Source organism: Pleurodeles waltl, chromosome 3_1 (assembly GCF_031143425.1).
Source record: "Pleurodeles waltl isolate 20211129_DDA chromosome 3_1, aPleWal1.hap1.20221129, whole genome shotgun sequence".
Taxonomy (NCBI): Eukaryota; Metazoa; Chordata; class Amphibia; order Caudata; family Salamandridae; genus Pleurodeles; species Pleurodeles waltl.
This window is the reverse complement of record NC_090440.1, coordinates 328,198,673-328,270,761: the sequence shown is the minus strand read 5'-3', so window position 1 is coordinate 328,270,761 and position 72,089 is coordinate 328,198,673.

Sequence of the window (72,089 nt, the reverse complement as noted above, 5' to 3'; positions counted from 1 at the left end):
CCCGCCCATCAAATAATGAACCACCAGTCCACCGCCAGTTCCGGGGAGGGAACCACCGCCACGCAAAGCCAGGCAGAAATGAACCAAATATAAGGAAACACTCATGGGAGGCCCACACAACGCACCAAAGCAGGCATGGATAGAGAGCTGCAGATCATGCCAGCCCTGCTCCTTGTCATATACCTCCACGACCAAGACCACCAACGAAGACGACGACAGTAAGTACCGCAACCTACGAAACAAGGGAGGAAAGGGCACATTTACATACCCACCCACTCCACACACCCTGCAACACCCCCCAACCCTTCACAGCAGCACAAGTCATACACCCCACAGCAAGAGGTTCTTACCCGACACAAGGCAAATCCAACTTGACCATAGTACATACAAATGCCCCACACCCATAAACAATGAAACGAAAGACCAGGGTTCAACAGTGTGCCAATGGCCAGTCTGTATGGCTACAATTGCCATGGGCCACAACGGACCCAACCTGACTCCCAAAAGTGCACGGCACTCCACCTAATGGGGCAACAAAGGGGCATCCAGGCACCTCAGGGAACGGGGGCAAGGGTTGGTGGGGGTGGGGATTTGCGACAGAGGTGGGCCTTGGACTTTCGTTTGGAAGGTGGAGGGGGTGGGCTTACCCTTTGAAGGGGGGGTATTTTGAGTGGGTGGAGCCAGATGGACTAGGCTCAGCCCGGGCTTTTTTTTTCTGGGGAAGGGGCACGGGAATGTGAAGGGCGGACAGGGGTGGGAAGTGAAGTGGAAGGAGTGGATAGGGCAAGGAGGTAAGCACACTTGTGGACAAGACGGGGTGGGCCAACGGGTTGGAAAAGGTCAGCACGGGAGACAAAAAGTTTTTTCGGAGCAATTGGGGTGGTTTCGGATGAGGGCGTGGGAGTGAGGCAGAGGCAGTGGATGTATGTGGTGTAGGGGTGCGTGTAGTGGGTGCAGGTGACTAGACAGTATGCTGTGGTGTGGTGTGTGATGGGTGGGTGTCTTGGTGCGTTTGTGTGTTTTTGGAGGAGGGGGTGGACATACTGTGAGAAGACAGGCAGCTAGTGTGGATGTATGTTGTGTGGGTGTCTGCAAGTCTGGTGAGTGTGCTGCATATGTCAACTACAGAAGTTGTGGTGAGTGCAGGTGTGGTGCATGAGGTGCGGGTATGGATGTCTGCTATTGTGGTGAGTGCAGTAAGAGGAGCAGCAACAGTGACTGAAGGTGCAGTGCATGAGGGTTTGGATGGAGAGGGGACAGACAGGAAGGCGGAAGAGGTGGGCACACTGGGGGAAGTGGATGTTGTTGTGTGTGTATGTGTCTGTTGGCTATGTGAATGCTTTTGGTGGGATGTGTGGTGCTTGTGTTTAGAAGTGTGCTTCTTGTGTGTTGATGTGCTTGACTGCGTTTCTGAATGTGTGCCTTGGACGGGTGAAGGGAGTGTGATCCTGGAAGGGGTAGAGGAGGTTGGAGGGGGGACAAAATGGCCAGGGAAACTGTCTGCCGTCCAAGAGGAGGCCAGAGCCTGAAAAGATCTCTGTAGGGCAGACACAGCACTGTGAATGCCATCCAGATAGGCATTTGTCTGCTGCACCTATGGTGCTAGCCCCTGGATGGCATTGACAATGGTTGTTTTCCCTACAGAGATGGTTCTCAGGAGGTCAATAGCCTCCTCTGTGAGGGCAGCAGGGCTGACTGGGGCAGGGGAGGAGGTGCCTGGGGCGAAGGAGACACCCACCTTTCTGGGTGAGAGGGCAAGGGCAACTCGGTGGGGAGCAGAAGGGAGGGCGGTGATGGAATGGGGGTGGCAGAAGATGTCACTGTAGTGGTGTGGCCACGAGGGTCCGCCACCGCTGAGGAGCCCCATCGGAGGAAGTCTTGGAGTCACTACCTCCTGTGGTAGTTGCCTCCCCCGTGGAACTCCCCTCGCCCACCCACACACTGGTCCCTTGGGCATCAGATGTCTCTGCCTCCAAGGATCCGTGGGCCGCTGCTTCCCCACTTGCCGGTGCCTCAGCTCCCTCGCCATATGTTGTTGCTGTACCAAACCAACACAAGAGAACAGGGATGGGGAGACAAAACAGGAGAGACAATTGTAAATAGCTGAATGAAGGGACATAATGGCCAGAAATGCACCCACTCAGAAGACACACCCAACAGGCAGCACCGTTCACTATGCCCATGGCCATGCCCCTGACTACTGGCCAAAATACCGCTCTACACCCATCCCCTGGACTACCTAAGGAGGCGACGTGTGGGAGACCTGACAAGGACACCTCTACACCCTTTGGGGACCATAAAGTAGATGGACACCAGTCGGAGTCCCTGCCTCTAAGCAGCATGAACCCTAATGCACACACTGACATCCTTCCAGAATGAAGTTTGCGACATGAGTACTCACCCCTTTGTGACTGCTGTGCAGCCTTCAAGCGCCCATCCAGGTCTGGGTACGCCACCGCCAGGTAACGTCGCATGAGGGGGGTCAGTGCCCGACGGGCACCCCATCCACATTGGGAGGACTTCCCCAGCTGGGCTTCACAGATCTTACATACCCAGCGCCGCAGGTCCTCCACCTCTTTCTGCAGTGGGTGCTCTGCCGGTTGTAGACACCCAGGGTGCTTGGTGATGGCATGCCAAAATGCTCTGTTCTGGTGGGCGCTGACCTCAAAGGGTGACACAGATATGGAACACAGAGGTCAGGCACTTGCAAGATAGGTACAGCTGGCTAATTGTCCACTATGGGACGGACAGTACTCCTAGACTTACAGGCCATACGCACACAGCATACCATGCACCACAGCCCATGCAGGCTCAGAGGTGCACACATATGTCCATTCAACAGCATCCATCACACCCAAACAGTGCCCCCCAAACTCAGACTCACCTGTACCTCTGGCCGTCCGTACAGTTTTGCGTACAGGGGCAGGACCCTGTCCACTAGCCTCTCCAGTTCCTCCTGGGTGAAGGCCGGGGCCCTATCCCCTGCAGCACGAGTCACATCCATTGCCAGAGGCAGGCCACAGCAGTACACACAGTGGAGTACCTGTCCGCACGAGATCAGGGAGTCGAGTGAATAATTGATGACGAAATTGCATACGTTCCACGGCGGTGTACAACGTCACCGCCGGCGGCGATCATGATACGTCAGGATTCCCAATTGGCATCCATGTTAACCAATGACGGTGCGAACAGTGGTAAACACCGCCTTACGCTGTGACGTCAACCGCTAGCGGTATGAGGTCACTTCCACAACGAAAGGCCTGGATTACAGTGGGCAGACATTTTGGCAGTAACTGCACATCTATAAATAAAACTTTGCACAATGCAGGCCCTACAAGCCACATGAAGCATCTAAGCATGTGTCCATTCCGTAAAATACCACAAATGAAATACTCTGTTCCCTCATTGTGATGTAGATGTAGATCTGTCAGGAAGCAGTTAATGTTGAGTCACTACAATAAACTATGCAGTGCACAAATGATTAAATGTATGCCTATGTATGTGTCTTCATCACACCTTTTTGAAACCCCTCATAGGTACTGACCCTTGTGGCAAGGAAGGGCACCATCGGTGTACAGACCAATTGTGGATATGAGGACCATGGTGGAGCATCAGATCATAATCAATTACAGACTCACACGTGCAACAATTCAGGAACTTTGCGCTTTACTAGATCCTGCAATAACTCCGTGAAATCGTAATCAGCATGCCATCCCTACTGAAGTGCAAGTGCTCTCCACAGTCCATTTCCTGGCCACGGGCTCATTTCAAGTGACAGTGGGCATGGGTGCTGGATTCTCACAGCCAATGTTCAGCATGGTGCTGACAAGATTTCTGAATGCATTTGTACGACACCTGCAGTCCTATGTGAGGTTTCCCCAAAGTACTGACCTCCCTGCCATCAAGTGGGAATTCTATACCTTTGCCAACATACCCCATGTTATAGGTGCCATCGATGGCACCCACATACCGATCATCCCCCCAAGAGTGAGTGAACAGGTGTACAGAAACAGAAAGTACTTTCACTCCATGAACATCCAATTGGTATGTGCTGCAGACCAATACATCTCACATGTGAATGCCATGTTCCCAGGTTCAGTCCATGATTCTTTTCTGTTGAGGAACAGTAGTGTGTCACACACGATGGAACAACTCTAAGAGGACAGAGGGTGGATCATAGTAAGTGTGCCTGTCACTAACTGACACATAGCAGACAGCCAGGCTGTCTGACTAAGGGGCATAACAATGACGACACTGTATTGCACCTTTTTCTAGGTGATTCTGGCTATCCAAACTCGCGTTGGCTCCTGACACCAGTGAGGAATCCCAGGACGGATGCAGAAAGGAATTACAATGAGGCCCATGGATGTACTAGGAGGGTGATAGTGCGAACTATAGGTCTCCTGAAGGCTAGATTTCATGTCTACATATTTCTGGGGGTTCCCTGGCCTATCGGCCTGATATGGTGTGTAGAATAGTGGTGGCCTGCTGCATGCTGCACAACATGGCAGTGAGACATTCTATCCCCATCTTGGAGGTGGAGGGTGCTGTATGTCCTGACCAGCTACCTCCGAGAGGTGAGGAGAGATGGTGATGATGAGGAAGGGGAAGATGTCAATTCCAGGACCCAAATGATACAACTCTACTTCCAGTAACTGTGTGGGAGTCAGGCCTGACATTGGGGTTTGTGACACATACTGGCAGTGTGCTCTGTCCTATGGGGGGTTGATAATGATAGGTGAAACATGGTCCACTTCTGCAGGGTACAGATTGGAAATTTCTGCATTTACTTATTGCCAACATTTAGGCACACAGGACTCCCTTCATGCACAGATTCCACAATAAAGTAGTTATCAGCCAGTTGCATCCATATTTCACTTTGTTCACAATTTAACACAGGGGACAGTGTTACAGGTGTAATATGTGTTTTATTGGTTGAAGTGAGTGAATAGTGCTATTTACAGTGATGGGAAGTCGTGAGGGTTGAGTGTCCTCAAGACCAACATGGTGGCAGCCTTTTTGGTACTAATGATGGGTCCATCTTTTTTTACATTAGTTCATATTGCCTCTTAGCAATGTGTGGTGGCTGATTGAGTGGGATGGTTGCTGTGCAGATTGCTGCTGAGTTACTTCTTGAAGGGGGCCTTGTTCTTTGCTGGGGTTCCAGTGCCATATCTTGGCCTGAGGGTCCGTTTGGGTGCCTGCTGTTGATGTTCAGGGGATGACATGATAGACCCTTGGGTTTCCTGTGAGGGTAGTTTCTGGGATGTTTCTGCTGATGGTGTATTCTCATAGTGGGTCTCCGTTGCTTTAGTGGGGGCCTCTTGTTCTCTGTGGGTGTCAGACTGGCTTTGGGCCAGCTGCAGCAGTGCTCCTGCTATGGTGGCCATTGTGGCATTGTGCTGTTTCCACTGCTCCATGGCCTGTTGGTGGTGTTCCTGCTGCATCCTCTGACTGTGCTCCAGGGTGGACACAATCTGTGCCAACCTGTCATGGATATGCTGGTAGGCCCCCAATACCTCTGATATCACATCCTGGGCTGTTGCATCCATCCTGTGGCCTCCCCCCTGGCCCACTGCCACCCTTGCCCTAGCCCCCTGTGCCTGTGTCCCCTGCACAGGTCTGGCAGTACAACTTGTACTGGGGACCTCGCCTTCCTGCATGTTTGGGAGTGGGAGACTGGGGCCTCTGTACCTGTGTTCCACAAGTCTGTGGCCTGGATACACTGGTGGGGGGACGCTTGCCCTGGGCTGCTGGTCTTGACTGCGTGGAAGGGGTTACAGCGGTTTTCCTGGGTGGGGCATCTGCATGGTGACAGTCCAGGACTATCTGAGGGGCCTGCCTGCTCATCAGTGTCCAGGGATCCTTCACCAGTGTCCTGTGAGGTGCCTCTGTCTCCCTGGGGGGCACTGGCACACCTTGTCCCATCTGTTAAGATTGCATGGGTGGTGGTGCCTGTTGGGTGACACAGACATGTCTGTTACATCTGCATGAACGTTTGAGGTGAACAGGACTGGGATTACTTTCAGTGGCCTTACAGGGTGCCTTTGTGAGGTTGACACTGCATTTAGCGTTGACTGTGGGGTTGCATTGTGGTGGGGGGTGTCGTTCCATTGTGGGTACTTGCAGGGGTAGGCGACTGTGCACAGGGGGAAGGATGTGGGCCTTTTAGTGGGTTTGTGGTCATGCAGGGGGGGTGGATTTAGTGGCTGATGCCCGGGTGGGGTGTTGGTCCTGGTGGGTGTGGGTGGGGTAGGGTGGTGCATGCATTACAGGTATGGTGTATATGGGGTATATGTTGATGACTTACCCGAGTCCATTCCTCCAGTGAGTCCATTGAGTCACTCAGGGTGCAGGATGGCCAGTACCTTTTCCTCCCAGTCTGTGTATTCTGGTGGTGTTGGTGGCGGTCCTCCCCCAGTCTTCTGGACTGCGATGTGGTGCCTTGATGCCATGCCCCTGACCTTCCCACGCAGGTCGTTCCATCTCTTCCAGGTGTCGTCCCTGGTGTGTGGATGGTGTCCCACTTCACTGACCCTGTTCATAATGGTCTGCTATAGCTCCATCTTCCTTGCGATGGGTGTGTGCTGCACCTCGGCCCGAATATTTGTGGCTCCACCTTCAGGATCTCATCCATCATGGTCCTTAACTCCCTTTCGGTGAAGTGTGGATGTTTGGTGGGTGACATGGTGAGTGTGGTGAATGGTGTTGGGGCTGGGAATGCGGTGAGGGTGCTCTTCTGCGTGTCGGTGTGCGTCTCCTGTATGCTGGCGTCTGATGTCTGCCTCTGGTGCTCTCCGTCTTCTTGGCCTGGTTTCGTTGCAAAGGATTGTGGGGTATGCCTTGGGGTGTTTTATGGGGTTATGGATGTGTGTCAGGTGTGTGGGTTACACGCTTATCCAATGGGTGCACTTCTTGCTGTTAAGTACACTTGCCGCCCGTGGCGGTCGGAGCCGCCAATCGTCGTTCTGCCTCCACTGTCCGCCAAGGTGATTTGTGCATCATTGTTTGGAGGGCGGGATGTGGGTGTGCTTGGCGGTGGCGGGTGGGGAGGTCCAGGATTCCCACCAACAGGGTCATTGCGGGGAGTAGTGGTCTGGTGATTTTTGGCAGGGTTGGGATTTTAGTTCATTATGTGGCGGGTTTCCATAATGACCGCCAAAGCATTTTTCTCCATGAGACACGCCCTGTGTTTTCTTGGGGCCATTTATGGACTTTTCCATCCTTGCTAGTTTAAGGTCACTCACAGAAGTAAAACTTTCACCTTCAAACAGCCTTTGCGTCTGAAAGAATTTCTAAAAAAGCTCTTAGAATGAAGCCATAGACATATCCAGATCAATTAAGCTTTGCTGCGTTTGCTTCACTTATCTTTTTTGGTTTCTATTTGCAGAATTTGGGCCTGATTTAGTGTTTGGCGGATGGGCTACTCCGTTACAAACATGACAGATATCCCATCCGCCGTATTACAATTCCCATGGGATATAATGGGATCATAATACGGGGGACGGGTTATCTATCATGTTTGTGCCATAGTAACCCCATCCACCAAACTCTAAATCAGGCCTTTGTCTCTTTAACCTAATACTGTATGGCATGCTTTGTTCTTCACATTATTATTTATTGTTTATATTTTCACTCTTTCAATTTCAATATGATCACTTCAAATAACATTTTTCTCTCCCTTCATAGGTTTTATGTCTGTTTATGTTTACGCTGTTACTTGTTCAAGCATCCCCTGTGCCCTTCTTCCAGAGCCCACATGTGATATCCTTCCATGGGGTTTCAACATCCCCCAGACTCTTTGAAAATACTTTTAGATATGTCCCTTTGCTTTTGCATTCTTTGTTTTGCCTTACTATTTTCCTGTTTGAAAAATATTTTCTGTCTAGCTATTTGTTTCCAATATCATTTCTGTCTCTTCACTAATTTTTACATCTTTTTTTAACTCCCTTTCTTTCCTCCTCCTTTTAACCTATTTTTCTTATACTCTCTGATACATCAATCAATATTTCCTCCTTCTGTGGTTAAAAATTATATCTTGGTTCGCCCATTAAAAGGAGAGGGTTTTAACAGATTTATCTAAGCTCAAAGCTCAAAGCTAACATTGCTCTTATTCAAGTGTCTCACCTTACAGAATTAATGTCCTTGAAACTAAAGAGAGGATGGGTTGGATATCTTTATTTATCAGCAGGTAATGATAAAAAGAATGGTGCTGTAACCTTATGTCAAAAATCTCTCCATATTCTTGTGATATCTTAGTATACTGACACTGAGGGAAGATGGTTACTTACTAATCTTATTATTGCTAATGTTCCTGTCTCTATTTCTTAATATGGTCCCACCATATGGTCTTACCACCACAGATTGACAATGTTTGTCAAGTGTTACCTACACATGAAGAGAGTTCTATTACAGCACCATACACTTAGGTCCATATTTATACTTTTTTAGCGCTGCATTTGCGTAATTTTTTTACGCAAAAGCAGTGCAAATTTGCAAAATACTATTGTATTTTGTAAGTTTGTGCCACTTTTGCGTCAAAAAATTACGCAATGCGGCGCTAAAAAAGTATAAATACGGGCCTTAGTCCTACAACTCTTTCTACACTACGTTAGAAGTATTTTTTCACTTTACCTAGCAACCTTAAGCAGTTGAAGCATATCAAATAAAGACACATACAAAACGTGAAAAATAAATATAAGTTCAGTCAGAAATACATATCCAAAACATATTTTGACAAAAATTATGATATTCCTCTAGAAAACGTAGGGATATAGAGGCGTCCACCACTTTGTGTTCAGTGTCACACAGAACACCTTAGAGACAAGACGTGTATAGGAAAACTGAAACAGAGAGATTTATATTGTGGAGAACTTCACCATCTACTGTTTTAAAAAGTTAAAATAAATGCAATACATTTTAAAACACAACACCAAATATTAACCTCTTCAGTGGTGCGGGTGATGACCAGTGGCTGACACCAGGGAGGAGGATTTTGTTTAATGTAATTACCCATCAGGAGACACGGAAGAGCTTCCATGTCTCCCCAAATGCCCCTACCCGACCCTTTGTGACATCACAATCTGTTTTCCCTACCAGAGCAGGAAGAGGAGGTAAGGCAGCTTCCTGCTCAGGTGGGAAAATGGGCTCAAACAGGCCTCCCCACCATTCAGGAAGGCCTTGTTTGAAAGGAGAGATTCTCCTGTTTCAAACGAGGCCCTCCTGAAACGGTTTCCTGGCCCTCGATCCCAGCTGTGCTAGGAAACCCCACTAGACACCAGGGATTTCACTTGGGAGGTCGCCCCCTCTGGAAACAGGCCACCCCCAGGGGCATATTTTTTTAACAAAAAGTAAGTTTACCCCTGTGCGGCCATTACCTGCGCTATATTACAAATTAAATGTCTGTGCGAGAGGGGATATGGAGAGATGAAGGGCACTTTTGCTGGGTGGTAGTGAGGGACCCCGAGGAGGTGGTCATGGGAGTAGGAGCACCAATAATGATTGTTGAACCAGAGGCGCTAAAGACTGTGACAATCGGTATGTGACAAGGTAAAGTAATAGTGTGTCTTTTTTGTTTTTTTGAGTGTCTTGATAGAACGTGCTGATTGAGGGAAGATAAGGTGACTCACCTTTACTGTTGCACATATTACACACTCCCACCAGCAATTTTTGACTGTCTATGTAGGCTAGTGTTTTAGAGTGAGAGTTAGCGAGTAGCAGAGATGGCGTCTCGTTGGATGACTGCTGCTCAAGCCTTAACTGAGACAGCAGATACTGAGAAAACATCTGGAGGATAGTACAATGGCGCAGACTCTGGGAGTGATTTTTTTGACAACTCCTCTTACAGTGATTCTGAGGGAGGTGATGAGGACAGTCCTGCTGTCCCTTTGCAAGCACAGTCTGTGCAGCAGGACAATAGTGGGTTAGCCCAACCCAGAGAGCAGGTGCATGTGGCGGCAAGCACCAGGAGAGTGCTCCCCAATTTAGTTCAGCCCAAAATTCCACCACCCGAATCGTATTGTGGAGAAATCAAAATTATTTATCACAAAACAATCTGGTTTTGTAAGGCAAGCACCTGCGTTTTTGGTCCTAGGCATGGCAGCCATATAGGGAAACCTACCAAACCCAGCCAATTCTGGAAACTAGACACCGGGGGGAGTCCACTGATATGTGACTTGTGTGGATTCCCCAGAATATACTGTAAGGGTGAAATGTTGAATAAAAACTCTATTTTTTCTTGCATTTCTGTCACACAAACTACAGGAATATGATGAGATCCACAAAATTCCTACTACCCAGTGTTTCCCCACCTGTCCTGATAAAAATGCTAACACACTAGAGTGCCTGTACCTAGTGCCTGCATCAGGAATGGATAACCCCAGGGTCAACAGTTGCCCTCATGTAGGGACTAACCTTGACTGTTGTGTGATCCGTTCCTGACACAGACACTAGGATTACCCACACAAGTGAGGTACCATTTTTATCAGGAGACTTGGGAGAATGCTGGGTGGAAGGAAATTGAGGAAAAAGTAGTTTTTTTCAAATGTTATGTTATGTTATTTTATTGCGACTTATATAGCGCCAGCTACCCGGAGGCCTCGTAGCGCTGATCAGTTTGAAAAGTTTAGAACATACTGGAGGAATCTCAAACTTCACAGGACAGGGGGAACTTTGAAGAATTTAGAATAGCCAGGTTTTAATGGCTTTCCTAAATTCAGTCTCCTGATTCATCATGCGAATATTCGTGGGTAGAGAGTTCCAAAGTCTGGCTCCCTGGTACGTCAGGGATCTTCCTCCCCATGATGTTCTCTTTACTTTGGGTACCACTACCAGGGCTTTAGAGGACGATCTCAAAACTCCTGTGGGTGGGTATAGTGAAATTAATGATTTTAGATAATGAGGATCCTTTTTATATAAAGCTCTGTGGAAGAAGCAAAGAGCCTTAAACGTTATCCTTTTTGCCACTGGAAGCCAGTGCAGTTCAATCAGAGCTTTTTTCGCTGATGTGGTCCTAGGCAGATTAAAGAGCAAACGTGCTGCAGCATTTTGTACCACCTGTAGTTTGTTAACCACATAACCTGGAGATCCCAAAAAGAGGCTGTTTCCATAATCTAATCTGGATAAAATTAGGGTTTGTACGGCCAATCTTTTGGCCAATGGCGGAAGCAGACCAATAATCTTCCTTAGTAGCTTAAGAATCCCAAAACAGGTGGCCGACGTTCTCTTTGCTTGATGTTCCATGGTGAGTTTGGGATCCAACCAAACTCCCAAGGCTTTAATCTGAGCTTTTGGGGGGGGGGGGGGGTTAAGTAATCTAAATGTATTACTGGTCCTATATTTTTAGCAGGGTTGGCCAGTTTTCCTAAAAGCATAATTTCTGTCTTTTCTTCGTTGAGTTGCAGCCTGCTTTCTGTCATCCAGGCAGCAATCGCTTGGAGACAGGCAGGCAAGGCCAAGTTGTCCGCCTCCTTATTGGGGGAGAAGGAAACCACCAGCTGTGTGTCGTTCGCATAGGTTGAGGTTTGCAAAGGATTCTGGGTAACAGAACCTGGTCAGAGTGCTACAAGTTACCCCATTCTGGGTTCCCCTAGGTGTCTTATTTTCAAAAATACAAAGGTTTGGTAGGTTTTCCTAGGCACCGGCTGAGCTAGAGACCAAAATCCACAGCTAGGCACTTTGCAAAAAACACGTCAGTGTTCCTGGGGAAAATGTGATGTGTCCGCGTTGTGTTCTGGAGCATTTCCTGTCGCGGGCACTGGGCCTACCCACACAGGTGAGGTACCATTTTTATCGGGAGACTTGGGTGAATGCAAGGTGGAAGGAAGTTTGTTGCTCCTCCCAGATTCAAGAACTTTGCAGCACCGAAATCTGAGAGAAAAGTGTTTTTTTTTTTGCCAAATGTTGAGGTTTGCAAAGGATTCTGGGTAACAGAACCTGGTGATAGTCTAGTTTCCAAAAATATATAGGTTTGCTAGGTTTCCCTAGGTGCTGGCTGAGCTAGAGGCCAAAATCCACAGTTAGGCACTTTGCGAAAAACAGGTCAGAAGAGTCCAGCAGACGTAATGATATATTGCTTTCAAAAATCTGCCATAGCTGGAAAAAGTTATAGAAGAAAACATGGACAGAAATGGCTCTTTTTTCACCTCAATATTTGTTTTTAATTTTAGCTGTTACTTTCTGTAGGAAAACCTTGAAGGATCTACACAAATAACCCCTTGTTAAATTCAGAATCTTGTCTACGTTTCAAAAATGTTTAGCTGTCCAGGATCCAGCTTTGGTTTCACACCCATTTCTGTCACTAACTGGAAGGAGGCTGAAAGCACCAAAAATCGTAAAAATGGGATAGGTCCCAGTAAAATGTCAAAATTGTGTTGAACAATGTGGTTTTCTGATTCAAGTTTGCCTGATCCTAAAAGCTGGGAAGATTGTGATTTTAGCACATCAAACCCTTTGTTGATGCCGTTTTCATGGAAAAAAACACATGCTTTCTTCTGCAGCCTCTGTTTCCCATTTTTCAGAAAAAAACTAAATTTTAGCTGTATTTTGGCTACTTTATTGGACTCCTACAGGGGAAACACACAAACTCTGGGTACCTTTAGAGTCCCTAGGATGCTGGAAAAAAAGATGCAAATTTGGCATGGATCGCTTATGTGGACAAAAGGTTATGAAGGTCTAAGCACGAACTACCCCAAATAGCCAAAAAAGGGCTCAGCACAGGGGGGCGGGAAAGGCTCAACAGCTAAGAGGCTACTAGAACAAGTAATTTTAATTTAATAATTTTTTACATTTACAGGGTTCTTTTCAGAGTATTGAGGACTGTTGATATTGAGAAATCAGCACCTTAACATTAAAAGGTAAATGATTTTAAAAAAACAACTTTGAGTAGAACGTGCTAAAAAATGACTGTGTCAAGATTAGCATTAGAACGCAGATGGGATTTCATTCATGAGTAGGCGACTAAAACTGAAATGTACCTCACCTAGTGATTAGTATTTAAACTCCACTGGGTACTTACCTCAGGGCAGGTGCTGGACAGGGAGCAGGGGAAAAATTACTACTCTAACGCCATTGGATACTTACCTCTGGGCAATTGCAGGACAGTAACCTGGGGGCAAAATTCCTATTCTAACTCCACTGGGTACTTACCTCAGGGCAGGTGCTGGACAGTGACCATGGGGGAAAAAATACTATTCTAACTCCTCTAGGTTCTTACTTCAGGGCAGGTGCTGGACAGTGGCCAGGGACAAAAGTTACTATTCTAACTCCGCCTGGTACTTACCTCTGGGCAGGTGCTGGACAGTGATCAGGGGGCAAAATTACTATTCTAACTCCCTGGTACTTACCTCAGGGCAGGTGCTGGAGAGTGACCGGGGGGCAAAATTACTAATCCAACTCTGCTCAGTACTCACCTCAGGGCAGGTTCTGGACAGTGACCGGGGGCAAAATTACTATTCTAACTCCGCTGGGTACTTATCTCAGGGCAAGTGCAGGACAGTAACCAGGGAACACAATTACTATTCTAACTCCGCTGGGTACTTAGCTTAGGGCAGGTGCAGGGCAGTAACCAAAGTATTTAATAAAAAATGAAACACTAATTAGTACACTGTTTACTGTTTTTTTTTATAGATTCCTAATATAACATTTACTACAGGAAGACATCAACAGTTAAAAAAGGAACATCCTTCAAAAATAAAAGGCCTCCAAAAAAATAAAAGTAAGTATAATCTCAAAAACAACATTACTATTTTAACTCTAATATGTACTTAACTGAGGGAAAGTTCTGGGCAATGATCAGGTGCCAAAACTATTATTCTAATTCTACTATATACTTACCACAGGACAAGTGCTGGACGGTGACCAGAGAGCAAGATAACTATTCTAACTCAGCAAGGTCCTTACATCAGGGGAGGTGCAGGACAGTAACCAGAGGGCAAAATTACTATTCTAACTCCATTGGATACTTACCTCAGGGCAGGTGCTGGACAGGGACCAGAGAGAAAATTTAGTATTGTAACTCTGCACGGAACTTATCTCAGGGCAGGTGCTGGACAGTGACCAGGGGGCAAAATTACTATTCTAACTACACTGGGTACTTACCTCACGGCAAGTGCAGGATAGCAACCAAGGGGCAAAGTTACTATTCTAACTCCGCTGGGTACTTACCTCAGGGCAGGTGCTGGACAGTGACCATGGGACAAAATTACTTCTCTAACTCCTTGGGTACTTACTTCAGGGCAGGTGCTGGACCATGACCAGAGGGCAAAATTACTACTCTAAGTCCGCTGGGTACTTACGTCAGGGCAGGTGCTGGACAGTGATCAAGGGCAAAATTACTATTTTGATTAATCATAAATTACTATTTACAATTTTTATAAATCAGATTTCAATGAAATAAAAAAATGTAAATTCTGAATTGTAACTACATAAAGGAATTATAAAATATATATATATATATATATTTTTTTTTCCTGTTTAAATTCTTTTAAAATAAAATTTCAAGAATATTATAAATGTTTACTTTCGAATAATACACTGTTAATGTGTTAACCCCATTTATATTAATATTCAAATTTCATATTAAATACATTATTAAATATTACACTAATACATAATTATTTTGCTTTCAGGAAAATTCTACAAATTTTTTTTTAAGCAAAATAAAATAAATACATATTCAAATAAATTCATACACAAGTCTTAAAATTAATGCTTGAGTATTAATACACTCCCCACTCATTACCCTTGAATTGATACTATCCCGTCCCTAAATAAAAGGGCAGCACATCTTTTATGCTTTACATTACATAACACGCTCCAAAACAAAAATAGAAAACTCATATAGTGCAATTGTTTTTCTATAATAAAAAAAAATAACAATTCAAAGCAAAAAATGTAATAAGTATTTCATTATTGCAGAATTATTGTAAAATATGAAACACTAGCGAAAAAAACTATAAAACTAAAATAACATTAATTGAAAAAATATTTTAAAAAAATACCCAGCTATTAAATTAATACCCGAGTATTAATACACTTCCCCATGCATAACCCCAGCATCCCGTCCCTAGATAAATCTGCTGTATTTTACTCTAAACGTCTCAGTTTTACACCACAAAAAAATCCCAAGCCCCCTATAAAAATACCTTAGTACTTATACTATTACCAGGAACAAATAATACTCAAAAAATGCAATTAATCTTTTAAAATAAATACATTTCACAAACCTTAACCAACATATTGCAGATTATCACATTACTGAATACTTGTTTTGCTTTTAGAAATATTTTATAAATAAGTATATAACCATAAAAAAGTACACTCCCCCACCCATTACTCCTGTATCCCTTACATCTCGTCCATAAACGAAAGTGCTACAATTTTCCACTCACATTTATTGTATTAAAAAGGACCCAAAAAAATATAGCTAATAAAGCCTCTCCAAAAAATCCATAAAATTATTTAACATTATAAAATTAAACCAAAATAATAAATTCAATAATTTCAAAAATATAAAAAAACAAAAATAAAAATTACTACTTCAGTATTAATACACTAGCCAAAAAAATATCCCTTGTGTATATAAAGGTCATATGGTTATATATATATATATATATATATATATACATATATATATATATATATATATGTATATGTATTTCACAGTTTAAAAAAAATCTAAACAGCTTTTAAATAAAACACAAATTAATTAACAAAAACTTACCTAAAAATGTGTGCTTCAGGCATTCGTTATTCAGGTAAAATCATTGTTTAAGCAGTAGTTGTTCAGTTCCTCGTTGTAGAATCTTTTTTGTTGTTTAGAAATCATTGTTCAGGCAAGTAGTGGTTCAAACATTGTTGTTCAGGATGTTTCCCCTCAATGTTAACTTGAACTTCCCTTGATATAGCCACCCCAAAATGCAAATTGCCTTAGAGGAAACATAAACATTCCCCTTAATTCCTCCATTCAAAAGACAGTTCTCAGCAATAGACTATCCCAGCATATGTATTGTTTACTTCCACAAGCACAGGTATAGATATCACTGGGAAACAACAACTCCATATACAGAACAATGTCATGTCTGTAGGTCATGTACAAAAAATGTGGTCTGAAAGAATGGTAATCTTCAAACCACAGTTAAAATGTGAGTTCACCATTTCTCCATCAAAGGTGGCATCAATATAATGGTATTAGTAAAGATAATTATCATAATCAAGTTCAGCGCATCCAGTCCTCTAGCCTCCTCCTCACAGTCAGGATGATCATCAACTTTGATGACAGCCTCATAAGATCCTCTGATGACAACACTAACTGTACTCTTCTTTGAGCTTCTGTGCATATGAGCAATGTGTCCTTTATGCCCGCAAATCCTGCACTCCACTTAACCAGCTAGACATTCACCAAGTGTGAAATGATACAGCATCAATAACATGATTGCCTTACCGTATTATTTATCAGAGTTTGCCTGACAGAGCTAGGATTGGTCACATTTACATTACTCGTAGGACATGATTCTGCATGCAATCTGAAATAATTTTAATATCCAGCACTCTTGGACACATCTATGGCCTCCCCTAAAAAGGGTTCTATGTACCCAAGAACTTTCTCTGCACTATTTTGTCATGACATCTTGTAGTGACTTGATCAGCAATTAACAAGGCTTTGAAGTTGTCTAAAGCATATGGCACAGTCAGGATATGCAAGCCCACAATGTAGGAGTCAATATTTTCATTTGGTACCTCCCCCCAACAACAATGTGTGTATATGTACAACCAGACTTGGTTGATATCTTACTAAATTTCCAATTTCCAAATATTTTATGGCATCCTGATATTCATCTAGGTCATTATCACTTCCATCTTCTTCAACAGGTGGCAAGGGAGGTAAACATTCCAAAATGGCTTGACCTTCAAACTCCTGATGATGCGCCATTTGAAATGCTTTTGATGTCAGGTCTAAACTTCACACCAGCAATAGCCCGCATGTAAACACATTTTTTACTTATTGGAAGTTCAATTGGCTTGAATGAAAATGGTGGAGGAGAACTGGCCTTTCTTTGCATTTTAAAGTAGAAGAACGGAAACAGTAATAAATAAGTAGAGTCATTCCTGAGTGATGGTACATGTCACTGATCTTGCTTGGATAAAAACTTGCAAAGAGCTCCAGTAAGATTACTATATATGTCAAAACACACAAACCAATAAGATGAAAGTGTAGATTATTTGATAACTTCCCAGTGCCAATTTTTGTGGCCAAGTCCCCACAGCAGCTGCTATACAATCCAAGTCCTCACACTCTAAGGGGCATATTTAAGAAAAGTGGCACCCAAACAGTGCAGCGCCACTTTTCATGTGCCCCTTAATACCCCCCTAACTCCACGATGTGTGTGCCATATTTAAAATATGGTGCACAATGGTGGTAGTTAGGGGACTAGCATCAGAATTTTTTTTCGCTAGTCCGGAGCTTTGCACGATTAACGTAAAAAATGTAGACACTAGTCCTGCAAAGCCCATTGAGGCCCATTGTAATCAATGGTGTGCCTCCTTTCAATGTCTGCTCTGTGCAAGAGTTAAAAGTGCCAAAAAGAATGATGCAAAGATTTCTCTATGCCATTTCTTTGGCCCACCTAACGGGGCAATGTCACCTTTGCATGCAATATGCCTGTCGCAGGCAGAATGTAACACAATGGGTTACAAAGTTGCACAAGGTATGCATTGTGCCACTTTGTAAATATGGCGCTGGGATTTTGGCCTCTGGAGGCTCTTAAATATGCCCCTTAGTGTTTTATCTCACATTCTGAATAGTGAAAAACATTTCATATCTTCCTTTCATCACCAAATAAACAAAATCTGAATGTTCTAAATAAAGTTTGAGTTATATACAAAATGACTTTAGTTGCAAAATATGTACAATGAAACAAAACAATATACACTACCAACAATAGTAATAAACATTGATAGTATCAATTTAGAATTCATGAAATGGCGTATGCCCCAATGCTTCCAATGATAACAGAAGTGCTATTTATCTTAAAAAATATTCCTTAATTCACACACAATATCCTTGACTCTAAATGGCATTCTAATTTGACTTTGGATCGTAGAAGGTTCCAGTCCTACACATTTTGTTTTTTCCCTATTAACGTTCCAAGGTTCCTTTCCTACTTATAGCTTAACTAACCAACTTTCACTTCATATTGACCTGTCATCCAACTCTACATACTTACTTCCTACCTTCTTCACAAACCTGGCCTCAGAAAATTCAAATTTCCTCTTGCCGACACGCAATACTTTTTCCCCCAATGTTACTCTGAATTCTTTCGGTCCAAATATCTTACTGACATTTCTTTTACGCTGAACTTGTTTAGCCATAACTCTTTCCTTTAATTTAGTTTCATCATTTTCAACAACCTCATCACTCCTTGGGAATAACCAATGTGGGGTTTCTCCTTTTCAACAACAACTGGAAAGGTGGGAGGCCCATGGTAGAATGTGTACTAGTACTTTAAGACCACCTCGTCGGCTTAAGGTGATTAAGACCTGGTTTGCCACTACACACTGCCATCTGAATACTCTCTGTAATTACTCTGTTGAGTCTTTCTACCAAACCATTGGCCTTGGCATTATATACTGCAGTCATGATAAGTCATAATCTCTTTGAGACAATTACTTACTGAGTTCTGCAGACCAGAACTGTGATTAATTTCCTGTTACATTTTCCTATGGATACCCCTCAATGAGATATACTTCTTCAATAAATTGTTTAACTATCTACTCTTAACCTCGCCTACAAATTCCATCTCAAGCCACAATCACCATAGCATATCTGTTATAGGAACCCATTATCTGTAAAAATCCATTAGTATCCATAGAATGGGTGGACAAAAATGTCAGTTTGCAGAGTTTTGTCCACTCAGCATTCAGCTTGGAGTGCAGAGTTCAGGGAAAATTCTGCCTCCTGACACGTGCAGAGTTTTTTCTTTTGTGTGGCTCGCCAACATTAGGTTGGCAGTCACGAGCAAGAATTTGCATTCCCTACTGTAATTTTCAGGTGCTAGAATGCCTGCCAGAACAATTTCTTAACACGGAAAGTTGTGGCAGGTCGCTAACGATTGCGCTTGAGAAAGCTGTCGCTAGTGTTGAGAAAGCTGCAGCTTGAGTAGAAAATCTACTCCAGTGGGAGGCAGAAGCAGCGCCCTCTGGCATGCTACATGGTTCAGTTTGCACTGATTTTACAGCATGGGACAAACTCCCAGTGTTAAAAATCAGCATCAGCAGCGTGACATACTGAAATTCTGCTGCTCCCGGAACTCTGAGGAATCCCTCAGAGTTTTTAGGTAACTCTGCGGAATTCCACAGAGTGAAACTGTGCAAGTTCCGCCCAGGCCTAATCCATAGCCAATTTTACCCATGGCCTCATGGGATAATTAGCAGGTTGAAGCTGATGAAACCAAGTTATGTGAACCTTGACACTGTTATTGCAAATGAACGTTCCTTGACAACCTTTTCTATGTCTTTGTCTATACCAGGCCACCAAAATAAATCCCTGATTCTACTTTGGCTCTTTCTCCTGCCTTAGTGATCATGATGACCAAAGTCCATCACATTATTCCATACCTATACACACTCCACGGCTGCTACCAATCCATATTTCTCTAGATCTTCATCAGAAGACCTGCAAAAATGACTTGATACTTGGTACCCTGAAACATACTGCATTGTAAAACACATATTTTCCAGGTTTGTTAACCATCTAGCAATCCATGCTGAACAAATACAAGACCCTCTGGGGGATAACAAATGGATAAATGGCTTATGTTCAGTTTCTTCAATGAATGGTATGCTCCATATATTCATTGTGAAGTGTCTTGCAGCCCAAAAAACTACTGGTGCTTCGACTTCAATGACAGAATAATGCTGTTCTAGTTCTGACAATGCACATGAAGCAGAAGCTAATCACCTTTTTTTCTCAATCTTGTACTTGTGATAAAACATCACCTAAAACATAAGCACTAGCATCCATAGTAAGTAATGTCATACACGATAATCAGAAACAGTTCAAGTGAGAAGCATTCGAAATTGCTTGTGTTATATTGTTGAATTCTGTTTGACAGCTTTCATACCAATCAATGTTTTTTTTTTTTTCCAGTAAATGTCTCATGGTTTTGGTCTTGTTTGCAAAATTCTTGACAAATTTGGAATACTACTCTGCAACCCCAAAAACATCTCAAATCATACATGTTAGAAGGTACCATGGCATTAATAAGGATGTTGATTATTTTTTCCTTGGTTTAATATAATAAGCATCAATTGTGTGACTAAGTGTATATCACTTTTCACTTTTAATTTACATTTTTCAGCTTAGACTGTTAAACCATTGTCATGGTAGCATTCTAAAAACTAACATGAACTTATGAACATGATCTTTTTCATCAGAGGATGCAATCAAAATATCATTCTGAAAATAACTGACCACCTTTGCTCCCCTCAAACAGTTTTTGCATAAGTCTCAGGATCACTGATGATGCAAATGCCATTTGTGCCAGTATACACTATATGGTGTGATGAATGAGGTCACTTTTTGCGACAAAGGTAGGTGCAATTCCATATGATGATACACTGAAGAGAAGCCACTGTGGAAAGCCACTTACAATTTCTAATGGTGGCCAGTATTTCACTGATGTTGGATAAAGGATGTCTGTCTGCCCAAATAGAACTGTTTAAGTTATGCAGATCGACACACATTTTAATAGATTGGTCAGGTTTCCATAAAAATTACAATGAGCGCCAACCACTCAGAAGATTGAAATCCTTCTATTATTTCAGGATCAAGATTTCTTAAAAAAAAAAAAAAATTCAACCTTAACAGAATCTCTGACATCAAAAGAGAGATCTGGCACCTTGTGAATCTTAGGTTGACAAACCTACATCAAAACCATCTCTTGTTTAAAACCACACAATGTGCCAATTTTATCAGAAAAACATCTGAAGAATATTTTCTGATTAAACTGCTAAATTCACTAAGATGATGTGCATGCACCTGGACAAAGTTGCATACTCACAGCAGGGTGGTAAATTATTTGCAACAGATGCATACCACTTTTAGCAACATATATTTCACTTCTAATACTTCTATCTTTGCAGGTGATATGGGCAATAAAGAAACCCTAAAGCTCAACATACTCAGCCCGTACGTTTTCAACTTCAGGAGTGTACAAATGTTTCGATCTGGGTGCCCAACAGCTTTCAAAATCTTCCAACGATATTTTAGTGTAACAGGCTCCCGAATCGACTAACATTGCCATTGATTCCAATCCTACATTTAGGATCTTTTATCTTTGAAGGTCTTCCCTTATCATAATCAGTGATGGTTAACAAACATTCATTAATAGTACCCTGATTAAAGTCTTTATCATCCTAAGAGACTGTGCATCATTGTCATCATTTGAGATATTTTCATCTACTTTCTTCACCTTTTACACCAACGGATTTACTAGAAAGCCCAGAACATTTACAAACATGTGCATAATGACCTATTTTCCTACACTTCATACATGTAACATTCGCTGCTGGATGCGATTTATAGTTAGCCCAATGATTCATGCTACCATTTTTAGCTACAAATTTGAGTTTGTTCTTGCTCTTGCCCTTTCTGTTCATACCTTTATGCCCACTACTGTCCAGTGTTACATCATTAACCTGATTAAGTCTGATCTCATTACCCCAGATAGCTTCTCCATGTTTATCACTCCAAGGTGTACCTCAAGTCATAATTCTGACACACTTTGACGTTAATTCTTCTTCCCTAGCTATGTTACACGCTTCCAACAATGTACATTAAGGACATTCCACAATTTTTTGACTTACTTTGTTAGAAGCATGCATCATCATTTGATCTTGAATGCATTAATCTTGTTGCCAGTAAATGCAGTTTACTTATAATTACCTGAATGCAGTTACACATTAATCTTCTGTCTGAACCGCTGAAATGAATGTGTAATTTTCTAAAATCACATTAGTTTTCTTTCCAAAGTCCAATCAGTTTAATATCATAGTATACAAAGGCAGATTATCACATTCCTCTTGCACTTGAATATCATGAAGTGTAAATTAAATTCTTAAACCTTCTCTAACTGATAAATGTAATAATATTGTTTTTTTCCTTCCATCAGCCAATATTTCATTACCTCCAAGAAGCACATGAATCTTAAAAGCATATTTATATATTTTTTTCCAATGGGATTCCAAGTTTGTAGAAAAGCACCACCTTGCTTGGCATGTTACCCCCAGTTTTAATTGGGTATCAGTTTGTTTTTGCCTGTATCACTGGGATCCTGCTAGCCAGGACCCCAGTGCTCTTTGTTTGTGGCCTAAATGTGTTCCCTGTGTGGTGCCTAACTGTGTCACTGAGGCTCTCCTAACCAAAACCTCAGTGCTTATGCTCTCTCTGTCTTTAAAATTGTCACTGCAGGTTGGTGACCATTTTTACCAATTCTGATTGGCACACTGGAACACCCTTATAATTCCCTAGTATATGGTACCTAGGTACCCAGGGTATTGGGGTTCCAGGAGATCCCTATGGGCTGCAGCATTTCTTTTGCCACCCAGCGAGCTCATACAATTCTTACACAGGACTGCTAATGCAGCCTGAGTGAAATAACGTCCACGTTATTTCACAAACATTTTACACTGCACTTAAGTAACTTATAAGTCACCTATATGTCCAACCCTCACTTAGTGAAGGTTAGGTGCAAAGTTACCAAGTGTGAGGGTACCCTGGCACTAGTCAAGTTCCCCCCACATTGTTCAGGGAAATTTCCCCGGACTTTGTGAGTGCAGGGACACCATTACGCGTGTGCACTACATATAGGTCAATACCTATATGTAGCTTCACAATGGTAACTCCGAATATAGCCATGTAACATGTCTAAGATCATGGAATTGTCCCCCATGCCAAATCTGGTATTGGGGTACCAATCCCATGCATCCCCGGGGCTCCAGCATGGACCCCGGGTACTGCCAAACTAGCTCTCTGGGGTTTTCACTGCAGCTACTGCTGCTATAAACCCACAGACAGGCTTCTGCCCTCCTGGGGTCTGGGCAGCCCAGTCCCAGGAAGGCAAAACAAAGGATTTCCTCTGAGAGAGGGTGTTACACCCTCTCCCTTTGGAAATAGGTGTTAAGGGCTGGGAGGAATAACCTTCCCCAGCCTCTGGAAATGCTTTGAAGGGCACAGATGGTGCCCTCCTTGCATAATCCAGTCTACACCGGTTCAGGGATCCCCCAACCCCTGCTCTGGAGCGAAAGTGGACAAAGGAAAGGGGAGTGACCACTCCCCTGTCCATCACCACCCCAGGGGTGGTGCCCAGAGCTCCTCCAGTGTGTCCCAGACCTCTGCCATCTTGAATGCAGAGGTGTGAGGGCACAATGGAGGCCTCTGAGTGGCCAGTGCCAGCAGGTGACGTCAGAGACCCCTGCTGATAGGTGCTTACCTGGTTAGGTGGCCAATCCTCCTCTGAGGGCTATTTAGGGTCTCTCCTGTGGGTTTCTCTTCAGATAACGAATGCAAGAGCTCACCAGAGTTACTCTGCATCTCCCTCTGTCACTTCTGCCAAGGATCGACCGCTGACTGCTTCAGGACGCCTGCAAAACCGCAACAAAGTAGCCACAAGACTACCAGCAACATTGTAGTGCCTAATCCTGCCGGCTTTCTCAATTGTTTCCTGGTGGTGCATGCTCTAAGGGCTGTCTACCTTCACCCTGCACTGGAAGCCAAGAAGAAATCTCCCGTGGGTCGACGTAATCTCCCCCGCTAACGCAGGCACCAAACTTTTGCATCACCGGTCCTGTGGGTGCACTCTCATCCTGACGAGCGTGCTCCCTGGACACACCAGAGCTGGATCCCAGTGACCCAGACAGTCCAGTGGTCTTTCTGTCCAAAATTGGTGGAGGTAAGTCCTTGCCTCCCCATGCCAGACAGTAATCCTGTGTACTGCGTGATCTCCAGCTGCTAGGGCTTCTGTGCACTTTTGCAAGGAATCTTTCGTGTACAGCATAGCCCAGGTCCCCAGCACTCCGTCCTGCATTGCTCAACTCGCTGAGTTGACCACCAACTTCGTGGCACCCTCTTTTTTAGGGCTGAGATGACCACTGTGCTCAGATTTCTTGAACGGCTGTTCAAGTGCTTCTGAGGGTGCTGCCTGCTTTTGCATGGGCTCTCTGTGCTGCTGAGTGCCTCCAATGTCTCTTCCTTCAAGGGGCGACCTCCTGGTCCTTCCTGGGCCCGGGCAGCATCCATTTTCTTCAACCTTGACTTTTGCAGCTAGTAAGGCTTGTTTGTATTCTTTCTGCGTAGACATAACCCTGAATCCTTCAGCAAGCCGTGGGACATCTTCTGTACAAAGGAGAAGTTCCTGGCATCTTCCGTTGTTGCAGAATCTTCAGCTTCTTCCACCCGGAGGCAGCCATTTTGCACCTCTATCCGGGGTTTAGTGGGCTCCTGCCCCCCTGGACACTTTCGTGACTCTTGGTCTTGGTCCCCTTTCTTTACAGGTCCTCAGGTCCAAGAATCTGTCTTCAGTGCTTTGCAATCAGGTGTTGTCTTTGCAGAATCTTCTATCACGACTTGTGTGTGTTTCTGGGGAAGTAGGGTAACTTTATTCCTATTTTTCAGGGTCTTGGGGTGGGGTATCTTGGACACCCTTAGTGTTTTCTTACACTCCCAGCGACCCTCTACACAGTACACTACACCTGGGGTCCCTTCGCAGTTCGCATTCCACTTTTAGAGTATATGGTTTGTGTTGCCCCTCGACCTATTGCATCCTGTTGTATTCTACAGTGTTTGACTACTCTTCTAACTCTTTACTTACCTGATTTTGGTCTGTGTGTATATTTTGTGTATTTTACTTACCTCCTATGGGAGTATATCCTCTGAGATATTTTTGGCACAGTGTTACTAAAATAAATTACCTTTATTTTTAGTAACTCTGAATCTTGTGATTCTTGTGATATAGTGCTATATAAGTGGTAAAGTAGGAGCTTTGAATGTCTCCGAGTTCAGCCTAAGCTGCTCTGCTATAGCTACCTCTATCAGCCTAAGCTGCTAGAACACTACTAATCTACTAATAAGGGATAACTGAACCTGTCACAAGATGTAAGTAACATCAGGTACCCACTATAAGACAGGCCAGCCTCCTACACAGTCCACTAGGATAATTTAAAATTTCATGGTGGAGAAGACACATTTTGTGACTTTTCAGTATCTTTGTGCATGAGTGTCCTGTAATAATATTTTTTTACTAATATCCTAAATGACAGAATTAGAAAAAAGATCCTCAAAATAACAAACTGAAATAAAAAAGTGGTCACTGTGGTTTAAAAAGGAATTGCAAAAATAATAAACAAAAGAAAATCGCCACAGTCAGACGAACATATCTTGTGTAAAAACAATAGCTGGAGCAAAGCATCCTTGCGTTTTCCCCTTATGTTGAAGAGAAGGATTGTAGACAAACCATCTACAATGTTATTTTCTTTTTCAGGATGAAGTAAATAAATGACAGATTCAGGAAGAATAAAAGCCGATTAAGAAAATATGCTTGACCAAGCTGCCTATCCCATGGTGAGTGCGCACGTGCATATGTTAAATTTCCAGGGTATTTCCAAATGGTTGATGACCTCCAAAGCTTAAAATGTTATCTTGCTTATGCCTTCCTAGCAATCGAGCCTGCTACACTCAGCCTCAAACATGCAGTGTGAGACAGCTGATGTACCTTCACACAGTTTAGAACACACAGCGCGAGCCTGCTGTCTGAGTAATATGATTTTGCCATAATACAAAGCCTAGCGTGAGAAGTAAATATTTAAACTTATACCCTTAAGGTGTGTTGGGTTGCTTAAACGGGGCTTGGCACCCAAAGCTGGATAGCGGCAGATAGTCACACAACACACTATCAATGCACTGCTGGACCACGAGGCATGCTCCCTGGGTGACTTCATTACTTTTCCCCCGTTACGTCATGGACAGGGGCATAACCATTCAGACCCATTGTCAGGGGGTCTGTGCTCAGAACACCCCCTGTTGGGTTGCCCCACATATCAAAGTGGAGGCAAGAAAGGTTTATTAAACCCAGGCGCAAGCGAGTTCCCCAAACGCTGTTGGGTGAATACCGCAAAAGCAAGCTCTGTAAATTAGACCGATCCTTACCCAGGCATCATGTGGGTCGTTACTGGGAAGTTAAGGTCTCACCACAATAATATAGTACATATATCGAACCACACACCCCAATGGTTACTCCCCAGCACAGCTGTCCCCAGCAAAGTCCCTACAGCAATTGCCAGAGAATCCAAATCCTCGCACCCTCAGTGTTCTGTCTTGATGTCATCACATTCTGAATAGTGAAAGAACATTACATCCAGTACTTTAAAAAAGGCACGAGAAAGCCTTCTGCAGCATGAACATTGAATTACCTAAAAATTACATAGCATAGTTCTTTGATACACAAAGCAGGCAGCATTCATCCACAAAACATAAATGCAGTCCATGGGCATAGTTCGATAAAACCAAAGGTAGACTTTGTCTTTCCATACAGTAGACTACTGTTGAAGACAAGGAGGCAGAGTCAGTTTGTGAAGGAGGAGCACCTAAGCCTGTTGTGAACGGCAGTTTCGTGGCTAGCACGGAAGACAATAAGCCCCGAAAGTCAAAGTTCACTCTCACTCGTGGAACTAAACACCTTGGGGTTCCAGCACAAGAGAACAGAAGAGGGCACCAAAATTATGTGGCGCCAGAACAGAAACAGGAAGTAAGAGCATTTCATTCACTGCCCAGCTCTGGCAACTCTTACCACAAAATAGCAGAGCGGGCCGGACCTTTGCTCAACAGACTCAGTGCAAGTCAAACATTTCCACCATGGCATCGTACTGCAACACTGCAAGACACAGCACTAACTCACAAATTGTTAGCTGGTAACTTCCAGTGACCACAATGATGCGCATAGGTAGGAGTTTGCTAACATAAGCTCACCTTCCCACTCTCGGATTTTCTACAGTATTGGATATGAAAGAAAGAATACCTCCACAACTCCTATTAGTTGACCCTGCAAGAGGGTGGCCGTTTACCGAAATATACTTCCTTCTTTTCCTTACCCGGCGCTCGGACAGCAGAATCTAGGAATTGCATGGAGCAAAATGTGCTTTTCTGAATCAGCAGCATTTACGCCTTGCTCTTGCTCTACAGTAAGTTAGGCACTGATATTGCTGAAATTATGACTTTTTGGTTTTCTACCTTAATATATATTGCCTGACTCACTGGCCACTTCCTTGGCACTCACATTTGCTAAGCATTTAAGCAGGTTCCATTTCTGACATCTAGAAACGGGGATCTTTGTTATCTTTCTTAATTGTCAACATGTGTAAAAATATATACTCATGACAAACACATGGTTTTACAGCATACAAAATCTTTTCAGACCTTTTTACTTTAGTGATTCATGATTATTTTAAATCTTTTTTAGGGTGTAGAATTGTGTTAGAGCTAAAACACTCTTCCCTATAACGCCTCTTCAAAGAGACTCAATGAGATTTGTTAATAGTGAATTTTAGGAAAATCCAAACACAGGGCCAAATAGTCTATTTCCTATCTGATACACATAATTTTGTTGATGGACAATTAACATAATTCAATGCTGATAATATTCTCATTTAGAGTAAATGTGCCACTGTACGTGAAGTACAGTAAAAAATCAGTTTGACCTCAGTGCTTATCTTCATTTTTTTCACTTTCTCACCTCCATTACAGTTATCATAATTAGAAACCACAGAATAATACACATGATGCACGATTGCAATCGCATCTTTTGTTCTATAGTAAGAGTGTCACCTTCAGTTCTTGATGGCAGAAAATATCTGATTTCAGGGAGTCTAATGCTGCACACCATGCAGATTGTTAATTGAAATCAAGAGTAAGGAAAATGGTGCAGATGATGATCTCTTACTCCATAGAAATCCAAATCAATTAAGCTTATCGGAAAACCTGAGCAATACACATTAGCTACTGATAAACTGAGACAAGGAACTTAGTCATCAAATACTGGAATGATTACTTCACATTTTTCGTTTAAATCTACTGTGTACCAAATTGAAGCACTGATGTCTTTGTGTGCAACGTTTGTGTGAAGTGCCACAGAAAAAGAGCAGTAAAGTCTGTGATTACTTTTCATGGGCATGAGAATGCTACTTAGCTGTTGATCAGTTTATCAGCACATATATTATGATTGTGTGAAAATATATACACTGCCCCAATACACCAATGTTCAAACATCCGTTCTGCAGTTTGCACATAGGTCTCTATTGCAGAAACGTTAATTCCCAAAGCTATCCTTCCAACTCGGAAGGGAATCATAGTAACAACTGCTTTCAAGAGCTTCCTAGATTTGTAAAACTGTATTCCCAGGTCCTAGATAGAAATGCTGCACATGACAAACATCGCAGGGTAGCACCTGCAGCAGGTGCCGCACCTGTTCAAGGCAAGTGCATCATAGTGGTGTTGCAGATGTTCCACATCAATAACACAAATCCCAAAGGATTGGCTCAAGATTGTTTGTTTTTCCTTTCGCAGCATGTTAGCCCATAAGCAGTGAGATGTTCACATTTACTTGCCAATGCTTTCTCTGTCATGTCACCCACTGGGCTGGTTAGCCTTTGATTACGTACAAGATATAAACACAGAAAGTTAGGAAGTAAATTGTATTTAACATTTCACAAGTTTTCCAAGTGGCACTAGGACATATTATAACGCGAGCCACTTCTGGCCTTTCAGCTAACGGCTTATTGCATTGTGGGGCTTGTAGTTCTGCAATTAACACTTTAATGGTGGCTGAAGGTGCTATACATTATGTAGCCACTTGTCAGTTATGTTTTAAAATTTCACAAAGTCTAGTCTATTTAAAATAAACAGCTTGTTTCTTACATAATATCAAAAGTAAACTTTGCTTACATATTTTATGAGTCTTCTCTTTTTCTTTCAGGCCATGCAATTACCTTGCATGGTATGCTTTTATATATAGCATTGTGAAACATCTGAGAGGACTCCTGCTCAATGGTTGTGCAGTCTCCTAGATATGGATTCCCTAATTTGTGTGAGATTATGCCCCTTATGTCGATATTTACATTCTCCCTTAGTTAAACTGGCAGACCTAAACTAGAGTTGTGTGTGGGTGAGTACATTATTTTTCACGTATGTTCCCTACGACAAGCTTAAATGCAGTAAAGAAAAGCAATAGACCCTGCCTCTTTTTTACCTACATGTTCCGGGGTTCCAATACTACCATACATGGTCAGGCACCTTCCTCAGGACAACAGCCATCTCAAAGTAAATATTGACAAACAGTTGCTAGTTTAGAGGACAGTTACAGCTACGGCAGCAACACTGCAATATTTCCCCATCATAGGAGACACATGAATTCGGCAGCAGCAGTCCAGACTTTGCATCCTCACAGAGCAGACAGTAGCAAAGCAAATGCACCTCCCACACAGAAGGCAGCAAGTTTAGTTGCTCATTTCCCATAGAATAGATCCAGCAGTGCAGAGTAGAACGAGCTTTTATCACTGACACAACATGTACAGTTAAAGAATGAGACATTTTCTAGTTTTGCTTTCACATGTAATGGTGCACTTTTTTGATGCTGAACTGATACATGACTGCTTACTAATTCATTTGTGTGATTGTGACTAATGCAAACTGCATCTAAATATTTGTGCACTTTATCATTTCTTGTTTATTTTACTTGCACACTGTCTGCACCAGAAACACCTAATATTTGAAGTGTCAATGCTTGTTGTCCACAATACAATTATATGAAATGTGCACTCTGTATGTCATTCATTGTTACTAGGGAACATATTTTTCACTCGTTGAGGCTCCCTAAATTTGCAAATGACTTTGAATGATTCCAAATTGAACATGATACATTTATATACGTGTAATTACCCAAGTTCCTATGAATACTGGGTTTGCCCCTTGGTCTCCTCAATACAAGGTGTGGCAAACTCTGCTGACTATGCTCATGGTGACATCAACTCCCTCAATGGCCACCCTAAATTCAAAATCTTGGAGATAACATCCAAAGCAAATATAGCATCAAAGACAAACACAACAAGCTCTGAATAAATATAATCACTTCAATATTTGTTCCATTTCCTCATAAAAAACAGCCAAGGCATTTCATTGCTCTTAATCGAACATCTTCAGGCCAACATATGTCATTTTAAGTTGCAGCTCTTATTAGTAGCATAAAAGTTATTGGATAATGTGGACTCACCCATGTAATGTGGCATGCTTCATCCTCAGCCACCTCACCCAACCCTAGTAAGATGGTACTACAAGGGAAGACTTGGACTCAAGGATGTACTAGGTATCAAGTTTAGCGATATAAAAAATGCATTAAAACACACCAGAAATACTTTCTTAGGCATGGATGAAGAAGTCCTGGAACGTAAAATTAGGGGCTGCTTTTGGGTGTAATGACCCCGAGATATTTCTGTCTCTGGGTAGCCTCAATTCGACTCGGGCATTCATTCATTAGGGCTCTTTCAGGGTTAGCCAGTTGGATCCCTAAACCACGCTCCTCTAAAGGTAAATGAAATTTATGTGAGAGGGAGGGCCTCCCTTCAACTCATGGCCTTAAATGGAATACCTGGGGTGGAGAAGTAAACATTAGCAAGTTTATGATGCAATGAGATTGCTGCTTGCAAGTCCACAAATAAAACAATGTAGTGGCACATATGACACAGTAAACGCAGCACAACAGGCATAGCTAAAAATATGCTAAAAACAGAGTGACCACACTGGTGGGGCCAGTCATAAATCAGACTGCACATCATTGGTTACCTTACCCAGTTTGGTTTGTTCCTGCACTTCCTAGTCTGAGCAGGGGCAGTGATTCCTGTAGTCACACACTATAAAGGTATTTGCAGTATATAGTTTCACCCTCATTAGTCAGAGCGATAGGCATAGTGAGAAGGAGTACGAAAAGGTACCTTCATCATTCTCTATATCATCTCAAGTGGCTTACCATTAAAGGACATACAACAAACATTGTAAGCAGAATGATACACAGGTTATCTTACCCAGACACTGAGTGTGGGTAAGTGTTCCATCCAATGAGGGTAAAGAAAAATCCCTCAATTGCAACTACTCCTTCCCATCAATTACTTGATCAAGGAAATCACCACGGAAGGAACTGACAGTCCCCTGTCATCAGCCAAACTGAGGTAGGATGTTGCTGCCGGGGCGAGTTTTTGTACAGTGAGCTGCCATTTTTGGGGGGCGTGCCAGCTGATTATTGGGAGCACATTAGCCTTCGATCATTTAAAAAAAAAAAGTTAGGAACGTATGGCGATTGTGGTAACATGGGTAAATAAAATATAATAAGGTAAATAGTCCTCACGCTGTGGTGCATCGCTCCATATGCTGGAGGGCTCAACTGAGTCTCCCCCACTACAACAGTGAATGTGCATGCGCATGTGAAACACATGCCTCATGGAGGTTGGAGTACCCATTAGCTAGACTGGCCAGGCACTCTGAATATTACATGGATTGGGCATAGATCCATTAGTAGTCCCACTAAGGACCTTGTATAAGTCAAATACCTATTGGGAAATGTAGTTCCCGACCCGCAGGGCATGCAAAATTATTTGAGGAGCAGGGCCACAGTTGACACCTACTATGTGGTTTCTGCTTTGTTGGAGAGAGCTGGCAACGGCTTAGAGGGTGCTGTAAGGCTTGCTCATGCAGGGAAAGGGCTTCAATCAATGTGTTTTTGTTATTGCTTTATGCGCAGGAACAGGTTTTTGGCAACTCTATTTTAAATACAGAAAAATAAATAAAAGAACCACACCCTGAAAGCAATCCTTAGGCGTGTTATGAGGATTATGCTTCTTTTTTATATATTTCTGTTGAGTCATGATGATGCAACAGAGGTCTTGTCAGATTTGCAGGGAGAAAGTGGATACCTTTAGGTTGGTGGGCACCCGAGTCTATCATTTTCCTATAGTTATTTTTCTCAATGTTACAAGAGCCATCACCTACCCAGTGAACCCCATGGTATGTAGTCATTCAGACTCTGTGTGTCTGTATGTAATCTGATGGCCCAGCTTTGTCCAGTCTCAAAAGAGCAATGCTCATGTCAGTTTGTAAAACGTTTTAGTTGCTCAATCACAACCTACTCTAGGTCTTTCTCCGATTTTTCTCAATAATGTTTCTTGTGAGTTTTGTGTTGTCTTTTCTGCATCTTATCATGCTTCTGTATTCGTTGACTAGTATACAAATCTTTCTTGTCTTCATCCCAATATATAGCAGTTTGTATGGGCATCTCAGGAGATAAACCACATTGTTGGTATTACAATTTGTTAGCTTGTTGAGTCTCCAAGGAGTTTTATTTTAGGCCCAATTCTATGGTTTTACATTTTGTTGTGAAGAGACACACACTGCAAGTAACCGCACTGTGGGTGATCCTTCAGAGGAGGTATCTTCCAAAGGGTGCGTGTGCACTAATCTGTCTCATAGGTTCTCGTATCTCTTAAAGAAAAACATTGGTTTCTCTATTTAGAGATTGCCTGAGTTTAGAATGTTCCAGAGTTTTTCAATCAGTTTTGTCACTTTGTTGAGCTTCAGCTTTTCACCCAGCATATTTGCATGACTTTTGAAGAAGGCTACATCAATAAAATTCTGCCTTAGCCTCAAGAATTGTCCTATGGGTAGGCCTTTCCTAAGAGAGTGGTGGTGAAAACTCTTGAAGTGGAGAAGGCTATTTTCATCTGTTGGTTCGTAATATACCTCTGTTTTCAGAGTGCCGTCTCCTGAGTATATTTTTAGATCAAAAAAGGTATCTCAGTTTGGCTCATACTCATAGTGATAAAATGGTGGCAAAGATGTATTTTGGAGAAAAGGTTGGTTAGGTATGTACACCAAAATAAATGTTACATACATTCTCTTCAACCAGTTACTTTCTTCTCTGCACTTGAATGTATTCAACATTCTTTGTATTTGCACCTTGGCACTGTTACTCCATAGCTGTCAACATTATAACGGGAATTACCACCATTAAGTCAGTGTCTTCATTATGATAGGCTGGACTGGGCATGCTAACAACACTTCTTGAATTACCACCATAATGCAGATGCCAACATTTTAGCATATGTGGGTGCCATAGATCCCTACAATATTTCAAGAATGTTTGCAATTGTGAAATTGATGGTCACAATATTGCAGAAATTACCTCTATGCTACCAGAAACATCACTGTACAAAGCATACCCTTAATATTTCTGGAATTAGAGTAAGCAAAGGTTGAGCCCATTGTACAATCGGTGCAACGACATAGCAGGAATTAACACCGAAGTACTAGGACAATCATTATCTCATTGGATGGCTCTGCTGCCTTGAGTGAACACAATGGGCCTGATTTTAACCTTGGCGGACGGCGGAGGCCGTCCGCCAAGGTTCCGCCGCCAAATGACCGCACCGCGGTCACAAGACCGCGGCGGCCATTCTAACATTTCCTCTGGGCCGGCGGGCGCTCTCCAAAAGAGCGCCCGCCGGCCCAGAGGAAATGCCCCTGCAACGAGGACGCCGGCTCAGAATTGAGCCGGCGTAGTTGCAGGGGTGCGACAGGTGCAGTTTGCACCCGTCGCGTATTTCAGTGTCTGCATGGCAGACACTGAAATACTTTGCGGGGCCCTCTTACAGGGGCCCCTGCAGTGCCCATGCCATGGGCATGGGCACTGCAGGGGCCCCCAGGGGCCCCGCGGCACCCCCTACCGCCATCCTGTTCCTGGCGGGAGACCCGCCAGGAACAGGATGGCGGTAGGGGGTGTCAGAATCCCCATGGCTGCGGAGCGCGCTCCGCAGCCATGGAGGATTCTCCCGAGCAGCGGAAAGTCGGCGGGAGACCGCCGACTTTCCGCTTCTGACCGCGGCTGAACCGCCGCGGTCAGAATGCTCGTGGGAGCACCGCCAGCCTGTTGGCGGTGCTCCCGTGGTCGGTGGCCCTGGCGGCCACCGGCCGCCAGGGTCAGAATGACCCCCAATATGTCATAAATGATTACTATACCCTCTGACCCAACATTAAAACATGGACAGGTGCATTCATACCACACGCCTGAAAAATATGCCACGAATTACAACCATTATGCCAGGTCCAGCATTATACCACAGGGGGCATCATGGCATTGGTACCCACATGTTACCAAAAATTATTACCATTATGTCACAGCCTGCATTTTACCAGGGTAGCACTAAGCATGCTCACCATTGATGCCCATATGCTGGCAAGAATGATCACTATAGTACCACATTCAAAACTTTAGAGGAGGAGCACAGGAGAAATAAATTAAGAACATGAATGACTACATCATGAAGTGATTACTCTTTGAAAAATGTAAGGAAGATCATGCAGGGGTGTAATGGCTAAAATGGATTATGAGGAATAAGTGCCAAGATGTACCTACAATACAGTGCAAAATAAGGGTGACACTAATGAGGAAGTGGAGAGTGGATTAAGCAACATGTACAACATTACCAGACTGAGGCACTGAGCATTATCCATTTAAACCTTTTTGTGAGGGCATAATATGTGAATCTAAAGGTGTGCATTCTTCTAATCTATTTGTTGCATCCAATGTGCCAGGAGATTAATATTTATGAGATGAATTAGTGATACAGAGCAAATTCAGGTTGGAATTTCTAGGATGGGCAAAGAATTCAGTATGGAGCCTGTTAGACTTTTCATCCTTGCGTGGTCTCCCTTAACTTTTTGCCTCTGTTCCCCAGGTTGTTGATGTGTGCTGGACTCTTGTTGTTACTCTGGGCACTTTACCACTGCTAACCAGTGCTAAAGTGCAAGTGCTCCTTTACAAAATGAGTATATAATTGGTTTATCCATGATTGGCATATTTGATTTAAAAGTAAGTCCCTAGTAAAGTGCACTGGAGGTGCCAGGGCCTGTAAATCAAATGCTGCTAGTGGGCCTGCAGCACTGGTTGTGCCACCCACATAAGCAGTTCTGTAATCATGTCTCAGACCTGTCACTGCAGTGTCTGTGTGTGCAGTTTTAACTGTAAATTCGACTTGGCAAGTGCACCCACTTGCCAGGCCTAAACCTTCCCTTTTCCTCCATGTCAGACACCCATAGGGTAGGCCCTAGGTAGCCCCAAGTGCAGGGTGCAGTGTATGGTTAAGGTAGGAAATATAGTAATGTTTTTTATATGTCCCGACAGTGAACTATTGATAAATTAATTTTTCACTGTTGCAAGGCCTGTCCCTCTCATAGGTTAACATGGGGGCTACCTTTAAATCTGATTAAAGTGTAGATTCCTTTTGGGAGTGGATGGACATGTGGAGTTTGGGGTCTCTCAGCTCACAATTTAAAAATATATCTTTTAGTGAAGTTGATTTTAAGATTGTGTTTTTCAAAATGCCACTTTTAGAAAGTGAGCATTTTCTTGCTTATACCATTTCTGTGACTCTGCCTGTTTGTGGATTCCATGTCTGGGCCAGTTTGACAGTTGGGCTGGTTGCACATCTCACTAGACAGTGACACAAAGGGAGCTGGGGTGTAGTCTGCATTTCCTGATGAGCCATCTGTGCTAGGAGAGAGGGGAGGAGTGGTCACTTACACCTGAAAGGGCTGCGCCTGTCCTCACACAATGCAGTCTCCAGTCCCCGGTGAGTGTCTGGAGCTTGGCCTGGGCAAGGCAGGATTTCACATTCAAAAGAGACTTCACTGTGAAGTTGGCCTACTTCAAAGGAGTAATTGGGAATAAGAAGGGTTCCCAAAACCACAGACTTTAGAAACACTTCTGGAAACAAGAGGAACCTCTGCCTGGAGAAGAGCTAAAGAGCTGAGGAAGAGGAGCTGCCCTGCCTGTGACTGTGCTTTGTGGAGCTATCCTGCAGTTGCTGCTTCTGCCAGACTAAAAGGGCAAAGACTGGACTTTGTGTGCCTTCCATCTTGAGAAGAAATCTCCAAGGGCTTGAGTTAGAGCTTGCCTCCTGTTGTTTGAAGTCTCAGGGACAGCAAAGTCTTCTCTCTGCCAGCACCTGGAGCCTCTGGAGGGACTCCTACTCTGCCCTGTGGTGCCCATCCAGTTCCTGGGACCCTGAAAGGAGAAGCTGGCAGCCTAAAGACTAGAAAATCCACACACAGAGCACAGTGCAGGGAAAAGATCGACGTGACTCTGAACTGCGGTTGAAGAAACGACACGCCGCTGGCTCCGCAGCTGAGAATCGACACTCGCAGGAAACGAGACCGAAGAATTGACACACAGAGCAGGAGAAATGCCGCGCAGCATCGCTGACGGAGGCTGAGAGATCACAACCTGCGCTGCGGGGTTTTCGGATCATCGTACGGCTGGATATCCGACTCAAGTACTACTGCGCGTGGGAAAACAATGCAAGGCCTGCCCGGATCTGGGATTGCTGACCGAATCTACGCATCGCTCTCCTTCAGAGAGAAGAAACGATGCACCCTGACCTGAGGAAAGGAGAAACGACAGAAGGTCCCGTTCATGAGTGGAATCAACGCATCATAAGCCCTTTTTGATGCACTCGCCCGTGCAGGGTTATTTTTGACACACCCAAGGTACTTTACCACGCTAACACGGTTAGTGTGTGTTTAAAACTACTTAAAGACTCTTTTTGCATCTTTATTAATAACTTGACTTGTGCATTGTGGATTTTTGTCATTTTGGTCTTGTTTTGTTTAGATAAGTATTTCCTATTTTTCTAAACCTGTGTTGTGTCATTTTGTAGTGTTTTCATTAAGTTACTATTTGTGTTGGTACAAATACTTTACACCTAGCGCTCTGAAGTTAAGCCTACTGCTCTGCCAAGCTACCAAGGGGGTAAGCAGGGGTTGGCTGAGGGTGATTCTTTTTTACCCTGACTAGAGTGAGGGTCATTGCTTGAATAGGGGGTAACCTGATTGTCAACCAAAGACCCCATTTCTAACAGAGCCCTTGGACAGTTTGAAGTATGTAGGAATAATCTGATATTTTCACCAATTATGAATAAATTAAGCTACTCTATTCTTATGAGAGTAGTAACAGAAATTTCCCTTACCTTGGGTGGTATCAATTCTTCTATGAACTCTGTTTATCGCCATGCACCTTTCCCTTCTATTCTGGGCAGAAAATAGGCCAGTGATACTAGAAGAAGTGGGTGCCTTACATGAGCCTGTGGTCAAAGGTACAAACTGACACCTGCATCTGCTGGATCTGAAGAAAGGACCATCTAACAAAGACACGGCCCAAAGAGAAGGATTTTTTATCCCGGGATAAAGGAACCCAAACATATTTTTTATCTCTTCTTAACAAACTGATCACCAAAAGGAAAACTTGTGTTTCCAGACCAAACTTTGACTCCACCAATTCTTCTAATTTTGGGTCAATTTTCCAGTGAGATAGCAAATAAGTATTACTCTGGAAGCAAAATGCTCTTTGGCCCAATTAGATAGCACATCACATCCAGTTAGATAGCACATCATAGTTCACTGCTTCCCTTGCATAATATTTTGTATATATTTTGATAGCGGATCCACAGTTACAAGGAGGTTGTCTCGACAGAAAGTCTATGCCCTGTCAATACCTATTCTTGGATCACAATCACATTTGGATACAAAAGTTACCATCCCATGATCAAAACTCAGCACTGCCATTATTTTATCTGGGATCAAGGGTCATGGACATACACCCCTCATCTGAGATCTAGTGGATTTATCCAAAGGTGGTCTCAATGAACTCTTAGCATACTCACCCACCTAGTCAGGAGGAGCTCGTTCTATGGATTTAGGATGTTGAATTAAGGAGGGTTTAATCATGGGCTGCACACAAGCATCTCAAATTGTCACAGATAAGTATTGTGTAATATTACCTCGGTCAAACAGTGGAGTCATCAATCTCTGCTACTTAGGAATTGCAGGTCAATAAGCAAATCAGAATCAGTATCATCGTAAACTAATGCATCATCAGTGTCATCATAAATTTCATCAGATGTCATTAACTTCTCAGTCAAACTAACAGGACACTTTTGTGACTTGTACTCCACCACCAGGCCAGAGGAGTAAGAGTCATTTCACATGTCAGCATCATCTTCCTGTTGGGGACTGCTAATCCTTAAACCAACAGAGCTAGAAGCACCTCGGAATCCCTGCACAGTGTTTTTTTTTTATTTCACCAAAAATGTATCAATTATAATTGGTAAGAGGTAGAAGCAAGCCCATCAGTTGACAGAGAAGGAATTTGATGTACCTATGGCCTGCTATTCCTAGTAGTAAGGGCCAATTTCTCAAAAAGTGTGTTGGCCAAGCATATACCTAGGTCAGAAGCCACCAATTTAAAAAATGGCGACAAAGGCTTTTGAAAGGATTGAAACACTGAGGTGTCTAAAAGAAGTACACACATTTGTTTTCTCTTACTCCCCCTCTAATTCCACATCCTAATGACTCAGATTTCTCCAGCAATATAATTCATCCTCCATGATTGTTTACAAAACTATTCACCATGATATTTGTAATAATTGCCAAACCATTCCCTACGGCTATGTCAGATCTGGCATCCTTGGTTTGGTTTCCCCTGACTCATTGCCTTCAGACCTCCTATTTTTGCTGACTTTGTTTTTGCTAGCTTTAGAATTCTACGCACTTTATCACTGATATGCAGTGCTGCAGTGCTTGTGGTCTTTCTCTAAAACCTGATCACATTGGATTATACCCAATTATCATATTTAATTTACTTTTAAATCCCTAGTAAAGTGCACTACATGTGCCAAGGGCCTGTAAGTTAAATGATACTAGCGAGCTTGGAGCACTGTTTGTGCCATTCACTTAAGTAGCACTTACCCATGTCTCAGGCCTGCCACTGCAGAGCCTGTGTGTGTAGTTTTACACTGCCATGTCGACCTGGCAAAGTAACCTTTTTGCCAGAACGAAACCTCCCCTTTTCATACATGTAAGTCACCCCGAGGGTAGGCCCTGGACAGCCCAGTGGTCAGGGTGCAGTACATGTAAAAGGTAGGACTTATACTTTAACATTTTGCATGCTTTGGTAGTATTGCAAGGCCTTTCTCCCGCATAGGTTAACATTGGGATTACCTTATTACATTTTATAAGTGTAATTTACAATTTAGAAGATATATGTCTTTCAACTTTGGTGTCTCTGGAATCACAATTTAAAATCACTACTTATGGTAAAGTCAGATTTTAAATTGTAATTCTGAAAACGCCACCTTTAGAAGATTAGTATTTTCTTACTTTAGCCATTTAGTGCCTGCTGCCTGTCTCTGCTCACATGTCTTGGGGTGAGGTGTTAGTTGGGCTTTTTGTATGCCTCCTAGACAGCCACACAGAATGAAAGCTGAGATGTGACTTGATAGGCTTTGATGGGTCATCCTGGGCAAGATGGAAGAAAGGGGTTGGGCACAGCATCACTTAGACCAGAACAGGCTGTGTCCTGTCCACACACAAAGGGCTGCATAATCCCCTTTAGTGAGTATGTAGCCAGGACAGGAGGGACAAGGACTCTGTCTGCTTCAAAGGCCTGTCTTTAATGTGTCCCCAACTTCAAAGGCCAAACTGGGTATAAATACTGCCCTCTGACAGCACAACTTCAGTACACTCCGAGACCTGTGACTACTCTGCCAGGAAGAAGAGCTGCTGTGCTGTTACAAGGACTGCTACTATGCTGGACCTTGCAAGATTCTCGCTTTGCTGTGCTGACATGCTGCCTGCCACCTTCTTGCCTGGGAGTGAGAAGGCTTGGACCTGCATCTCTGCAACCCAGAACCCAGAGTGACTCCAAGGACTAGCCGACTGGCCTCCTGATATGAAGTCTCAGAGACATAACAGACTTCCAGCCACTCTCCTCCTGCACCTGGACTCTGCCATCTGTGAGTCTGTCCTGCCAAGTGATGCTACCCAAGCATCGGGCTCTGCAGAGAGGATCTAAGGTGCTTGCTCCAGGGAAATTCTCTGCTGCTTGGGCAGAATTTATGCATCTTTGCCATTGCTTGGGCAAAACCAAAGCATCACTGCTGTTGCATGGAACAGAACCAGAGCATCACCTTTGGAACCAACACTGCATTACTTTCTTCGACACAAGGTCCCTGCACCTCCATTGACGACAGCCTCAAGGACAAGGACGTCACTCCACATTGCAGGCACTGCACTTGTAGCAGTTGACGCATCACCTCCACATCAGCACAGCTGGATCCCCGGCTCAATCTCTGCCGCATATCAGCACCAACGCATCACCCTCGCTGCGGGTGGGGAGGGAATCAACGCATCTCCTTGACAACATGGTTTGCAACTGACGCATCACTTTTGCTGCCATGATTAAGGTATATTGGTTTAGTGAGCCCAACAGGGTCCCAGTAGCCAGTCAGCACTTCATTGCGGTAGGCCTGAACATTTGACTTTGTCCCAGTACGGTGTGACAAGATATCCCCGGTTGCGCTGTTAGCTTCTAAGTGCTATTTTACAGTTTATTCATAACTCAAGCTCTACTTATTGGATTTTTGTCATTTTGGTCTTGTTTATTTATTAAAAGAGGTTATATTTTTCTAACCATTTGTGGTATCTTTTTGTGTGGTGTTTTCACTGTTTTACTGTTTGAAGTGTTGGACCAGTACTTTACACATTGCCTCTAACTTAAGCCTGCCTACTCTGTGCCAAGCTACCATAGGGTGAGCAGAGCTTAATTTAGGGTTTGCCTGACACTTACCCTGACTAGGATTGTCGGTGTTGCTTGACCAGGGCTCACAACCACACCTAGTCACACCCACAACCCAACTTCTAGCAAGCTTTATTAAATATGCATGCAGGAATCAGTCTTTAAGTGCCCAATTGAAAGTAAGAAGAGAAGGAAGCACAAGCAGCATCCCAACTGCCAAAAAGTGTCTCAACTCTTAGAAGAATGCCACTGCAGATGTTGATTAATTAATCGAAGTAGCCTCAAGCAAGACCCATCGCTGGAATATAAGTAAACACTAGATATGAACAAACAAGAGCCTTTGTCATGCAGTAGGAATCAACTCTCAAACAAACTAGAAGCTAATAGGGTCAATGGTGCACTTATCTGTAGCTACAGAGCTGCGTGGAAAGGGGCTGAAAATAAGAAAGCCTCCTCTTATTGCAGGTGGAGTTTGATGTTCTTTATCATGTCTGGAGGTGGCAGGGCTCTTGGGGAATGTAGTCTTTATCTTTAAACTTCTATTGTTATGTTATGGTATTTCAATTTGTAAGGTACGCATATCACGTAGCAGGGTTTCCACACACCTGTGCATGAGGGAGTGCTGGCCTGCCTAGGGGTCTATTTTAAGAACCAGATTTTCAGTTTAATCTGGAATTCAAAGATGGAGCTGGTGGCTCTGATGTGGTAGGTGAGTTTGTTTTAGCTGTTGAGGTAATGTAGGAGAAAACTCGACCTCCAGCTCTTGCCCAGCAGATATAAGAGATGTATGCAAGATGTAGGTTAGCCAAATGGAGATATTTGGCCTGGGTGTGAGGATGTGGTTGTTGAGGAATGCCGGGCCTTGGTTGTGTAGTGCTTTGTAGGTGTATATCAGGAGTTTGAAAAGGGAGCAGTGGAGGTTTTCGAGGTGTTTGGCTATATTTTGTGCAGTGTAAGTCTTGTGGCTGCGCTCGGTATGACTTGGAATCTTTTGGTGATCTGAACAGTTATGCCAATGAGGAGGGGTTTTGCCATAGTCGGGCCTGCTGGTGATGAGTGCTTGCATGACAGATCTGACTGTTTTGAGGGTGTAGAATCAGCTGGAAGCAATTGAGTTGACTTGACTGGTCAAGGAAATGTGGTTGTTGCGAGACCTCTCAGCCTTAGGGTGGTGTTCCTCCTGTACCTTTTTGCTTCTTTTCCTCCATTTTTATGCTGACCTTTTTTTGGTCTAAGGACTTGTGCACTTTACCGTTGCTAACCTCTGCTCACATGCTTGTGCTTTCTCCCCTAAACATGGTAAAGGTGATTTACAATTATGTGGAATATTTAATTTACTTATAAGTCACTTGTAGATTGGTGTTCCATATACATAGGGCCTGTAAATTAAATGATACTAGAGGGCCATCAGCACTTACTGTGTTACCCACTTAAGTAGCTCCTTAAGTGGGAGGGTTCCAGCCTGAATGTAGTTTTAAACAGCCAATGCAATTTGGCAAAATAATCCCTTTGCCAAACCTTAAACTTCTCTTTTATTACATAAAGATAGGCTCTAGGTACCAATAGGAAAAAGTGCATTGTATTTGAAAAGTTTGACCTCTATGTTTAAATTTTACATGTCCTGGTAGTGGAAAACTCCTACATTAAGTTTCAGTATTCTATTATAGGATAACATTGGGTTGCCTCATTACATTTAATGAGAGCTACCATTACGCCGTCTGACGGTAAGACCGTCGTGGTGGCGGCCGCCAAAAGACCGCCATGGTGGAGGTCATACGACTGATGTATTACGAGTCACAACATGAACTCTGAAAAAAACAGCCAATTTTCAGAAACCGCCAGGACACTAGAGGACAGAAAAGTGGCGGTTCCACCACCAGCACCGCCAGCCTCACAAAAATCCTCCCATCAAATTACGATCCACAAATCAATCTTCAATGGTGGAAAACCATTGGCGGTGCAAACCGCAGCAGACTCACTTCAGTCAGAACACCACATTGGATAGTTTGAATACCCCACACCTGATACACATCCACACACCGACACGCCTACACACTGCTCTATAAAACACACCCCTACTTAACCCACAATCCTTTGCAACCAGAACGCGTCTCACAGCCAGAGACTAGAAAAAATCAAAAGAATTAGCAAAACAAACAATAGGCACTCCTACACATTTCACTCAGCACTCACCCCACATCAGCACAACATTCACATACACACATCACTAGCACACACAATTCAAAACCACTGTCACCCACTCACATCACAGCACGTACACCTCACCATTTACCAAACACTGCACCCTTTCACTTACAACACCGCAAGACAGCATCTCCACAACCACCACCATGCCCCCCCCAAACAAAAACACGTTTCTCTGATGACGAGTTCAGGGTCATGGTGGATGAAATTGTAAGGGTAAGCCACAAGAGCCACATCTGTTGGGAGCACAGGTCCAACAAACATCTAGTGCCAGGAAAATGGAGGTGGGGCAAAGCATAGTCAACAGGGTCAATTATGAAGGCAGTCATCCATGCACAAGGGAGGACATCAGGAAGAGGTGGAAAAACCTACGGGCAAGGTGTGTTCTATGACATCCAGCCACCAGTTAGCCGTACAGAAGACTGGCAGTGGGCCACCACCATCTCCCCTTGCTTTCACATCCTGGGAGGAGAAGGTCTTGAACATCCTGCATCCTGAGGGCCTAATAGGAATACGTGAGGGAGTGGAGTCTGGTAAGTATCCCCAACATTCCTATCCTGCATGCTCCCTCACAACCTTAACCCACCCCAATTAACTTTCACCCACTACACCTCTTTCCAAATCACCTAGTCCCCCTCTCTGGCATGCCACATCTCCACTGAACTATCTGGCCTCACAGTCCAATGGCACGTGACCTACTGGCTAATCATATCGCTACAACTCCTAGAATACACCATACCATCATTGTGGAAACCTGGAATGTGCACAAAATATCATGTCACACATGTATAACTAATTTACCATTTACACTATCTTGACTGTACTAGTGTGGAACAGTACATGGCAATGACAGCAATACTATGGCTCACTCACAGCTGTATCCAAGGCAAAAAACAGCTATAGCTGTGTGCCCATTGAAGATGGACACACATTAAAGATCCCAAGCTATTAATGTACTCACCTGGTTTGGAAAGTCATATGGCTGAGTCAATGCACATGCAGTACATTCAGATACAGGTCAATGTCTCTTGCTTACTCACATACTGTGTTCCTTAAAGGACACCGTAGTGCATGGTACAGCTCTAATTTGTGCCTTCTAGTATGCCTGCCTGGTCGCTAGGTAACAGATGTGAACAGTCGCGTCCATAATCAGACAATATCAGGTGCCATCAGCACTACAATCACTACCAACCTAGTCTTAAGACACTTTACAAGGAGTATGGAAATCAAGTCCCAGAGTTGTATGTACAACTAAGGTATGCTGTGCAGCAGCTGTCAATGTAATTGCTAGGAATCATGTAAAGCACTGTCCGCATCTCACATAAAAGCATCAATATACATCTATTGTGTGCCCCACAGTGGAGGTACCGGAGTCAAACCTTGCCACCCCTGACAATGATGGACCTGCAACCACTGGGAGTGGGCACACTGTGCCAGGGGCATAGGCACGTGGGGGTAGGATAGGGTGTGTGGAAGGGATGTCGTGGGCCAGAGGATGCGGCCTCCAAGGGACACAACTGACCAGGAATCCATCACCCAAGTCTTGGGAGCCTAACAAAGATCCCAAGGCATGATGGGCCAAGTCATCACCATGTTAGGGGAAATTCTAACTTTGCAGAGGGACCACCACTAGGAAGTCATGGTGCAGTTGCAGGCACAAAATGCCTACTTGTCTTCTATTGCAAATGTGCTGAGGGACTGAATACCACTGTAATTAGGTTGTGTAGCCCACATCCGGCCCCTTCCACTAGCAATGAAACACCATCCCCTTCCACATCTGCGGCTGCTAGCGGAATGGAGGCCATGCCAGGGGAAGGGCATGCCACAGACACCCCTCTCTCTGTAACTGAAGAACCCCTCTACCCCACAAACATGGACGTCTATTTAGACATCCAGCAGGAGCAGATTTCAAGACAAAACCCACTGCCAGGAAGTGAGCCTCTCTTGAACGATTCCCCTTTGTGTGCCACAGATACACCCTGTTGACTGTTCTGAGACCTAACTCCATTTTCCCGTGGTACAAAGACATTGGACTTGTGTAGCCAACTGGTGTAGAAGCTACCCTGATGATGTCATCCACCATGACTTTACCCATCACATATTTTCATATCATTCCTTTCATAGTCATAGATATCTTTAGATATGCACAATAAATCAAACTTAAACACAGGTCCTGTGAATGTGTTCTTTATCATTCATGTATAAAAGTCATGCATGCCAACTCTGGTGTGTTTATGTGCCTCTGTATTGTAAACCCATTGGTATGGACAGCAAATGGGGACTCCAACAGCAGGAGACTCATTTCAACAGAAAGGAAACAGTACAGATTTCCAAGAAACTCATATTTAGTTCTACACACATTTAGAGGTAGAATTGCAAACAATGCATAGAGCATGACTGAGAGTGGCATCAGGATGAATGCTAAGGTGTCACACATTGCCAAAACACAGGATATAGAAGTCAGGGTCATGGTACACTTAATACAAGGCAGGAGCCACACTGATAGGTCCTCTATATCCCCTGGTATAGCCTCACCACAGACCCATACCATAGCTTCAACATCACATATCCCATGGAACATACATAGATTTTTACTGAAGTACCCAGTCCTAAAACCTTTCACTTATGTTGGTCCCATACCTGTAGGATTGTCACTCACCTATGTCAGTGTACAGTGACATGCATCTTGATCTGCAAAGTATGAACAACATGACAGCTAGGTCCAATGTAGCTCACTAACAACTAAACCCATTGTAATGCGAGAGCCTATGTAATAACATTTACACATGAGCCAGACACATCTCCAGACACAACATACACCATTTGACAACCTCCTGTACCCAACAGGTGAAAGAAACGTGAAAACACTTTCCCACCTCAGTGTCCGGATGGTCTAACAATCTCAGTTACACTCCACTTATACACACAAATATCACCTGGCTACAGTCATGTTCACTTCTCATGTCTCTCAACAGTTCCCATCTGCTTCTGACACTGTTGTATATTTGCCAATGTTGCAGTGCCAAAAAGGGTCTAGGGCAATCTGTGAGTGAATGGGAAGTGGGATAGGCGATAGCACAATACAATCCTCACATCATTGAAGGCATGTCCAGAAGTGTAAATTTGCATCTGCTGTTACAATACATTATACTGTAGACGACTCTGTCCTCTACACAATGCAAACATTCAGTCTGCATTCACAACACACTCATAGGCATTGGAGCTCTCTACACCCCAACAGATAATGCAAGAAAGGAGGTGACATCCTACCCATCAACATCTGCTTGCACAATTACATCAGAACAATATGTCAACTCCACACACCTATTAGTCAATTGAAGTACTGATTGATGAGATCTGCCCTAGACTCTTCTGCTTCATCTTCGTTTGGCTCTTCATCACTTGGCATGTCTGCATTTCCACCCACAGGTACTGCTGCTTCCCCCTCAAATGCCATAAATGGGATCTGACGTCTCAGGGCAAGATTGTGGAGAAGGAAGCAGGCAACTATAATTTGACATACCTTGGTTGATGAGTAGAGGAGGGATCTTCCTGATAAATCCAAACACCTTAATTGTGCCTTCAGGAGCCCAAAAGTCCAGTCAACTACACGCCTAGTACTCCCGTGGGCCTCATTGTAGCAGACTTCCCTTGGTGTGGTTGGGTACGTCACTGGTGTCAACAGCCAAGGACGGTTTGGATAGCCAGAGTCACCTGTGAACAAAATGGTAGAACAACACAAACATGTATTTGGGACATGCAACATTGTGATGGCAGGAATCATACATTGCAAACAAATACACATTCCAATTGTAACTTACCAACCAGCCATGCCCTCTCTGTGTAGAGTTGTGTCATTAGCAGTGGGACATTGCTGTTTCGCATGATGAAGGAATCATGGACTGATCCTGGATACTTTGCTGTGACTTGTGAAATATACTGGTCTGCTAGACACGCTACCTGAATGTTGATGTAATGGTAGTTTGTCCATGGTCCTATGCTCCTGTTCATTGGCACTGCGGGAAACAAGGCCATCAGTGGCTCCAATCAAATGTGGAATGTATCCTGCTGCATAAAACTCTGCCTTCACATAAGCCAAATCAACTCTTTGGGGAAACCTGATGTAACTCTCCAGGTGTTTCAACAATGCAGACAGTACATCCTTCAAACTGAACATGTGTAGGAAAGAACCATCTTGCCTGGCATGTTATCCCCATTTTTCACATGTATGTAAGTTTGTTTTTGCCTGTCTCACTGGATCGTGCTACATGTTGTTTCACAGCCATTTTACACTGCACTTAAGTAACTTATACGTCACCTATATGTCTAACCCTCACTTAGTGAAGGTTAGGTACAACATGTCTAAGATCATGGAATTGTCCCCCCATGCCAAATCTGGTATTGGGATACCAATCCTATGCATCCCTGGGGCTCCACTATGGACCCCGGGTACTGCCAAACCAGCTCTCCGGGAATTCTCTGCAGCTACTGCTGCTTCCAATCCACAGACAGGGTTCTGCCCTCCTGGGGTCTGGGCAGCGCAGTCCCAGGAAAGCAAAACAAAGAATTTCCTCTGAGAGAGGGTGTTTCCCTTTGGAAATAGGTGTTAAGGGCTGGGGAAGAGTAGCCTCCTCCAGCCCCTGGAAATGCTTTGAAGGGCACAAATAGTGCCCTCCTTGCATAAGCCAGTCTTCACTGGTTCAGGGATCCCCCAGTCCCTGCTCTGGTGTGAAACTGTCCATCACCACCCCAGGGGTGGTGCCCAGATCTTCTCCACTGTGTCCCAGACCTCTGCCATCCTGCACCGCGTGAACTGCAGCTGCTAGGGCTTCTGTGCACTTTTGCAAGTGCACAGCCGAGCCCAGGTCCCCAGCACTTCGTCCTGCATTGCTCAAGTCGCTGGGTTGAACTCCGGCTTCGTGGGACCCTCTTCTGCAGTGTTGAGATGACCGCCGTTCTCAGTCTTCTTAAACCCGTTTTCAAGGACTTCTGTGGGAGCTGCCTTCTTGTGCATGGGCTCTCTGTGTTCCTGAGGGCCACCTCTGTCTCCTCTCACAAGTGGCGACATCCTGATCCTTCCTGGGCCCGGGCAGCACCCTGTTTCTTTAACCGCGACCTTTGCAGCTTACAAGGCTTGTTTGCGGTCTTTCTCCAAGAAAACAACACTGCAACCTCCAGCTCTCCGTGGGACATCTTCTGCACAAAGGAGAAGTTTCTAGCACCTTTCGTTGTTGCAGAATCTTCAGCTTCTTCCATCCGGAGGCAGCCATTTTGCACCTTTAGCCGGAGTTTAGTGGGCCCCTGCCCCCCGGACACTTTCACGACTCTTGGACTTGGTCCCCTTCCTTTGCAGGTCCTCAGGTCCAGGAATCCGTCTTCAGTGCTTTGCAGTCTGTTGTGGTCTTTGCAGAATCCTCTATCACAAGTTTAGTGTGTTTCTGGGGAAGTGCTAGCACTTTAATCCTATTTTTCAGGGTCTTGGGGTGGGGTATTGTAGGAAAGTACCATCTTGCCTGTCATGTTACCCCCATTTTCACTTGCGTGTCAGTTTGTTTTTGCCGTTCTCACTGGGATCCTGCTAGCCAGGACCCCAGTGCACATAGTTGAGCCTGAATGTGTGTTGACTGTGTAGTGCCTAACTGTGTCACTGATGCTCTGCTAACCAGAACCTCAGTGCTTATGCTCTCTCTTTCTTTAAAAATTGTCATTTCAGGCTAGTGACCATTTTCACCAATTCTAATTGGCGCACTGGAACACCCTTATATGGTACCTAGGTACCCAGGGTATTGGAGTTCCAGGAGATCCCTATGGGCTGCAGCATTTCTTTTGCCACCCATGGGGAGCTCAGACCAATATTACACAGGACTGCCACTTCAGCCTGAGTGAAATAACGTCCACGTTATTTCACAGCCATTTTACACTGCACTTAAGTAACTTATAAGTCACCTTATGTCTAACCCTCACTTAGTGAAGGTTAGGTGCAAAGTTACTAAGTGTGAGGGCACCCTGGCACTAGCCCTGAACTTTGTGAGTGCGGGGATACCATTAAACGTGTGCTCTACATATAGGTCAATACCTATATGTCGCTTCACAATGGTAACTTTGAATATGGTCGTGTAACATGTCTAAGATCATGGAATTGTCCCTCCATGCCAAATCTGGTATTGGGGTGCTAATCCCAGGTATCCCCGGGGCTCCAGCATGGACCCCTGGTACTGCCAAACTCTGGGGTTTTCACTGCAGCTACTGCTGCCTCCAACCCATAGACAGGCTTCTGCCCGCCTGGGGTCTGGGCAGCCCAGTCCCAGGAAGGCAGAACAAAGGATTTCCTCTGAGAGAGGGTGTTACACCCTCTCCTTTTGGAAATAGGTGTTAAGAGCCTGAGAGGAGTCGCCTCTCCTGGTCTCTGGAAATGCTTTAAAGGGCACAGATTGTGCCCTCCTTGCATAAACTAGTCTACATCGCTTCAGGGAACCCCCAGCCCTGCTCTGGTGCAAAAATGGACAAAGGAAAGGGGAGTGACCACTCCCCTATCCATCACCACCCCAGGGGTGGTGCCCAGAGCTCCTCCAGTGTGTCCCAGACCTCTGCCATCTTGAATCCAGAGGTGTGAGGGCACAATGGAGGCCTCTGAGTGGCCAATGGCAACAGGTGACGTCAGAGACCCCTACTGACAGGTGCTTACCTGACTAGGGGGCCAATCCTCCTCTGAGGGCTATTTAGGGTGTCTCCTGTGGGCTTCTCGTCAGATAACTAACGTAAGAGCTCACCAGAGTCCCTCTGTATCTCCCTCTTCAACTTCTGCCAAGGATCGACCACTGACTGCTCCAGGACACCTGCAAAACTGCAACAAAGTAGCAAGAAGACTACTAGCGACATTGTAGCGCCTAATCCTGCCGGCTTTCTCGACTGTTTCCTGGTGGTGCATGAACTGGTGGCTGTCTGCCTTCACCCTGCACTGGAAGCCAAGAAGAAATCTCCCGGTGGTCGGAATCTTCCCCCTGCAAACCCAGGCACCAAACTTCTGCTTCACTGGTCCTCTGGGTCCCCTCTCATCATGAAAAGTGTGTTCCCTGGAACACAGGAACTGAATTCAAGTGACCCAGATAGTCCAGTGGTCCTTCTGTCCAAATTTGGTGGAGGTAAGTCCTTGCCTCCCCACACCAGACAGTAATCCTGTGTACTGCATGAACTGCAGCTGCTAGGGCATCTCTGCACTTCTGCAAGGAATCCTCATGCACAGCACAGCCCAGGTCCCCATCACTCCTTCCTGCATTGCTCAACTCACTGAGTTAACCACCGGCTTTGTGGGACCCTCTTTTGTAGTGTTGAGATGACTGCATGCTCAGTTTTCTTGATCCTGTGTTCAAGTACTTTTGTGGGTGCTGCTTTCTTGTGCATGGGCTCTCTGCGTTGCTGAGGGCCCTCTCTGTCTCCTCTTCCAAGTGGCGACCTCCTGCTCCTTCCTGGGCCTCGGCAGCACCCTTTTTCTTCAACCGTGACTTTTGCAGCTAGCAAGGCTTGTTTGCAGTCTTTCTCCAAAGAAACAACTCTGCATCCTCCAGCATGCCGTAGGACATCCTCTGTGTAAAAGAAGCATTCCTGGCATCTACCGTTGTTGCAGAATCTTCAGCTTCTTCCACCCGGAGGCAGCCATTTTGCACCTTTATCTGGGGTTTAGTGGGCTCCTGCCCCCCCGGACACTTATGTGACTCTTGGACTTGGTCCCCTTCCTTTACAGGTCCTCAGGTCCAGGAATCCGTCTTCGGTGCTTTGCAGTCTGTTGTGGTCTTTGCAGAATCTCATATCACGACTTTAGGGTGTTTCTGGGGAAGTAGGGACAATTTACTCCTACTTTTCAGGGTCTTGGGTTAGGGTATCTGGGACACCTTTAGTGTTTTCTTTCACTCCCAGTGACCCTATACACACTACTATCGCTGAGGATAACACCCTAGACAGGGAGCTCAGAAAGCTGAGGTTGGAAGAGGCCAGGCTGAAGCTTAAACAGCAGCAGCTGGCCTTTGACAGGGAATCTCTGGATGTGGAAAGGGAAAGGCAGGCGTTGGGGTTAGTTCCCCAGGGTGGCAGCAGCAGTGTTTTTGAGGACGGGAATGATATTAACAAGTGGTTTGCGGCACTTGAAAGGCCCTGTATGGTACAGTTGGTCCCTCAAAGGCAGTGGGCTGCTATCTTGTGGCTATCTTTCACTTGTAAGGGTAGGGATAGGCTCCTTACTGTCAGAGAAAGTAATGCTAATGACTACAAAGTTTTGAAAGATGCACTCTTGGATGGATTTGGCTTAACCACTGAACAATACAGGATTAAGTTCAGAGACACCAGAAAAGAGTCCTCTCAAGACTGGACAGACTTTGTAGACTGTTCAGTGAAGGCCTTGGAGGGTTGGTTACATGGCAGTAAGGTGACTGACTATGAAAACCTATATAATCTTATTTTGAGAGAGCATATTTTGAACAATTGTGTGTCTGATTTGTTGCACCAGTACTTGGTAGACTCAGATCTGACCTCTCCCCAAGAATTGGCAAAGAAGGCAGACAAATGGGTCAGAACAAGAGTGAACAGAAAGGTTAATTCAAGGGGTGACAAGGGTGGCAAGAAGAAGGATGGTAAGTCTTCTGACAAGGGTGGGGACAAAGATAAAAAACACTCTGAGTCCATATCAGGCCCACAAAAATCCTCTGGGGGTGGTGGATCCAAATCCTCTTCTCAAAATCAGAAAAAGCCTTGGTGTTATTTATGTAAAGTAAAAGGCCATTGGGCAAGTGATGCCACTTGTCCAAAGAAAAACACCAAACCTCCCACCACCACAACCCCAACTGCAAATTCTAGTGCCCCTAGTAATAACATTGGTGGCGGGAAGTCTACTACAAAAAGCCAATCCAAGAGTGTAGCTGGGCTCACTATTGGCAGTGTAGTTGGGGCTGGTCTTGTTAGGGAGACACAGGGGCTGTTTTAGTCTCTGATGGTGGCATTGACTTTGGCACCTTGGTTGCTGGTCCCCTTAATATGGGTAAGTACCAGCAACTACCCCTAATTAACGGTGTTGAGGATGAGGCCTACAGGGACACAGGAGCCATTGTAACTATGGTTATAGATAAACTGGTTCACCCTGATCAACACCTACTTGGTCAGCAGTACCAAGTGACTGATGCTCACAATAACACATTTAGCCACCCCATGGCTGTTGTGAATCTCAACTGTGGGGGTGGGTTACTGGTCCAAAGAAAGTTGTGGTAGCCACTGAATTACCTGTAGATTGCTTACTAGGCAATGATTTGGAGACATCAGCTTGGGCCTAAGTAGAGTTGGAGGCTCATGCAGCAATGCTTGGCATTCCTGGGCATATTTTTGCTTTAACAAGGTCTCAGGCCAAGAAGCAAAAAGGACAGGGAAACTTGGATCCTGGAACAATGGACCAAGTGCTCCCAAAAGCTAGGGGTAGGAAGGGTAAATCCTTGCCCACTATCCCTCCCTCACCAGAAGATTCCCCATTTGAGGAAGAGGAATCTTCTTCCTGTGCAGAACCTACACCAGAGGAGCTGGCAGCAGACATTTTGGGTGCAGGGGTGCCTGCTAGGGAAGAGCTGAGTGTGGCACAGCAGACCTGCCCCACACTAGAGGGTTTGAGACAGCAAGCTGTCAAACAGCAGAATGGGGATGTCAGTGATAGCCATAAGGTGTATTGGGAAGACAACCTCTTGTATACTGAGTCAAGGGACCCTAAACCCGGAGCTGCCAGGAGATTGGTCATCCCTTTGCAATACAGAGAGTTTCTTCTTACCTTGGCACATGACATTCCCTTGGTTGGGCATTTGGGCCAAAGTAAAACTTGGGACAGGCTTGTTCCCCTGTTTCACTGGCCTCATATGTCAGAGGACACCAAAGAGTTTTGTCGCTCTTCTGTGACCTGCCAAGCCAGTGGCAAGACTGGTGGCACTCCAAAAGCCCCCTTAATTCCACCTCCCCAGGTTGGGGTGCCCTTTGAAAGGGTAGCGGTTGACATAGTTGGCCTCTTTGACCCGCCAACAGCTTCAGGCAATAGGTTTATCCTGGTGGTAGTGGGCCATGCCACTAGGTACCCTGAAGCCATCCCCTTAAGGACCACTACAGCTCCTGCAGTGGCAAAGGCCCTCCTGGGAATCTTTTCAAGAGTGGGCTTCCCTAAGGAAGTGGTGTCAGACAGAGGTACTAACTTCATGTCTGCATACCTCAAGGCAATGTGGAAGGAGTGTGGTGTAACATACAAGTTCACTACTCCCTATCATCCACAAACAAATGGTCTGGTTGAGAGGTTTAATAAAACTCTCAAAGGTATGATAATGGGACTCCCTGAAAAACTCAGAAGGAGATGGAATGTCCTGTTACCTTGCCTCCTTTTTGCTTACAACGAGGTACCCCAAAAAGGAGTGGGCTTTAGCCCCTTTGAGCTCCTCTTTGGGAACCCTGTGAGAGGTCCCCTTGTACTAGTTAAGGAGGGTTGGGAACAGCCTTTAAAGGCTCCTAAACAGGACATTGTGGACTATGTACTTGGCCTAAGATCAAGAATGGCTGAGTACATGAAAAAGGCCAGTAAAAACCTTCAGGCCATCCAGGAGCTGCAAAAGCAATGGCATGACCAGAAGGCTTTCCTGACTCAGTACCACCCAGGACAGAAGGTGTGGGTATTGGAGCCTGTGGCCCCATGAGCACTCCAGGACAAATGGAGTGGACCCCATCTAATTGTTGAGAAAAAGGGTGAGGTTACCTACTTGGTAGACCTGGGCACTGCCAGGAGTCCCCTTAGGGTGCATCCTTGTCAACCGCCTAAAACCCTACTATGACAGGGCTGATCTCACCCTGCTCATGGCAACTGATGAGGGACAGGAAGAAGAGAGTGACCCTCTCCCTGATCTCTTCTCCACCACTGAAGCTTATGGCTTAGTGGAGGGAGTAGTACTTGCAGATTGTCTTACTGCTGAGCAGAAAGATAACTGTATACATCTTTTAAGTCAGTTTTCTGAACTCTTCTCACTGATATCTGGCACCACTACTTGGTGTGAGCATACAATCAACACTGGAGACAGTTTACCTGTCAAAAGTAAGATTTATAGGAAGCCTGACCATGTCAGGGACTGCATTAAACAACAGGTTCAGAAAATGTTAGACTTAGGAGTGATTGAGCCTTCAGAAAGCCCATGGGCTAACCCAGTGGTGCTTTTTCCTAAACCTCACAGTAAGGACGGAAAAAGAGAGATGATTTTTTGTGTTGACTATCGGGGGCTCAACCAAGTAACCAAGACAGATGCTCACCCTATACCTAGGGCAGATGAGCTGATTGATACACTGGCTTCTGCCAAGTTTCTGAATGCTTTTGACTTAACTGCAGGGTATTGACAGATTAAGTTATCAGAAGATGCAAAACCTAAAACTGCATTCTCAACCATTGGAGGGCACTATCAATTCACTGTGATGCCTTTTGGTTTGAAGAATGCACCTGCCACTTTTCAAAGGTTGGTGAACACAGTCCTGCAAGGGTTGGAAGCTTTTAGTGCAGCATCTCTGGATGATATAGCTGTCTTTAGCTTCACCTGGGATGATCAACTAGTCCACCTGTGGAAAGCTATGGAGGCCCTGCTAAAGGCAGGCCTCACTATCAAGGCCTGAAAGTGCCAGATAGGGCGGGGGAAAGTGGTTTATCTGGGCCAACTGGTAGCTGGGGAACAGATTGCACCACTGCCGGGGAAGATCCAAACCATTATGGAATTTGCTCCCCCTACAACTCAAACCCAGGTGAGAGCCCTTTTAGGCCTCACAGGGTACTATAGAATTATGGCTCCATTGCAGCTCCTCTTAATGACCTCACTAGTAAAAAGATGCCTAAAAAGGTATTGTGGACAGCTAGCTGTCAAAAAGCTTTTGATGAGCTCAAACAGGCCATGTACTCTGCACCTGTCCTAAAAAGCCCTTGCTACTCCAAAAAGTTCATAGTCCAGACTGATGGTTCTGAATTGGGGTTGGGGTAGTGCTATCACAGCTTAATACTGAGGACAAGGATCAACCTGTTGCTTTTATCAGCAGGAGGTTGACCCCTAGAGAAAAACGTTTGTCTGCCATAGAGAGGGAGGCCTTTGCTGTGTTCTGGGCACTGGAAAAGTAGAGACCATACCTGTTTGGTACTCCCTTTATTGTTCAGACAGACCACAAACCTCTACTTTGGTTAAAACAAATGAAAGGTGAAACCCCTAAATTGTTGAGGTGGTCCATATCCCTACAGGGAATGGACTATACAGTGGAAGATAGACCTGGGAGTACCCACTCCAATGCAGATGGACTCTCTAGATATTTCCACTTAGACAATGAAGACTCATCTGGGCAAGGTTGGCCTTATTGTCCCTCGTTTGTGGGGGGGTTGTGTAGGAAAGTAACATCTTGCCTGGCATGTTACCCCCATTTTTACTGTACATATGTGTGTTTTTGCCTGTGTCACTCGGATCCTGCTAGCCAGGACCCCAGTGCTCATAGTTTGTGGCCTATATGTGTTCCCTGTGTGGTGCCTAACTGTATCACTGAGGCTCTGCTAACCAGAACCTCAGTGGTTATGCTCTGCCTGCTTTTAAAATTGTCACTGCAGGCTAGTGACCATTTTCACCAATTCTGATTGGCACGCTGGAAAACCCTTATAATTCCATAGTATATGGTACCTAGGTACCCAGGGTATTGGGTTCCAGGAGATCCCTAAGGGCTGCAGCATTTCTTTTGCCACCCATAGGGAGCTCAGACAATTCTTACACAGGACTGCCACTGCAGCCTGAGTGAAATAACATCCACGTTATTTCACAGCCATTTTACACTGCACTTAAGTAACTTATAAGTCACCTATATGTCTAACCCTCACTTAGTGAAGGTTAGGTGCAAAGTTACTTAGTTTGAGGGCACCCTGGCACTAGCCAAGTTGCCCCCACATTGTTTAGGGCAATGTTCCTGGACTTTGTGAATGTGGGGACACCATTACATGCGTGAACTACATATAGGTCAATACCTATATGTAGCTTCACAATGGTAACTCCGAACATGGCCATGTCACATGTCTAAGATCATGGAATTGTCCCCCCAAGCCAAATCTGGTATTGGGGTACCAATCCCATGCATCCCCGGGGCTCCAGCATGGGCCCGAATACTGCCAAACTAGCTCTCTGGGGTTTTCTCTGCAGCTACCGCTGCTGCCAACCCTCAGATAGATTTCTGCCCTCCTGGGGTCTGGGCAGCCCAGTCCCAGGAAGGCAGAACAAAGGATCTCCTCCGAGAGGGGTTGTTACACCCTCTGCCTTTGGAAATAGGTGTTAAGGGCTGGGGAGGAGTAGCCTCCCCCAGACTCTGGAAATGCTCCAAAGGGCACAGATGGTGCCCTCCTTGCATAAGCCAGTCTACACCGGTTCAGGGATCCCCCAGCCCCTGCTCTGGAGCGAAACTGGACAGAGGAAAGGGGATTGACCACTCCCCTGTCCATCACCATCCCAGGGGTGGTGCCCAGAGCTCCCCTAGTGTATCCCAGACCTCTGCCATCTTGAATGCAGAGGTGTGAAGGCACAATGGAGACCTCTGAGTGGCCAGTGCCAGCAGGTGAGGTCAGAGACCCCTCCTGATAGGCTCATACCTGGTTAGGTAGCCAATCCTCCTCTGAGGGCTATTTAGGGCCTCTCCTGTGGGTTTCTCTTCAGATAACTATTGCAAGAGCTCACCAGAGTTCCTCTGCATCTCCCTCTTTGATTTCTGCCAAGGATCGACCGCTGACTGCTCCAGGACACCTGCAAAACTGCAACAAAGTAGCAAGACGACTACCAGCAACATTGTAGCACCTAATCCTGCCTGCTTTCTCAACTGTTCCTTGGTGGTGCATGCTTTGAGGGCTGTCTGCCTTCATCCTGCACTGGAAGCCAAGAAGAAATCTCCCATGGGTCGGCTGAATCTTCCCCCTGCTAACGCAGGAGCCAAACTTCCGCATCACCGGTCCTCTGGGTCCCCTCTCATCTTGACAAGTGTGGTCCTGGAACACAGGAGCTGGATTGAAGTGACCCCGACAGTCCAGTGGTCCTTCTGTCCAAATTTGGTGGAGGTAAGTCCTTGCCTCCCCACTCCAGACAGTAATCCTGTGTACTGCATGATCTGCAGCTGCTAGGGCTTCTGTGCACTTTTGCAAAAATTCCTTCATGCACAGCACAGCCTAGCTCCCCAGCACTCCGTCCTGCATTGCTCAACTTGCTGAATTTACCACCGGCTACGTGGGACCCTCTTTTGTTGTGTTGAGACGGCTGTCATGCTCAGATTTCTTGAATGCCTGTTCAAGTGCTTCTGAGGGTGCTGCCTACTTCTGCGTGGGCTCTCTCTGTTGCTGAGCGCCCCTCTGTCTCCTCCTCCCAGGGGCGACCTCCTGATCCTTCCTGGGCAGAACCCAATTTCTTCAACCGTGACTTCCAGCTAGCAAGGCTTGTTTGCTTTCTTTCTGCATGGAAATAACTCTACATCCTCCAGCCCTCTGACCAAAGGAGAAGTTCCTGGCACCTTCCGTTGTTCCAGAATCTTTGGCTTCTTTCACCCGGAGGCAGCCCTTTTGCACCTTCATCCGGGGTTTAGGGGGCTCCTGCCCTCCGGACACTTGCGTGACTCTTGGACTTGGTCGTCTTCCTTTGCAGGTCCTCAGACCCAGGAATCCGTCTTCAGTGCTTTGCAGTCAGTTGTTGCCTTTGCAGAATCCCTTATCTCGACTTCACTATCTTTCTGGGGTAATAGGGCACCTTTACTCCTACTTTTCAGGGTCTTGGGGTGGGGTATCTTGGGCACACTTAGGCCCTCATTCTGACCTTGGCGGTCTTTTCGCAAGACCGCTGAGTTACCGCCGCGGTGAAGACCGCCGACCGCGGCGGTGTGCCGCTGTGCGCATTCTGACCGCTGGGAGCGTTCCGCCGGAAAACCGCCAGCAGCCACACTGGCGGTCGGCGGGAAAGTGGAGACTGGTCAACCTCCACCGCCACGCCAGCAGAACACCGCCCACAGAATTACGACCCACATTTCTGTGTGGCGGTCTTCTGTTGGCGGTCTTCTGTTGGCGGTCACGTCCCTATGGCTCCCGTCGCCTCCCGGAGGACCAACGCACAAGGTAAGTTGATCGTCCGTGAGGGGAGGGGGTGGGGGGATGTTGTGTGATGTGGGCGTGCATGGGGGTGTGCGTGTGAGTGTGTAGAGGGGGTGTGTGAGTGCGTGTATGCGGGCGGGGGGTGCTGCTGTGTCTATGGGTAATGTGTGCTGTTCGGCAGGTGCGCATGTCGGCATGTATGTGTGCGGGTATGTGTCCCCGTTGTGTATGTGTGTGTAGGGGGTGTGTATATGTGCATGTTGGGGGTGTGTGCATGTCGGGGTACATGTATGTGCATGTCGGGGTGGGGGTGGGGAGGGGGTTCGTACCACCTCTGGGGGGTGGCAGGGGGGTGGAGGGTGTGGGGGGAGGACTCGGGTGGGTAGTGGGGGGTGGGGGAGACCCCTATCAGTGCCAGGGAAGGAATTCCCTGGCCCCGATAGTGCTTACCGCCATGGTTCGCACGGCGGTTCCCGCCCGCAAGAAACCGCGGCGGTAGGCAGGGTCATAATACCCTTGGCGGTCTTGGGACGACCGCCGGGCCGGAGTGCGCAAACTCCAGCCCCGCGGCCATGACCGCCGTGGCGGTCGGAGTGGAGAAGTAGCGGTCGGTCGCGGCGGGGACCGCCGCGGTCAGAATGCCATTTTTAATACCGCCGGTCTGTTCGCGGTCCGACCGCCGTCTCTCCGCCGACCGCCAGGGTCAGAATGAGGGCCTTAGTGATTTCTTACACTCCCAGCGACCCTCTACACACTACACTAGGCCTGGGGTCCATTTGTGGTTCGCATTACAGTTTCTTAGTATATGGTTGTGTTGCCCCTAGGCCTATTGTGTTCTATTGCATTAGATTGTGTTCTACAGTGTTTGCACTACCTTTCTAACTGTTTACTTACCTAATTTTGGTTTGTGTCTATCATTTGTGTATTTTACTTACCTCCTAAGGGAGTATATCCTCTGAGATACTTTTGGCATATTGCCACTAAAATAAAGTACCTTTATTTTTAGTAACTCTAAGTATTGTGCTTCTTATGATATAGTTCTATATGATATAAGTGGTAAAGTAGGAGCTTTGCATGTCTCCTAGTTCAGCCTAAGCTCCTCTGCTATAGCTACCTCTATCAGCCTAAGCTGCTAGAACACTACTAATCTACTAATAAGGGATAACTGGACCTGACACAAGGTGTAATTACCACAAGGTACACACTATAAGCCAGGCCAGACTCCTACACCAGTCACCAGGAAGTGTAGCACTGATAAGACTTGAACAATAGAAGGTATGTGATAGGGATTGCGAATGGGAGGCAACAGATCTGGCTCCAACTGTTTACAAAGATCCATGATAGTAGGAGGATTAAGACAATATGTATCAATAACATGTCCTCAGTGTGCAGGTCTACTAGTGGATGGTACACTGGTGGTCGTCTTCCTCTCCTCATGGCAAGGTAACTATGTGAAAACCTGTAAGCATCGTATGAGGCATGCAGCATGCTCACATTAAGCACAGTTTCAAATATTACTCATACATAGCAGCTGTCGAGGACGGCTACTACCTCTGACATACAGTGCAGCACATAGCTGTGGATCCGATTAAACCCTCCTCGGTCCACATTGCCTCAACTAATTATGGGATAACACTTATCAACTCACCTATTACTGTGCATGTTTGTAAGACTAATCATTTAGACGTGTTACACATATATTGGGACATTATTAACAATTTCAAAACCTCTGAGTAGTTGAACATTACTGTCACCACATGTCCTCCAAAAACACTGCATTGACAGCACAGATGCACAAAAAGTCACCTACACTCGAGGGCAGGACCAACAGATGTACTGCACAATATGGGGTATAGTTAATGACGCAAATCCTTTTACACATCCATACATGTGTAGTGAATCCTAGTTTGTTTTAACGGGTTAACAGGAGTTAGCTTAGCCATAGGCTTGTAAACTCGTGCCCCCGTCACCCAGTGACTTTTAACCTACTTAGCTTGCTCTGGCTTAGTCCATTTAATTATTTATTTCCTTTAAAATGGCAGCCTTGTTTATACTTAGGCCACCTGTTATGGGTTCTATTATCAGTGTCACTGCGCCAAGGCGTCAAGATCAAGCACAAAAGACAAACATACAGTAGGCATTCACACTTAGGGATTTTCCCTCTCTATACTTTCGAGGGATTGTTGATATTAATTGCCGTCCCAAGCATGCCTGTTATCTATTGTTATGAATAACACTTATGACAGGGGACCTTGTAGATCTGTATAAATACAACACACTTTTAGACAGATAATCAGAGGGATTCCGACCAGAGGGCATCGCCACCATCGCTGATACCGATGCTGCAGTCATCTTGACAACTGATCCAGTCTTCGTGTCCCTGCGGAGTCTGAGATAGAGACCTCATTCCAAGGTAACGAGGGTTGGGGGCTCCTCTCATGGACACGGTTTTGGCAGATTAGGTTTAACGAACCCAGCTCTTCCTTTTTAGGTAGAAGGTTAGACCTACTCTCCTTAGGGTATTAGGGCTTATTCCATCTTTTACATATACATATATTTTTATCTTATATTGCATAATGGTGGGGGTCTTTATAACAATGACTCTCCTCTTTACTATACTGTTGCTTGGTATATTCATTATCCTAATCATTGCAGTTCATGCAACTTATCACAAATTGCAGTTATGTTGAATAAAAACTATTATAACTTTACTGCATCTGTGTTATTGCCTTTGTTTGTATGAGACATTATAAATCTGTGAGAAAAGGGTAATTTCCGTTTAACCACGACAACCCTGAGATATTGTATTTTGAGTCCATGCGTAAGCGACTGCTACTAATCACCTTTTACTATTGTGTTTTCAGTGAGGTACTGCTAGTAAGCCGGTAAGGTTTGGACAACAGTTACAAATAGTTGTAGGAAGAGACTTAGGGGGTCATTCTGACCGCCGGGGCCAGGGTCGGCGGGAGCACCGCCGACAGACCGGCGGTGCCCCGCAGGGCATTCTGACCGCGGCGGTTCGGCCGCGGTTAGATGCAGGAAACCGGCCCTGCAGAATCCTCCATGGCGGCGGAGCGCGCTCCGCCGCCATGGGGATTCTGACACCCCCTACCGCCATCCTGTTCCTGGCGGGTCTCCCGCATGGCATGGCATGGGCACTGCAGGGGCCCCCGTAAGAGGGCCCCACAAAGTATTTCAGTGTCTGCTTTGCAGACACTGAAATACGCGACGGGTGCCACTGCACCCGTCGCACCTTCCCACTACGCCGGCTCAATTCTGAGCCGGCGTCCTCGTGGGAAGGTTGATTTGCCCTAGGCTGGCGGGCGGCCTTTTGGCGGCCGCCCGCCAGCCCAGGGCAAATCCCAAACTACCCTCAGCGGTCTTTCGACCGCGGAGCAGTATTTTGGTGGGGGAAGTCTGGCGGGCGGCCTCCGCCGCCCGCCGGACTTAGAATCACCCCCTTAGTCACCTACGAACGAAAAGTGTTAAAAATGGCAATCTCCTGACCTACTGCAATGGGCATGTAGAAGTGACCTAAGTACCCCGGCGAAAATCATCATGGCGGTAGGTGGTCACAACTGCCATGTAATTTGCCACTGGAACACATTGCTGCCTTTGACGGACTTGAGCCATCTTCTGCAGCATTGCTCATTTGACTCCTGACACTGCTGCCAGCAAGACCTCCATGACCTGAGCAGCTGTGTAATGCCTCTGGGAGCTATCATGCCACATCCTGCAGGTGATAGGGCCACTGGCTTCACCCCTGAAGAGCTGGAAAAGCTAGTGTAGGAGGTCCTACCCTGTATGAACAGCTATGTGGTGCACCAGAGGAGCAGGTGAATCTAATATCATATCAATGTGTGGTAGGTGTGGTGTATGAAGGTGTACCGTTTATGTAGACTATGGGGGTCATTACAACATTGGTGGTAAAAGGCGCTTACCGCCGTGCAGAAGACCGCCAATACACTGTCGCGGCGGCAGTAGTCCGCCACAGCTATTATGACACACATCTCAGAATCCGCCGAAATTCAGACACCCACACAACTCCGCCACACCAAAGGTCAGTGATAACAAAACCTCCACCTCCACGCCAACAGAAACACGCCCATGCTATTACGACCCACGAATCCACGCGGCGGTCTTTCAACCGCGGTATTCCATTGGCGGTACACACTGCCGCGCTCAAAATACACACACATATACAAAACACCGCCACATTGGACAATTACAAATACACACACCTGATACACATACACACACCACTCCCACACACCCAACACAATATAAAACACACACCCACATCACCCACAAACCCCTACGACAACAACTTCGAGACGAAGGCCAGAGAGACTGCACAGCCAAGACAACACCACCATACAGAGGCACACAACACCATCACCCACACCACATCCACGCACAAAACACCACACACCACTACACATCACCACACACATCAACACTCACACCGCCCCACACATCACACATACCACCCCATGGCACGCCAAAGACATCCCCGCTTCTCCGAGGAGGAGCTCAGGGTCATGGTGGAGGAAATCTTCCGGGTAGAGCCACAGCTATTTGGCTCACAGGTACAGCACACCTCCATAGCCAGGAAGATGGAGCTATGGCGAAGAATCGTGGACAGGGTCAACGCCGTGGGACAGCACCCAAGAAATAGGGAGGACATCAGGAAGAGGTGGAACGACCTACGGGGGAAGGTGCGTTCAACGGTCTGCAGGCACAACATCGCGGTTCATCGGACTGGCGGCAGACCACCACCTCCTCCCCCACAACTAACAACATGGGAGGAGCAAGTCTTGACCATCATGCATCCAGAGGGCCTCGCAGGAGTCGGTGGAGGATGGGACACTGGTAAGTCAAATCTTAACTATCATATCCCCCACCCTACCTGCATGCGATCACACACCCCCAACCTCACCCCCTCCCCTATCACTACAACTCCTCACTAATGTACTCATAACACAAACCACACATCCCAACACCAAGCCCTGCATGACACAACTAAGCATGGACACCCAGCACTAAAGCATGCCCACTGCACATACCCATACAACCCCCTAAACCACCATCACACAAGCTCCCACACAGGAATGCTTGCACTGGGGTACACGCTCACCCACCCATTGCACACCATTACACACACACATGCAATAATCATGCTCTTATGCCCCTGCAGGAACCCGAAGGACCGGCACCACACCAGAGGGTCCAGACAACACCACTCCATCCCCAGAAGAGGCCCACTGTGACGATAGCAGCTCTGCCCTACTGGATCCTGATGACCAGGCGGACTATTGTGGGCCTCGGGACAGTCGGTTCCCCTTGCACAGGCACAGCCCAACACCGACCTTCCACCCTCTGGTAACACCAGCACAGCACCCACCCAGCGGGCCCAAACCTCCCTACCCAGGAAAGGTCAATCAGCGGTGTGTCCACCACTACAGGGAACCCAGGCTAACCCACCACCCCAACAACAACAGGGACCTGGGGGCAGTGGTAGTGGGCACACGGTCCAGGGGACGGAGGCACAGGAACACAGGGGAACTGGGAGGGCTGCTGTGCGACAGGGGGCGGACAGGCCAAGGGAACCCACTCTCCACTAGGCCCTATCCTCCATCATGGGAGCATACCACCACTCCCAGGAGACGATGGCAAAGGTCCTGGACAAGTTGCAGGAGACCCTGCGCCTGCAGGAGGAACAGTATTTGGGGTTCAGGGAGGAGCTCAGGACCATCAGCTCCGCCTTGGGCACCATCGTAGGCGTGCTGAAGGACATATAGCAGACCTTGAGGGACACCGGGGCACTCCAAGGGGCCCCTGACACTAGCCAGGACGATGAACTGCCCACCACCTCCGCCGGCGGTAATGGACAGGGAGCCGCGCCACAGGACCACCACACCAGCAGCCCACCCCCTGCAGACGGAGAACCACCACGCAAGCGGTCCCTGAGATCCAGGAACAGGACAGAGCAAGATGGCAAGACCCCCGCCAGGAAATGAGACCACCCTGTTTGTCCTCCCACTGTCCCACCTTGTTACCCTGTCCATACTTAAACTGCCCCAGCTCCACTTCCTATGCCCAGATGGGCAGTGCACCTGTGAGACTAATAGACTGGACTCTGCCATGGACATTCCTCCGCCATCACCCATCCTCATTTTACAACCCCCTCCCATTTCTGAGCACTTCAATAACACCCTTGAAACACAAAACAATCTTGAGTCAGTCTGTGATTTAGTAACTATGTATTATCAATGACAGTGTCATAATGCGTTTCCTATTGTAAGACTAACATACCTATGTCACACATCACAAGTCCTTGAAGGATGCAAGCAGATGACACGTTGGTAACCACACCTGTGAAACCGTAATGGAAAGGTAAAACTCAGTTACCAAATAGTGGTTGAAATCGACAGACAGGATAGAGGTAGACGTGTGAAAGTTAATGTAATGTTAAAAATGAAAATGTTCTCACCTGTGTGTCACTGGAAATATTGCTGTATGACTGACTCCCTGGTGTCGTTGTCTTCTTCCTCGGCTTCCTCCTCATCACTGTCCACAGGCTCCACAGGCTCCACAGCTGCTACAACACCGTCATCTGGATCATCCTCCTGCAGAAAAGGCACCTTGTGTCGCAAAGGCAAATTATGAAGCATGGAGCAGGCAATGATGATCCGGCACACCTTCTTCGGTGAGTAGAATAGGGATCCACCTGTCATATGGAGGCACCTGAACCTGGCCTTCAGGAGGCCGAAGGTGCGTTCGATCACCCTCCTAGTCCGCCCATGGGCCTCATTGTACCGTTCCTCTGCCCAGGTCCTGGGATTCCTCACTGGGGTCAATAGCCAGGAAAGGTTGGGGTAACCAGAGTCCCTCAATAGCCATACACGGTGCCTCTGGAGTTGACCCATCATATCAGGGATGCTGCTATTCCACAGGATGTAGGCGTCATGCACTGAGCCAGGGAACATAGCATTTACCTGGGAGATGTACTGGTCTGCCAAACAGACCATCTGAACATTCATAGAATGATAACGCTTCCTGTTCCTGTACACCTGTTCACTCCTGTGGGGGGGATCAAATCTACATGGGTCCCATCAATGGCACCTATACCGTTGGGGATATGTCCAAGGGCATAGAAGTCACCTTTAATTGTAGGCAAATCTGCCACCTCAGGGAAAATTATGTGTCTCCTTACGTGTTTCAGAAGGGCAGACAACACTCTGAACAGCACGTTGGAAAACATAGGCTGGGACATCCCTGATGCCATGGCCACTGTTGTCTGAAAAGACCCACTTGCAAGGAAATGGAGCACTGACAGCACCTGCACGTCAGGGGGGATTCCAGTGGGATGGCGGATTGGTGACATCAGGTCTGGCTCCAACTGGGTACATAGTTCCTGGATTGTGGCACGGTCAAACCGGTAGGTGACGATGACATGTCGCTCTTCCATTGTCAACAGGTCCACCAGTGGTCGGTACACCGGAGGATTTCGCCATCTTCTCACATGTCTCAGCTGACGGTGCCTACGAAGGACAACAGCGACAAATCAGTCATTATTCCTCCAGGTATGTACCCACAGTTACACACAAGACTACACCACTCACAAAACCCTTCATGTATGTGTGTTGAGTGTAGGCCTAGCTATGTGTGACGCAGAGGTAAATTAAGCCATGTCGGCCCCTGAAATGGCGGCTGCCTGACCTCTAAACTGGGACAATGGGATTGTGGGGTAACTGCGCTGGCGTTGCACACCATCGCGGTAGGCGGTCATAGACCGCGGCGCAATGCTGCATTGGTTGACATACGACCCTATGGGTCCCAGAAGCCAATGAACAGGTGCGCTGACGGTGATGATGCGCACCGCCGCGGACGTCACCACCGCGGACGTCACCGCCATTTTCTATCTGTTCAATTACTAGATACCTGACCTTCGACAGGAGAGGACCTACACTGCAAGTGCTGCTGTGACCTCTGTCTGGAAGCGACGATGGCTGCTGGGTCTGGGGAAAGGGCCCCTGCCTTCACTGCACAGGAGTTGGAGAAACTGGTAGACGGGGTCCTCCCCCAGTACACGCTACTCTACGGTCCGCCAGACCAACAGGTTAGTACACAGGGAGCACGCTGTATGGGCTAGGCCTGGGTGAAGAGGGCTGGTTGGAAGCGGGAAGGGGGCAGAGTTCATAGAACATTAATGCATGGGAATGAATGGGCCACATGGCCAGAGTAGGGAGGGGGCCACTCACATCGACAGTGCAGTTGGTAATGACTGTTCCTCTTTCCTTGTGCATGTCATGTAGGTCAGCGCCCACCAGAGAGGGACACTTGACGTGCCATTGCGAAGGAGGTCCGGACCCTGGGGGCCCACCAGAGACGGGGCACCCACTGCCGGAAAAGATGGGAGGACATTCGCCGCTGCAGCAATAAGACGGCGGAGGCTCAGCTGGGGATGGCCTCCCAACGTGGGAGGGGTGCCCGTCGCACCATGACCCCCCTGATGATCCGGATCCTAGCGGTGGCCTACCCGGAGCTGGATGGGCGCTTGAGGGCATCACAGCAGACACAAGGGGGTGAGTACACTCTCATTCTGTTGACTTTGCGTGCAGTGGAGGTGTCTGGGTGGGGGAGGTGGGCTGTGGGTGTCCCTAGGCCAGGGCGAGTTCGGTAGGCAAGGCCCCTCCGTAATGCAGGCCATGTGGCACTCTACCCCACCTCAGCAGAGTGCCAAGTACAGGTATAGTTGCCCCTGTGGCATCCATGTGTGCAGATATCCACCATTGCCATGTAGGCCATATCCCAGAAATTGCATGTGCAGAGGGCAGGAGCACGGCGTAATGCAGGGGGCTGCTGTGTCTGTCTTGTCCGCCAATGGTAGCGGTATGCCATGCACTAAAACTCTCTTTCTTCTGTCTCCCCCCCCCCCTTTTTCTGCTCTCCCTGTCCTTTTGTACATCAGCATCATCAGGCGGAGGTACAGTGGCACCGGAGCACGAGGGAGCTGCAGCCCACATGGCCATGGAGGGCCACACCACGGACTCTGAATGCACCATTGGGACGGAGGGCGAGGGGAGCTTCACGTCGGCCACCGGATCACCAAGCAGCGACACAGACTCGTTCGCCGATGGGGGCTCCCTTGTGGTGGCGGCACCATCTGTGCGCCCCACTTCTACAGGTACAGCCGCCACCTCTCCTATCAGCACTGCCCTCCCAGCAGCCCCTCAGCGTTCGCCCCGTGCCCGCTCACCCAGGAGGGTGGGCATCACCTTCGCTTCAGGCACCTCAGGCCCTGCCCCAGTCACCCCTGCTGCCCTCAGTGAGGAGGCCATTGACCTCCTCAGGTCACTCACTGTTGGGCAGTATACAATTGTGAATGCCATCCAGGGTGTAGAACAAGAGTTGCAACACGGTAATGCATTCCTGGAGGGCATTCATTCTGGTCAGGCTGTCCTTCAGCGAACCCTGCAATCTCTTGCCTCAGCACTGATGGCAGCCATTGTCCCTGTGTCCAGCCTCCCCCCTCCAACCTCCTCCACCCAGACCCAATCTCCTGTACCCCAGCCCATCCCAAGCACACCTACAGACCAGCATGCACACAAGTCAGCACACACAAGTAGCTCAAGCAAACATAGGCACCACACAACCCACAGGCACTCATGCAAGCCTCACCCACGTACAGACACAGCAACATCCACTGCCTCCACTGTGTCCCCCTCCTCCTCTTCTCCCTCCTCCCTCCCAGTCTCGTCTACACACACACCTGCATGCACCACATCTACAGTCACCATGAATCGCACAAGGAGACCCAGCACCCCAAGCCGCTCACCTGCACTCACCACCTCCACTGCCATTTATACGTCCCCTGTGTCCTCTCCCAGTGTGTCTGTGACGCCCCCTCCCAAAGTACACAAACGCGGGCACCCACACACCCAACATCCATCCACCTCACGACATCCTCCAGTACCTGCACCTGCACCCAAAACACCTAAAGTGACACCTCCGACAACCACCTCCTCTTCCTCCACTCCCAGACCCCCTCCAACTACCCATCCCAGTGTACGTCAGAAACTGTCCCTCTGTAAAGTTGACCTTTTTGCTCCCACCCCCCCTCCAATTCATCATTCCCGTCGTAGCGCCCCAGCCAAAAAGCCTCCAATACCAGTGGTGCCTGTTCAAGGTTTGTGGAGTGCACCGGCCACCAGGGCAGGCAGTGTGACCCGGAGCCAAGGCACTGGCAGCTCACCCCCTGTAAAGGCTCTAAAATTGGAGAGTGGACGACGGGACCGTGTGAAGACTCCTGGTGGGAAAACAACTGACATGGGTTCCAAGGGGATTGGAGAGTCAGCTGTGACTCCACCAAAGGTGGGGAAGGGCCAGAGGAAGTCTGCCCAGCCTGTTGTGAGTGTCACGGCGGAGAAGGGCGGCATCATTCCCGGCGGTCGAGACACAACCGCCAGCACCGTCGTCACTGGTCAGGAGACCTCTGCCACCGCCAGAGTCACAGCTCAGGAGGGCCCAAGTATCATCACTGGTCAGGAGACCACCGCCGGAGTCACAGCCCAGGAGGGGCCAGGTATCGTCACTGGGTAGGAGACCACCGCCGGAGTCTCAGCCCAGGAGGGCCCAAGTATCGTCACTGGTCAGGAGACCACCGCCGGAGTCACAGCCCAGGAGGGCCCAAGTATCGTGACTGGTCAGGAGACCACCGCCACCGCCGGAATCAGTGCCCAGGAGGGCCCCGGCTGCCACAGCCCAGGTGGGCTATGATGGAACGTCATGCCACACACCAATGCCCAGTGTAGGGAGCGTCATGCCACACACCAATGTCCGTACCAGAACCGCCATGTCAAAGCACCGCTGAACAGTCCAGAGACCGCCATGGCAAAGCACCACTGAACAGGGCAAAGACCGCCATGGTGAAGACCGCTGAACAGGGCAAAGACCGCCATGGCAAAGCACCGCTGAACAGGGCAAAGACCGCCATGGTGAAGACCGCTGAAAAGGGCAAAGACCGCCATGGCAAAGCACCGCTGAACAGGGCAAAGACCGCCATGGTGAAGACCGCTGAACAGGGCAAAGACCGCTGAACAGGGCAAAGACCGCCATGGCAAAGCACCGCTGAACAGGGCAAAGACTGCCATGGTGAAGACCGCTGAGCAGGGCAAAGACCGCCATTGCAAAGCACCGCTGAACAGGGCAAAGACCGCCATGGTGAAGACCGCTGAACAGGCCAAAGACCGCCATGGCAAAGCACTGCTGAACAGGGCAAAGACCGCCAGGGTGAAGACCACTGAACAGGGCAAAGACCGCCATGGCAAAGCACCGCTGAACAGGGCAAGCACCGGGTAGGAATGAATAGACCACCACATCAGGCATCCTTATCCCATGTGCAGCTGGGACAGTGACAGGACAGGAACTTTCACGGGGAGACTCATCCAGTCTGGGCACCAGTCCCCCTCTAGAACCAGTGGAGACATGCATCCACTACCTCAGTCCTGCACAGGATGAAGCACTCTGGGCACCAGTTCCCCTCCAGAACCAGTGGAGACATGCATCCACTACCTCAGTCCTGCACAGGATGAAGCACTCTAGGCACTAGTCCCCCCCAGAACCAGTGGAGAATGTTATCGACTTGAGAGACTGTGGCTTTCCACTCCCCAGGATGGCACAGTGGACACCCCACCCACTGTAGAGGCTTGAGAGACTGTGGCTTTGCACTCCCCAGGATGGCACAGTGGGCAAACCACCCACTGTAGTGACTTGAGAGACTGTGGCTTTGCACTCCCCAGGATGGTCCAGTGGGCACCCCACCCACTGTAGAGACTTGAGAGACTGTGGCTTTGCACTCCCCAGGATACATCAATGGGCATGGAGCCCTGTCGTGGATCTGGCTTGCAGTAATCCGGCTGAGGTGCCCCCCCTTCCCTTCCCCCTGAGGTGCCTGTAGTATTTCTATCTGATGCCCCGGCAGTGTTCTCTCCGAATGTGGTCAGGTATCTTTTGTGGGCCTCGCCCATGCATTTTTGGACTGTTGGTGCACGGACATTGTTATGTACATATCTGCACTACTTCTCGTAATGTATATATTTCTGACTGAATTTCGTATATATCTGTATATTTTTGTAAGACATGTATATTGCAACATTACAATGTTTGAACGGATTTCGCTTTGTCTTTTCATTCTTCCGGGGGGATTGTGGGTTGTTACTGTGATTTTTGTGGATGCATTGGTGTGTATGTTGTATTATGCGAGGTTGGGGGTGGGGGTGTTTGGTGGGTGTCCCCCTAACTTTTGCCTCCTCACTCCCCCATGTCGTAGGCGCAGTACTCACCGTTGTCTTCGGCACCTACGTAGATTGTGGTCGGAGAAGAGCAGAAAGACAAGGGCAGGAAGTATTTGGAGTTCCGGGTCCATGGAGTCCTCGTTCCTCGTGGGATGTGTTCAGATGAGCGTTTTCCCATTGCAAAAGCTGTTTCCGCCGTGTTTTTATCCACAGTGATTCCGCCCCAGAAAAGGTGGCGGATTGGCGGGTTGTGATACTATGGGCGGTACATTGTCTTCCGCCTGTCTGTTGGCGGTGACCGCCGCGCTGCTTGTCTGTACCGCCGTGGCTGTCTTTGTTGGCGGTTTCCGCCTGGGTCATAATTCCCTTTTTTTATCCGCCGCCCTGTTTGCGGTATTACCGCAGCTTTAACACTGTCCGCCAGGGTTGTAATGACCCCCTATGTATGTTAACCTAGGAGAGAGATAGGCCTTGCAACAGTGAAAAATGAATTTGGCAGTATTTCACCTTCAGGACGTATAAAACACATAAGTACATGTCTCACCTTTAACATACACTGTACCCTGTCCATGGGGCTATCTAGGGCCTACCTTAGGAGTGCCTTACATGTATAAAAAGGGAAGGTGTAGACCTGGCAAGTGGGTACACTTGCCAAGTCGAATTGGCAGTTTAAAACTGCACTCACAGACACTGCAGTGTCAGGTCTGAGCCATGTTTACAGGGCTACTAATGTGGGTGGCACAACCAGTGCTGCATACCCACTATTAGCATTTGAGTTACAAGTCCTGGGCACCTCTAGTGCACTCTACTAGGGACTTTCTGGTAAATCAAGTATGCCAATCATGGATAGCCAATGTACACATACAATTTATACGGGGAACACTTACATTTTAACACTGGTCAGCAATGGTAAAAGTGTCCAGAGCAAACAAAACAGCAAAAACAGAGTTCAGCACACAGAAGCAACCTGGGAAGCAGAGGCAAAAAGTTACGGGAGACCATGCCAATGATGCCAAGTCTAACACTGAAGGTAAGTGTCTTATTTTATACAGATGGTTTCTGCCTGGGTTTCCATGGTGGTGTGACTGTGGCGGAAACATTGGTGGTGTTTAACTACGTAATCTGTCTGGCAGAAACATGGTTTCCGCTGGCCTGCAGGTGGCTACGTTCGTCTGTGGTGGCTTCACCTCACAGGTGGTTCCGGTGGTGGTTTGGCTGTATTCTGTTGTGAATACTGCCATGGTCATAATTTGGCAGTCTTCTCCGCCAGGCTGTTGGTAGTGCGACCGCCACCGCCAACATGGTGGTCCTCAGACTGCCAGACTCATAATGAGCCCCCTTAATGAGTGCTAACCTATGATTGGATAGACTATCAGTTCATGTTTGGTATCTATGAAATAGTAATTAAAAAATCCCTTTAGTGGTAAAGTTGGACTATAAATTACAATTTTGAAAATGCCACTTTGGGGAAGTTGGCTTTTCCCTGCCCTCTGTCATTTGGTGTCTGCAACCTGTCCTAGGTCACATGATTGGGTGTAGTTGGCAGTTAGACTTTGTGAATTTGGCCCACACAGTCACACTACAGAGGGATTAGGTGTGCCTGAATGGGAGGCATGTGCTGGCAGGATGGGGGATTGGAGCTGGGCACAGCCCCACTTGCAACTGAACGGGCTGTGCTCTGCCTTCAGTCAAAGAGCTTGTCACCACTGTATTGTTCCTGCGACCAGCTTGGAACTACTT